Source organism: Suncus etruscus, chromosome 11 (assembly GCF_024139225.1).
Source record: "Suncus etruscus isolate mSunEtr1 chromosome 11, mSunEtr1.pri.cur, whole genome shotgun sequence".
Lineage (NCBI taxonomy): Eukaryota > Metazoa > Chordata > Mammalia > Eulipotyphla > Soricidae > Suncus > Suncus etruscus.
In genome coordinates, this window is record NC_064858.1 from 78,718,262 (window position 1) to 78,779,209 (window position 60,948).

General features: G+C 47.6%; 4 protein-coding genes across 4 annotated transcripts; 2 read left to right on the top strand and 2 right to left on the bottom strand.

Moving 5' to 3' along the window:
- The first annotated feature begins 3,276 nt into the window (after nucleotides 1-3,276).
- On the top strand, nucleotides 3,277-13,500 carry LOC126022122 (keratin, type II cuticular Hb1-like). Its single transcript, XM_049782972.1, has 4 exons — nucleotides 3,277-3,342; nucleotides 8,960-9,058; nucleotides 10,782-11,005; nucleotides 13,314-13,500. Exons 1-4 carry the CDS (start codon nucleotides 3,277-3,279, stop codon nucleotides 13,498-13,500), a joined length of 576 nt encoding a protein of 191 aa, XP_049638929.1.
- A 4,908-nt stretch (nucleotides 13,501-18,408) lies between these two features.
- On the bottom strand, nucleotides 18,409-23,803 carry LOC126022123 (keratin, type II microfibrillar, component 7C-like). The gene is made up of 9 exons (XM_049782974.1): nucleotides 23,432-23,803; nucleotides 21,939-22,147; nucleotides 21,327-21,387; nucleotides 20,643-20,738; nucleotides 20,292-20,456; nucleotides 19,946-20,071; nucleotides 19,473-19,693; nucleotides 19,180-19,211; nucleotides 18,409-18,557 (listed from the first exon to the last, which is right to left on the bottom strand). Exons 1-9 carry the CDS (start codon nucleotides 23,801-23,803, stop codon nucleotides 18,409-18,411), a joined length of 1,431 nt encoding a protein of 476 aa, XP_049638931.1.
- Nucleotides 23,804-34,585: 10,782 nt separating this feature from the next.
- Nucleotides 34,586-42,561, top strand: LOC126022538 (keratin, type II cuticular Hb6). Its single transcript, XM_049783490.1, has 9 exons — nucleotides 34,586-34,951; nucleotides 35,747-35,955; nucleotides 36,560-36,620; nucleotides 37,224-37,319; nucleotides 37,523-37,687; nucleotides 37,908-38,033; nucleotides 38,290-38,510; nucleotides 42,202-42,233; nucleotides 42,377-42,561. The coding sequence occupies exons 1-9, from the start codon at nucleotides 34,586-34,588 to the stop codon at nucleotides 42,559-42,561; spliced, it is 1,461 nt and encodes a 486-aa protein (XP_049639447.1).
- An 8,664-nt stretch (nucleotides 42,562-51,225) lies between these two features.
- On the bottom strand, nucleotides 51,226-57,386 carry LOC126022537 (keratin, type II microfibrillar, component 7C). Its single transcript, XM_049783489.1, has 9 exons — nucleotides 57,003-57,386; nucleotides 55,388-55,596; nucleotides 54,773-54,833; nucleotides 54,552-54,647; nucleotides 53,838-54,002; nucleotides 53,492-53,617; nucleotides 52,728-52,948; nucleotides 52,088-52,119; nucleotides 51,226-51,413 (listed from the first exon to the last, which is right to left on the bottom strand). Exons 1-9 carry the CDS (start codon nucleotides 57,384-57,386, stop codon nucleotides 51,226-51,228), a joined length of 1,482 nt encoding a protein of 493 aa, XP_049639446.1.
- Between the last annotated feature and the right edge of the window lie 3,562 nt (nucleotides 57,387-60,948).

The following is a 60,948-nucleotide window of genomic DNA, read 5'->3' on the forward strand; positions in this document are numbered from 1 at the left end:
ATCTTTTGGTTCTGAATCTCTACAATGGTGCTTAGTGGTGTGTTGGCACAGGCCAGTCCACATTCATTTGGCTGTGATTCAAATGAGCGTTAATTTATTTAAAGTGAAAATCACCCAATACTGATCTGAATGGCCTGGGGTGAAGGATGTAGTCAGGTGGTGAAACTCAACTCTCATAGATGTAAAGACCTGGCACAGAGTGACCCAGAAATCCCCTGCACCTCAATACCTGCCAAGAGTGATTACTGGATAGGATTAAGTCCTGAGCACTGCTGGGTGTGGGAAATAGCTAGCTAGTTAGCTAGCTAACTAACAGAAGGAAGGAAAGAAGGAAGGAAAGTAGGTAGGTAGGTAGGGAGGGAGGGAAGAAGGAAGGAAGGATGGAAGGAAGGAAGGAAGGAAGAAAGGAAGGAAGGAAGGAAGGAAGGAAGGAAGGAAGGAAGGAAGGAAGGAAGGAAGGAAGGAAGGAAGGGAGGGAGGGAAGGAAGGAGGGAGGAAGGAAGAAAGGGAGGGAGGGAAGGAGGAAGGGAGGGAGGGAGGGAGGGAGGGAGGGAGGGAGGAAGGGAGGGAGGGAGGGAGGGAGGAAGGAAGGGAGGGAGGGAGGGAGGGAGGGAGGGAGGGAGGAAGGAAGAAAGGAAGGGATGGAGGAAGGGAGGGAGGGAGGGAAGGAAGAAGGAAGGGAAGGAGGGAGGGAGGGCAAAAGAAAGGAAGGGAGAAATAAAGGGAGAGAAATGAAGGAAGGAAAGAAAAAGAGGAAGGAAACAAGAAAAGAAAAAATGTATGACAGAAAGCAAGAAAAGGAAGAAAGCCAGGAAGACATAGTTTAGTGGCATACCACACTGTGCTTTTAGGGGTCATTCCTGTGGGGCAAGCCCTGGCTTAGGCCAGACGCATGACCTTTCTGAGACTCAGTTTTCTCCCATGAAAAACAAGTAATAATAGTGCCTAATGAGATAATACAGGGAGAACTTTTCAAGCTCCACCTAGCATTTAACAAGAGCTCCATAAATGTTTGTGTTTTATTTATTCTATTACTATTAATTTGTCATTCATCCTGTCTCCCTGTGGGCAAAAACTTTCTCTATTCTCAGAACCCAGCACCTGGGCCCACTCCTTCAGTGTGCAGCCCTGCAGTTGCTATTGTGTTCCTCATGTGTAGTTTATGTCTTTCCGCTCAGACAGTTGCTCTCTCTCAGCCTCAGCCACTTGAGATGGCCTCATTGTGTCCAGGTGACTTGAAGGAGAAGTCAGGGTGAACAGGGGCATATGTGAGGTCTAATAAGCAGGATTCTGAAAGCAGAGGCCGTGGCAACACTCACCTCAAGGGTTGAGCCTTGGAGTGACTGAGGGCTGAGGCCTTCTCTGGACAGGAGCATGGACTACAGGTGATAGGATCTTAGAGAAATCGTCCTAATCCAAAGATTGCTCTTCAGCTACTGCCCACTCTAGAAGGCAGTAACCTATCATAAAGGGAGTTAATTATGTGTCCAATTATCAGCAGAGGAAACAAGAGTGTGCGCTCAGCAACCAGCATTAAAGAGAAACATGCAAATCTCCCAGAGCTTCCTTTGTTTTTAAATATGAGTTATGATTGCGCAGAGGGTAATTAAATCCAGAATCCCAGAGGTCATTGTGAGCGACTGTGTTTGGCTTTGGGCTGCCTGGTATTTCCCATTTTCAGGGGGTGCTCATGGCCCCATTTGCTTTCTTTTCTCCTTCCCTCAGGCCCTGAACCCCTTTTCTTCAGGCCTGATCTCAAAGCCCAATCCTGGGACTGGAGTCATAGTATAGAGGGTAGGTGCTTGCCTTGCATGTGCCTGACTCAGGTTAGAATATTGGTACCCATATGGTTCCCTGAATCCCCCAGACATGATTCCTTAGCACAGAACCAGGAGTAAGTCTTGAGCACCACCAGTGTGAACCCCCTCCCAAACCCTGAAAAAATAACCAAATAAAACCAAAAGCCCAGGGCTGGAGAGATAGCATGGAGGCAGGGTGTTTGCCTTGCATGCAGAAGGACTGTGGTTCGAATCCCGGCATCCCATATGGTCCTCCAAGCCTGCCAGGAGCGATTTCTGAGCATAGAGCCAGGAGTAACCCCTGAGTGCTGCCGGGTGTGACCCAAAACAAAACAAAACAAATAAACAAAAAAAAATCAAAAGCCCAATTCTTTGGTCCAGACTTGATACCCCAGGGATGTGGCTCCTCTTGAGCATTGCCTTCTATAGAAAAGGGGGCTCCCACCCTGCCCCAACCCATCTGAGGGTTCTGGGACTGTTCCTCAAAGCTGCAGCTGGAGACCAGCTGTGTGGCTCATGACTCTAGGATCACGGGTTTCTATGTCCTTTTTTCCAGGAAATGGGCGAGAGTAAGTACTTCCAGGAAGTAAGCTAGAAGCTTGGAGGAATAATCGGAGACAACTGTGAACATGTCCATGGTGCTTCCTCAGCCTCTTTCTGGGCAGAGGAGGTGGGCTTCTGAGCCAACATGGGCTCACGGGAATAACAAATAACACTGGGTGTAAACCTCACCCAGTGGCAGCTGAGTTGTGGTGGTTAAACTGATCCCAAAGAGGCTGATGGCTAGAGTACAGATAGGCCCGTCCAAGTGTCGGCTCAAATCGTGGATCCCCCTCAGGGGAATGTGTTCTGGGAATCACTGTTGTTGGAATCTTGGGTAGAGAAGCATGAGAATGCTCAGCACAGCTAGATCTCCCACTTGGGAGAATTCACAGACACGAGTGTTGTGCAAGGAGCGAGGCTTTGCTATGGCCTAGACCCTCAGCATTCACTCCTGGCCCACTATCCCCACTTGCCCATCTATTGATGGTCATATCTCTCTCATCTACTCTCCTCGGGGACCTAGGGTCCAAATAAAAATGGGAAAAGAGCAGTAGGATCCCAGTTGGGAGGAGTGCCTATGAGAACTCTGCAGTGCTCGTGCAAGTCAGGCACATCAAGGAGCTTAATATCAAGCTGCATGGTGCTGCAGGAAGGAAGGGACTCCTGCCAGAGGATGTGATGAACAAGGACCCCTACCCACAGCAGGAAGAGTACTGGGGAGCTGGCATTTGGCTGGGTCTGGGGTCTGGAGAACTAGCTGAGTGTGGAGAGGAAGATTTCGGAGAAGGGAAGGATCTGAGTAAAGGCACAGCAAGGCAAGGTCAAGAAAAAGGAGCCCTCTGGTTGACTGGAAGAGTGCAGGTGGAAAGGGATGACCTGAGGATGGACAGGGACTTGGGACATGGTCAGGGGAACTTAGAGAGTCAAGTTGATCATGGAGGTGTTAGACCCGAGAAAGCTGAACTTGGTCATGTGGGAGCCAATGGGCTGTGGGGACAGGGTATGCAGGAGGTTCTGTGTGTGACAGGGTGCAGTCCAAGTGTCTCTTGTGGATAACTGAAGGAACCTCTGATATGTCTAAATTTCTATGTGCCCACTACATCTGCTGCCTCCTTCACAGTATAATGTTGTAAGTTCTGGAATCCAGCACACCTGAGTTCTGCTACTCAAAATCCAGGCTGTTAGTCGTGGTGCCCCTCCTGAGCCTAGGGTCCTCATGCTAGTGAGGACTACTTATCTGGGCTTCTGGAAGATGAGGTTAGCTGTGCCTGGAAAGCATTAGAGCAGGGTCTGGTGTACGGTGTTCAGGAAACAAATTCCTTCTGTTCTTGTTGTTGCTATTCCCTCCATATCCCACTGGCCACTGTTGCCCTCACCCTGGTAAGTATCTCTGTCTCTCTCTTTCTGTCTGTATCACCACACCTGCTCTTTTAGGCCTAGAACTACAGGCTGCACATTGATATTTCCCTGTCTTTAGCCCCATCTCACACATAGTTCAGGCTCAGAACTTACTAAAGATCTTATGAAATCAGGGAGATTTGAAAGAGGCTGGAGAGTAAGGTTTACATCACAAAGAATAAAAATCACTAGTATTGACAAGGATGTGAAGAAATAAAGGATCCTCATTCACTGCTGGTAGAAATGCTGACTGGGAAAACAGTCCTTTGGAAAACAATATAAACACTTCTTACAAAACTAGGAATTAGGCTTTTATTTGACCCACTATTTCTACTTCTTAGCATCAACCCCAAGGACCCAAAAACCTTATTCTAAAAGAAATTTGCATTCTTATATTTATTGCATCAATATTCACAATAACTAAAATGTGGAAAAAACCCAAATGCCCGAGAACAGATGACTGGACTGTGGTACATATGCAAAATGGAATATTACTTAGCCTTAGGGAAAGTTGAAGACTTGCAATTTGCTGCTAAGTGGTGACTGGAGAAAATCATGTTGCATGAAGCCAGTCAGGAGAGAGAGAGACTCCTAGACCTTTGGAGCTCTTAGCCACATCACTTCCACAAAGACAACTGCAGGTTTCGTGTGTCTTCAAGAAGCAACTGAACACAGGAGTTTGTGGTAATCTTGTTGAATTTGGTAGGGAGAAGGGAGCTGTATGCCAAGGCTCAAGGGCCATGGTTATGCTGTAGCTTTGGCCCATAAGCTTGTTACCTGTTGAAGGTGGGAAGTAGGTTCCTCTCCAAGCTGCCAGACCCTGCTCCCACCCTTCTCAGGGCTTTGTTCCTGGTCTTAGCTCACCTTGTGACCAGACAGCAAGACTCATCAGACTGGTGGTGTGTGTGTATCTCATCCAGCTTCATTTTCTGTCTCCTCCTTGACACCTCACAATGTACAGCAACCAGACACCTGGGCTGACCTAGATTCTTCTGTCATCTCAAGTCCTCAAAGATGCAAGAACTATCAAGGTTTCCAAATTGCTTGAGTGTAGGATTTTCCAAATCTTCATCTTGATGATACTACCCCAGGAGAGGGGAGAATGGCTATGAACTTCCCCAAGCCCATAAAAGTGACAAAATGACCAGTCCCCATGGTGTGGCACTAAGAATGAGGGACTATAAAGGATTGGAGTGTGGAAGCTGGGCAGAGACCTCTCCTACCCCTCTGACTCTATCTCCTACAGCAGAGACTTCATAATAACCCAGGACTCTTGCTTTGGCTTCTGCAGTGTACTCTACAAATCTGTTTCATGTATGGCCAGAGATAGAGTTCCGGGCCAAAGACATAGTCATAGGTTTTTCTGGGTTCTATCCCCAGCATCACAAATAGTGGGTTCCTGAGCACCACCGGGGTGATCCCAGAAGGTAGAGCCAAGAGTCAGCACTGAACACTGCTGGTGTGCTGCCCAAACCAAAACCAAACAAACAAACAAAAATATCTTTCTGAGCTTGACTAAGAGAAGGATTTTAAACAAGGACAGAAAATGCTCTTAAAAAAGACCAAGAAACTAGATTTCATTAAAATTTTAGCTTGTTAAACTATGCCAAGGTGAAAACATCTGCTTAAACTTGAAGATATTTTTATACATATAATTGACAATACAGTATATTTTTAAAAGTAATAATTAGCTATAAATAATACCAGCAATCCAGAAAGAATAAGGCAAAGAATCCAATAGAAAAAAATAGGCAAATGGAAAGGAAAATATAAAAGGATAAAAAGGATAACCAACATTAGAGCTATTCAATCCTAATAGGAATGAAAATGCAAAGCAAGACTAATATTGTATTGATTATGCCATTTAATTATCGAGCCTAAGACAAGTTCAAGAGACTCTTTTATGCATAGCTAATCAAATGATAAACTTATGATAGTGACTTTGGTCATTTTTATCTTGTAATATTGAACATATTTTGGGTCCTGACATAGTGTCATGCATGCCTTGAGCACAACACCTTCAGGGATAAACCTAGTGATTTCCTAGCACTGTGTAACCCCAAAAGATCCACATTCTGAGCCTTAGCATGAACTGTTTAGCCAGTTGGCTGAGTATTCTCTGGAGTGGTGTTACTTTCACCAAAAAAAACAAAAAAAAAACAAAAAACAAAACAAAACAAAACAAAAAAAAAACAACAGAAGGAGCTTGCCTTGCATGCAGCCAATTCAGGTTTGATTCCTCGAACCACATAGTTCACTAGCCTCCCAGCAGTGATCCCTGAGTGCAGAGCCAATAGGAAGCCTTGAGCATGACTAGGTGTGGCCTCAATCCAGAAAAACAAACACCAAATCCCAAGCCAAATAAAAAAAATGGATAGAAGATCAGAATGTACTCTCCATAGTAAAACCCTTTTTCCCCATGGGACTTTTGGCTTTAATGTTATGAATCTGCATGCAGGGACTGATTCAGGATATTAAATACAACTCTTGAATGTGGTTAGAAAGGGTCACGACTTTTTCCCTAAAATCTTTTTTGCTGAATTAATTAGAAAAGACCTATTAACAAGATCATAAGAACATTGTTTTCTGTAATAAGAACAATCACAAACAGATACCCATAGGACAGAGACTTAGCCATCCATTGGACTACTATATAGTTTTGACAAATGAACAAGCTTCCATGTGCCAAAATGGATAAATCTCACCAATAGAATGTTGAGAAGGTAAATACATACAAGCAGCATACTATATTTTACATAACATATGCAATTTATGCAAAGGCAGGCAAATCCAATTATTCCTAAATAATTATAAACTGGATACATGATAAAATAATAAAGCAAAGAGAGGAATACTAACTCCTAAAGCACAGCATAAGATGGAATGAGATAAGGATTGGAGCCTTCTGTAATGAGAATTTTTTTACAACTAGTTACAGAGGCACTGGTGGATATGTGACCATTTATTATTATGTTGTTACAGAAATCATTCAGAGTATATTCTGTTTACCCTCATGTATGTACTTGAAACTTTTAAAACAAAGTGCTGATTTGGCTTACACCTTCTTAATCTTGTTTTCTTCCAAAGATCAGAGTCTTCACCCTACATTTCCTTTTTTGTCAGGCTCAAAAGCCAGTTCCAGCCTCTTTCCTTCCTATGGGCCTTCTGCATTGCACCAAGGACCTTCTGAAATTGCATTTCACACCTGGCCATTGGCCTGTTCAAGTGCCATATGTGGCTCCTTCTACTGAGCACTCCAGAAACCCAACCTCAGTTCCACACATTTCCCACTTGAAGTGACCTTCTTCCCCCTTCTTTCTCCTTCTTTTAAAACCCATTTCTATGCAAAGAACTTCATTTTCCCACCTCAGAATCACAGGACTTCCCCTTCCACACATCAGAACTCTGCAGTTATGCTGTTAGACTCTGAAATTGTAATATGGTGAGGTCACAAAGCCCCCAAGAAAAAAGGGTCACTTCCTCAGAGCAGAGGATTCTGGAATCTCCTGCAGCTTGAGCAGGGAGTAGATGGTCACAGGAGGGAGGCTTGGAGGATACAGCATCTCTTCATCATGGTGAGATATCCACAAAGTGAGGGCTCTTCCCCTCCATTTTGGGCTCTTAAACCTTGCCAGGCATGAGTTTGCTGCAGCTGCAGTTTGGGGAGTGGCAGCAGGAAAGGGGTGGTGGTGGTGTGGTGGAAATAGGCAAAAATACAAGGGAGAGGATGTATGATGTGTTCCTGACTGTTCTCACATCCATCTCCCTTGGAATGCATGGGCTGCCTTAAACACTTCCTGTTTTCTGGATTAAAGCAGGTAAGTGACTTTAGGCCTCTCAGGGAGTCAAGCAAAGAGCATAGACTTAAGACATGGTCTGGTTTGGCCACTACCTGGAAATAATGCTCACCTTCTGTGACACTGTTTGCCTACAAGGCAGATGACAAGTATCTGCTTACCCACAGACAGATGTCCCCTTCACAGATGGTCATGCACCCCAGTGAGTGGTAGAGGGACAGGACGATGCAGTGTCAGGCACCATATAGGTGCAAGCTGTAGAGCTCAGGATTGTGGAGGCAAGGGGCAGGAGGGACAAGCCCACGGATGGAGTCTGCAATAGGCAGTACTCCTACCCTCACCAGAATCATGGTCCAGGTCCTTATCACTGAGTAGGATTCATTAAAGAAACATTTCTGTAGTCTTAGATTAGGTTTGCTTGATTTTAGTTTTTGGGTCATACCCAGTTGTGCTCAGGTCTTACACCTGGTTCTGTCCTTAATTATTTGCTTCTGGTGGGCCTTGAGTAACCGTATTTTATATAAATTTCAGTGCTAAGGATTAAATTGAGGTTGGCTGCATACAAGGCAAAAAACATGTCCACTGTATTATCTCCCTGGTACAAGACTTAGATTTTTTCTTTTTGCCACACCTGGTGATGCTCAGGGGTTATTCCTGGCTCTGCATTCAGGAATAATTGCTGGTGATGCTCAGGGGACCATATGAAATCCCAGTTATCTAAACCAGGTTGATTGTGTGCAAGGCAAGCACCCTAACTGCTGTACAATCACACCAGCCCTCAAGCTGGCTTGGCTTATAAAATCCTTTTTAAAATTAGGTAGAATTGGGGCTGGAGAGATAGCACAGCGGTAGTGCATTTGCCTTGCAAGCGGCCAACCCAGGACCAACGGTGGTTCAAATCCCGGTATCCCATATGGTCCTCTGTGCCTGCCAGGAGCAATTTCTGAGCACAGAGCCAGGAGTAGACCCTGTGCGCTGCCAGGTGTGACCCAAAAACCAAAAAAAAAAAAAAATCAGGTAGAATTGAGTTTTATTAAATGCTTTTGCTTATCATCGGTGCATTTAATTGATTGTCTGAAAGGTACTACAATAAGTGCTTTCCTAGGACTAACTACCCTTTTCTAGAATAAATCCTGTTATCTTGGCCCAAAGATCTGATACCTTTTGGTGCCTGAATTCATGCTATCTTTGGCATCTCCTTGCTTGGGGGTAAACCCAACACTGTACTAGCCAAGTGCATTACATTTAGCAACCTTTGGAGCTACAAAAGCACCCACCCCATTTTAAAGATGGAGAAACAGATGTCTAGAGAGGCAAGTAGGTGATGGAAACTGGTGCTGCCTTACCAGCCACAACCGTGCACCCATTTGCTCTCTTAATCTCCTTGGTCCTCCATCTCCTCTGATACTCCCATACTCCCAGTGTGAGGAAATAAAGGCAACTGTACAGAAACACACACAGGAACTGAGATACAGCAAGGACGAGTTGAACAGGATGAACCAGGCCATCCAGGAGCTGACAGTGCATGAAGACAGCTCCAGGAGTCAGGTGAGGGAAGTGTGTGTGTGTGTGTGTGTGTGTGTGTGTGTGTGTGTGTGTGTGTTTAGCAATGGTGTGAGGGGCACAGATTTATGAAGTTAGATGAGCCACCGACTTCCACCCTTTGAAGAGCTGGGTAGAGTAGTTGTGTGAATGTCTGAACAAACACAAGGTATATGTCACTGCTGCCTTAAATTTGCTTGTGACTCTGTAACTCACAGGAGTAAGTGTGGTCGAATAGACATGTTTGTTTGAACACAATTTTTGTATGGGTATCATGGGCCTTTTTCTTTTGAGGGGTTGTTTGGGCAACACCCAATGATGCTCAGGACTTACTCCTATTTCTGAGCTCAAGGGTTATTCCTGATGGGGTTTGGGAGAATTTATATTGATGCTGGGGATCAAACCCAGGTTGGCCATATACAAGTAAAGTGCCTCTATCCCTGTCTTGGCTCTGTGTATGGGCCATTTTATTGTGTCTTTTCTTTTTGTCCCCACATATGATTACATTTGAGCCCAAGTTCAAAAGCTCCAAGAGTTTACCTATAAATCCAATTTGTATTTTAAATGGAGAGATTGGCAATATTTAGCTGTTATCTCCTACAATCATTCCCTAGTCTTCTGTGGTACTACAGTCCCTACCACTCCAAATTGCATCAAATTTGATACCAATGCAGAAACATTTTTTTGGTCACCACAGAGGTGTTTGGTGCTCTGGCTCTGTGCTCAGGGGTCGTTCTTGGTCTGGGGGGACTAAATAGGTGCTAGGAATTGAGCCTGGGTTGGCCACATGCAAGGCAAGTTACCTACAAGCTATACTATCTCTGCAGCTTCCTTGATGTTTATTTTTACCCTGGCTAGCAATGTTTTTATCCCCATAGAAAAAGAAAGGACTTTAACTTTAGGAACGAAATTGAAAACCAGGAAGAGTTCCCAGGTGAGAAAAGAGTGTCTGTGTAGCACTGGATACTATCCACACAGAAAAGGCAACCTCTCCTCTATGCCCCAGTGCTGGTGACTGGCCAAGAAAGGGCAATTCTCACATACATGCTTCCTTTCTCCTGCTCTCTCCCATCAGCCACCTCTCTAATCCCAGAAGCCCCCACTTCACCCCACTGCGGGACAGTCTTGACTTGCTATCTGCAAGTGACACTAAGAAACAATTGACAATTAAAAGACATTTGTGATGGGTTCTCCCTCATCTGGGGAAGGATGACTTCTAGGAGACAATTGCTGCCAGGACTTGCAGAGTATGTAGGGGATCCTTTGCCATCCTTTGGCTTCCTGCCAGCTATAAACTGCTCAGATTCTTCCTATTTCCTAAGTCACAAGTGTGCCAAGGTTATTACAAATTATTTTATCTTTTTCTAGTCTGCTAGGAGGAAAGGACAATGCCTCTGTTAGCTTTCCCGATGAAAGGATAATTTCAGCACTATCTCCGGAGGAGCCTTTACTGTGAAACACAGCCAAATTCCTATTAGAAGTGTCTTGTCTCAAGAGGAAAGGACTCTCTTTAGACCCTCTCAGATGACTGGTTCCAAATCTGGTGGGAGCAGGGTGGTGACACCCATCTTCCAGAGCAGACATATTCCTTCCTTACCATGATTTTCAATGCCTTATGGCCCTACAGCTTCTCCAAATGGTGATTCCTGATTGGAAGGGTACTGAATCATCCTTCTGTCCATGGTCTTTCCTTTGCCCCCAGCCCTGTGAGTTAGAGCAAGCCAAGGACCACCCACTCAGTGAGCAGAAGGCGGCAGCTGCAGGCAGTGCCACTCTTAAGGTGGCTTGGCTAGAGGCTGCCCTACAGAGGGCCAAGAAGCTCACGGTGCAACAGCTGCGAGAGTACCAGGAGCTCATGTTCATCAAGCTGAGCCTGGACCTAAAGATCGCCGCATACCAGAAGCTGCTGAAGGGCAAGGAGAGCTGGTGAGGACCAGGTGGCATGCTCCTTGTGAATTCTAAGAGGGCCGGTAGAGCACAGGGAAATCCAGCCTTCACCCTCCACCTCTGACCAGCTCTCACTAGCTTCAGTGACATGACCCAGTAACAGTGGTGTTTTCCCACCATGAAGCTACTTGGTTATTCTTTCTGTCAAGACTGCTGAGAAGACCAGGTTCGAGTTGGGAAAGGTCTCCCAAGTGGGCATACATGAAGGCTCTCTTTTTCTTTTTCAACTTTTTCACTGTCTCCCAGGCTCAGGGAATCCTGGCCAGATTTTCAGGGGCAGAAAAAGCCCAGCTTTTCCTCGGGACAGCAGTTTTGCACTAGGGATCACAGGTTGCAAGTTCCTGTGGGGTCGGTCAGGAGGAAGGAAATCAGGAGGGAACTCACTCCACATGCCTTGGGTATGCTGTGACCATGTTTTCCTTTACCCCACTGCATCCCACCAGAAAACTTACAAATGATGCTTTTATTATTTTACTTTTTTTTGTTTGTTTGTTTTTGTGCCATTTCAGTGCTTAGAGCTGACTCCTGGCTTTATGGTCAGGGATCACTCCTGAAAAGCTCAGGGAACCATATGGGAAGCTAGGGATTGAACTTGGGTCTGCATCCTACCCAGACTCAGGAGTGGTGCTTTTAGTCCCACTTTCCAGATGAGAAAATTGAGTTGGGGAAAGGAAAAGGGAAAAACACAGAGAATCCACCCCCAGCTCATGCCATACCCGGGCCTTCAAAATAGGCATAGGCTAAAGAAAGAAGTTTTAGTTTTGTTGTCCTCCAAGTTATCAGTATAAGAGATTTCTTGTGTCTAAAGCAGCAAGGATGGAGTTTAAAGGTTCAGAAGTAATTTGACAGTGTGGGAGGCAAGGGAGGGAGCAGGTGGGAAGGATTTCTGCCCTCCCAGGGCTGGGGCCAGTGTTGGTGGTGAAAAATAGAGAAATCAGAACCTACTGGAATGGAGAAATTAGAATTCACTAGAATGGAGAAATCAGAATCCACTAGTAGAGAACTGAACTCACTGCTTCTTCCTGCAGGCTTGGCCTAGAATTTGGGGCAGGGAGTGTTAATAAGTAAATAAAATAAATAACAGGCAGATAGGGGACAATAGTGAGGGGTGAGGGGGTACTTTTGTCTTGTGTCTGATTATTTCTTCTAGGGACTTTCATTCCCACACAGGCTATTGCTTTTTCACAGGTTCCCTGTGCTGGGGGTGTTGGGTGCTGGGATGATTTCTGGTGGCAGAGGTGTTGGGGGACATTTCTGTAGGGGTGTCTTTGTGGCAGAGATGCATTCTAGGGTGCAGAGGTGTGTGTGTGAGAGAGAGAAAGGGAGAGGGAGGAAGAGGGAGAGAGGGAGAGAGAGGGAGAGGGAAAGAGAGGAAGAGGGAAGGAGAGAGGGAGAGGGAGGGAGAGGGAGGAAAAGAGGGAGGGAGGGAGAGAGGGAGGGAGAGAGAGGGAGGGAGAGAGGGAGGGAGAGAGGGGAGAGGGAGGGAGAGAGGGAGGGAGAGCGGGAGGGAGAGAGGGAGAGGGAGAGAGGGAGAGAGGGAGAGGAGAGGGAGAGAGAGGGAGGGAGAGGGAGGGAGGGAGAGGAGAGGGAGAGGGAGGGAGAGAGGGAAAGGGAGAGAGGGAGAGAGGGAAAGGGAGAGAGGGAGAGAGGGAAAGAGGGAGAGGAGAGGGAGAGAGAGGGAGGGAGAGGGAGGGAGGGAGAGGAGAGGGAGAGGGAGGGAGAGGAGAGGGAGAGAGAGGGAGGGAGAGGGAGGGAGGGAGAGGAGAGGGAGAGGGAGGGAGAGAGGGAGAGGGAGAGGGAGGGAGAGGAGAGGGAGAGAGAGGGAGGGAGAGGGAGGGAGGGAGAGGAGAGGGAGAGGGAGGGAGAGAGGGAGAGGGAGAGGGAGGGAGAGGAGAGGGGGAGAGGGAGGGAGGAAGAGGGAGAGGGAGGGAGGGAGAGAGAGGGAGAGGAAGAGAGGAGATAGAGAGGGGGAGAGTGGGAGAGGAGAGGGAGAGAGAGGGAGAGAGAGGAAGAGGGAGGGAGAGAGAGGGAGGGAGGGAGAGGGAGGGAGGGAGAGGGAGGGAGAGAGAGGGAGAGAGAAGAGAGAAAGGAGAGAGAGGAGAGAGAGAATAACTGGAGAACAGGGATGGGGGCATTTGGGTAGAAAGGGTCTGAGCATCTGCCCACATGAGGGGTCTGTCTGTGTCTTCTGGTTTGTGTAAGTGGGGGGTAGAGGGTTCCTTCCTCTAACAGCCACTCTCTGCTCAGTCCTTGGCCATATTCCCACTTGGTGCCTGAATCCGCCCAGTCCATTGGCGAGTGGGTTCCTGTGTCGGTTAGAAGGAGAGGAGTGCCCCCGGTGGCAGATACGAGTACTGCGGCTCCTGACGAGGAGTCGAAGACTGCAGGAGCTGCAGAATCAGCAGCGGTGGAACCTTTCCTGGCTCTCCTCAGCAAGGCAAGGAGGCCTAGTTTCTGACCTGAAGACTCCGTGAGGTCTCAGATGCCCCTCTCCGAACTAGTCCTCATCTCACTTCTCCCTGTTGACCTCGCCCTTAGAAAAGTGTTTGCAATGCGGTCCACCAGGAGCTGCGACTGACCTCTACCTGAGAGGCCAGGACGCTGCTCTCTGGGAGGCCTAGTTGCGACTCTCTGCACCAGCATCCTGCTCCTCTGGATTTCTCTACCCTCTTCTGGGACTATTCCTTTGCAATAAAATGTTGGCCCGAGCAACGCCCGGATTCCTTGGGGGAGGGGGGGGAGGGTTCCTCAGAGCAGTTTAAGTCTGATTGAATTTGATAATGGGGGGGGTGGAGTCACTACTAGGACTGTCCCATCAAGATGTATGGGTTCTTTTTTTTGTGTGTGTGGTTTTTGGGTCACACCCAGCAGTGCTCAGGGATTATTCCTGGCTCCAGGCTCAGAAATTGTTCCTGGCAGGCAAGGGGGACCATATGGGACACAGGGATTCGAACCGATGACTTCCTGCAGGAAAGGCAAACGCCTTACCTCCATGCTATCTCTCCGGCCCCGATGTATGGGTTCTTAAGACTTCTACTTGGTGACATTACAGAACCAGGATATTCAGAATTGGGGTGGTGTGGTTAGAGGCCCTAGGTCAGTGGTCGGCAACCTGCTGCTCGCGAGCCACATGTGGCTCTTTACACTTTTAATTTGGCTCTTCTGTGTGCCGGGCAGGGAGGCCGCTCCAGGAGTCAGGACTCTGCTCCTTGTCTCTGTCAGTGTGCGCCCTGTGTGGTTCTCAAAATAAATTTCAATCATGGTTTTGGCGAGATTTGGCTCAGTTGAAAAAGAAAAAGGTTGCCGACCACTGCCCTAGGTGAAAAGGGACAAGAATGGGTTTGATAAAACCCAGAGGGTCAACTTCCTACCTTGTGATCCACAATTGATCCTTCTTGGCACAACAACTGAGAAATGCACCATTCATTTATTCAGCCAACTCACACACTCTACAAACATGTATTGGAAATGTGTAAGATTGGTCATAGTGCTGGCCATTGGTCAAGGCCACTCTAGTCCTGAACATTCACACAGGGTAGTCTGGCCCACCAACACAGAACAGACTGGAGCTTTCCATTATCCTGGTGGGGTTTTCAAGGTTAGCTATGGGAAAGAGGTTACTCCCAGATTGGTGTTAAGAGGTGGTGAGATGGACAGGACAAAGGCCTGGCTTGGTATCACAAGTAATGCCATATGGATTGATAACCCTGGGGAAAGACAGTATGCTCCGTCTGAAACTTTATAAGCCAAAGGATTTTGTGAAGTAGAAGAAAGACCAGTTTGTGGGGTAGGTGGCCAGAGGGGGTCTGGGTTTCCAAGCCTTTGCCTTGCCACACAGGCTTAGGAGAGGCCCCGATTCCATGAGCTCATGCTCTTTTCTATTGCACAAAGGGTGATTACATCATCCACACATGTCTCGGGGACAATGGTACCTGCTTCCTCTGTTACTGGGTGGGGCTAAGGTGTGTCACTGGCCAGAAGCCCTGACTTTACCTTTTAAGGCATCCCAGTGCCACAATGTCTGCTGGGTTTTCCTGGGTCCCTGCCCGGAGAATAGGTAACCTACAGGGCCCCATCGTGGGGAGAGTAGCAGCCTCATGCTGAAAGAATGGGACTGAAACTTGGCTGCAGGGGAGAGAGGAGAGTATATGTTGGCCTGACACCTGCATCAGCTCCATTTGATCCAGACCCACCCACAGAAATAGCATAAACACATTCCCAGTGCAAAGCTGCTGGTCTGCAAGGTATTTGCATTGGGCTCTGAGCTCCCTACGCTTTGCTAGAGTGGAATGACAGTCTTTGATTTTCAAGAGTCAGGGTTTTTTGAGACTTGACTATGATGATCCAGTCAAGGAAATCACCTTGTGGGGGACAACCCCAGGAGTGTAGGTTGATTGAAGGGCGATCAGTCAGTTGCTACTCCATTGAGGACTGGTTATTCACATTCTCTCAGTCCACGCCCTACGTCTTAATTTGCCTGATGTCAGACCAGGAGATCCCAAGAGTTGTGGTCAGTTTGGAGTCTCCTACTGGGCCAGGACCAAGTGTGGCATCAACAATGTTTGTGGTTTGGGGACGATTCTCTGAGTGGCTGCTCTGGCCACGGGCCCCATTCCAGCCTGGGCTGGGAGAGGTCTGCTGGGTGACATTTATGGAGAGTCAGTCACCAGTGCTTTTATAAGCTTTGTGAGTTGGGGTGACTTCTGAAGGGAGGAGGTTATCATTAGTTTGGTCATCATTTCTCAGAAGAAAGGGACCTAGAGAGGTTAACTTTCAGGTGACCTCTGTGCATGCCTCACACTTTACAGAGCCACAGCTGCCAGATGTTTCAACTGTGCTCTTGTCTTTGCATCAACCCTTCAAATAGACTGTATGTTATTTCCAGTGCCTGCCATAGGCTACAAGTGGATGAATATAGGCACTCTACTCTGCTTTGCCATGGACCCTTTTCTCCTACTCTTCATGCCTAGGGATGCCCCTTTTTGGGTCCCAATCATCCTGGCATGATTTCAGTTGCTTATGTTGGGAAGGCAGGGCTGGGATGCGATTCCCAATCTGGCTTTTACCTAACCTGAATTTTTACCAGTCCCTTGAGGGGGGTGAAGCTATGAGGAAAAGGCAGGCATCAGTGGGCAGCAGTAGGATGCGCATCAGGATAGGGGATACAGGTAGTTTCTGAAGTGGTCAGAAGTGCTGTTAGCAACCCCCTTCTCCCTAGGATTGCTGAGCCTCTCTGCCTGCTCAGAAATCTGGGAACTGGGTGGTTTGAGAGCTTTGTCGCTGTCTGGGATTATTCCTAGTCCCCTAAAGAGCATTTGTCTTTACAGAGAACTCCCTCTGGTCTCTGTATGTACTCTCAGTTATATGGGGAGGATCCTGGCCATTCAACTTTAGCTTTCTAGGCTTGGCTTGGAATGTTTAGCAGATTAGCCATTGAGGCAAGCTGAAGTTAAGGTATTTATTTTGGCTTTTTGAGAAGCTGAGGGGCCATGATCCTATACTCAGGCCACCCATGAGAGCTTCATCACTGTCAGGCGTGAGGATGATACATAGATGGACTTGAAAGAATTGGAGGTTTCTGGAAGATGTGGTGATTTCTCTGTATTAGAAACTTCTTTTTTTGTTTGTTTTGTTTTCGGATCATACCTGGTGGCTCTCGGGGGTTACTCCTAGCTCTACACTGAGAAATCACCCCTGCGTGCTCAGTGGATCATACAGGATGCCGGGAATCGAACCACTGCCTCCTGGGTAGGCAAATGCCCTAACATTGTGCTCTCTCTCTGGCTCATGCATTAGAAACTTATCACAGAGATAAGTGCAACAAGAAGCTGCCATGACACAGATCCCTGGAAGATTCTACTTTACAGTTTGCAAAAGGAAACTACCAATGACAAATTTAGAAGACACCCGGAGCAATTATTTTGTGGTAGAATTTTACCTCTATGAAATTCCTGATCTTTCCACCAACCATCCATGGCATATGGTTTCAAGGTCATATTTGGCAGTTTGCAGGGCTTACTCCTGGTTTTGTATTCAGGGATCACTCCTTGTGTTGCTCAGGGACAATACAAGATGAAGAGGATCAAACCTATTGCCCTATCCACTATACCAGGGGTCCTCAAACTTTTTAAACAGGGGGCCAGTTCACTGTCCTTCAGACTGTTGGAGGGCCAGATTATAGTAAAAACAAAAATTATGAACAAATTTCTATGTACACTGCATATATCTTATTTAGAAGTGAAGAAACAAAATGGGAATAAATACAATATGTGGCCCACGGGCTGTAGTTTGAGGACCATTGCTAGTATACTATCACTTTGGCCTCACACAGCAACTTCTTTTTTGCAATTTACTCTAGAGATGCGGAAATTGAGGTCCCTCCAGGGTAGGTACATGGTTCAAAGTCCTCTGTGAGAAAGAAATAGAAATGAGCCTTGGTCCTCACAAGCCAACCCCACAGCATTCATCTTCATCTTGATACTTCATCCCTATACTATGAGCTATTGTTTGGTCTTGGAGGTGATTTGCCAGCGACCATGTCTCCACAACCCCAAAAGCCTTCATTCAAAACATAGAAGTAACTATATCAAAGAGTTTTTTTTACAAGTTTAAACCATGTTTGTGTGTTGCCCTAAAGAAATCCTGTTGACTCGGTATTGCCACCACTGTGAGGAATAAGGCTGCCTTTAACATTAAACTATTCACAAACCTGTTCACTGTCCATTGATTTAGGAGAGGCACATGACTTTTTGCAGCTGGATATAAGGAATTTTAGGCCCATTCATAGAGCTCAATCCCAGAAAGTACCACATTCAGGCTAGAGCCCTACTCTGGTGGCTCAGCTTTGCTTACTTTAACCACAAGATATAGCAAAAAGTGTAGCTACAGTCATCAAGGCAGGTGCCAGCAAAACCCCGGATAAAGAGACTTCCAGGAGCCCACCAGCCAACGACTGTGACAGAGATTCCACACTCACTCGGCATTTTTCTCAGCCATGTGACTTGGGGAGTCCACACAAATCTGGGCTCCGGAAGAGGATAACAGAGGTATAGACCAGTCTAGAATTGTCTACATTCATTTATTGAATACACAAATCAAGACAGAGAGGAACAGAGTAGAGGCTGAAGGAAAACGGGAGCCCTGACCCAGGGAAGAAGCCTGGTCTGGGACACTCTGTCCCGGAAGCCCCTTCTGGTGTACACCAAGGGGATTTCTTCCTGGCAGTAACTTTACCCGGGCTGGGTGGCAGAGCCCAGAAAAAGGACATCCCACAGAGAAAAGAGGAACCAGGAATGGGCGAACTTCTCAAAGTGCTAGGAAAGTCATTGGTGCTTTGCCCAGAAGGACCCTCTGTGGAGGGAGGGTGGGGCAGTGCTGGGCTCCTAACATTTGCGGCAGCAGGGCGCACACATGCCCGTGCTCACTGCCAGGTTCCCACTGCAGGGGGCAGAGCAGGCATTGCCGGTCACTGGTCTGGAGCCTGACATGCACAGGTCCCCGCAGACGACACCACCTCGGGAGCTGCTCACACCTGCAGGGACAAAGGCAGAGTCAAAATTCACAGACTTGGGGGCTGGGAAGGTGGCGCTAGAGGTAAAGTGTCTGCCTTGCAAGCGCTAGCGTAGGACGGACCGTGGTTCAATCCCCTAGAGTCCCATATGGTCCCCCCAAGCCAGGGGCAATTTCTGAGCGCATAGCCAGGAGTAACCCCTGAGCGTCAAACGGGTGTGGCCCCCCCAAAAAAAAACAAAAAAAAATTCACAGACTTGGGCAAATCAACCTGCCTCTTGGATGATGTCTCCTGGATGATAGATCAGGACAAGTCAGATTTTTTTTTAAATTTTGGCCACAGCTGACAGTACTCAGGGATCACTCCTGGTGATGTTTGGGGATCATATGGGGTGCAGAAAATTGAACTGGGTTGGTTGTGTTCAAGGCAAATGTCCTACTCGCTGTTTCATTGCTCTGATCACAGGAACATCTTTATCTGTCAATTCTAGAATAAGTTAATTCCCCAAATACTCTTTCCTATCGTCTAGACTTGAATCCCTGTTGCTGCGATGCCAACAACCTCTTTTAAAGGGTCTCAGCGAAAACCCTCCTTGCAGGCCGATACATGAGGGGAGGAAATCTTTCACAGGCCAATTACTTACAGACATTCACAGAGCCGACGCCTTCACACAACCTGGGGGAAAGAGAAAGAGGCAGGTGAGGGACTATGAATGAGCAGATTGAGCTCCACAACTATATTTACGGTGGGTCCACACAGGGCTCAGAAAGAAGGCAGGGGTTTGAGAACATATTACCATGTCCACAAATATTTCTCACAAAGATAAAATACAAATGAGATTGTCAGGGACCCATAGTAATTATTCAGCCAAAGGATGAAAAAGTTGTACACAGAATTGGGTGGATAGAGTAAAAGTTAGACTGGTTTGGGCCACACCTCTGCTCCTCGCCCTCGAGCAGGCGCCTGTAGGTGGCGATCTCGATGTCCAGGCCCAGCTTGGAGTTCATCACCTCCTGGTACTCCTTCACCAGACAGGCCATGTCCTGCTTGGCCTTCTGCAGGGCCTCCTCCAGGCCAGCCAGCTTGCAGCGGGCGTCATTGACAGCCGCCTCACCCTGCTGCTCAGACTGGGTCACTGCAGCCTCCAGTTTGGTGTTCTGGGGGAAGATGTCAAAGGGACTGTGAGGCTTAGGTTCCTCAGTGCAGTTCAATGTGTCCAGTCCTTCCCACACTGGACCCCTCAGGAAGCAATGCTGGGTCTCTCCATTGAGTGTCCCTGAGTACCCCCTCAGGGAACCCAGTCCTAGAACCCCTACCCCTAGGAATGAGGGGACATCCAGACAAGGACACACAGCCTGGGGACCAGGCTAGCCCCCAGCCACACTGGTTTAAGGCATGCAGTTCCTTACCTGGCACTTGGCATTCTCCACCTCGGCTGTGAGTCTCTGGATCATGCGGTTCAGCTCATTGATCTCCTCCTTAGTGCGGCGCAGAGTCTCCCCGTGCCTGATGACTGTGGCCTTCATCTCCTCACACTAGGGCAGAGGAGACAGGGAGGCTTGTGAGACCCAAGATGGGAAGTGCTGCCCCTCAGGACCCAGGTAAGAGAGCAAGTTGTGCAGTGCCCAGCCTGAGAGTGGCCTATCCTTCTCTTGCCATGCCAGAGGTCAGTGTTGTCACCGAGAGAGGTCTTTTCTAGTATGTTCTTTACTCCCTTCCTCCTGACCCATATGGGAACAAAGCCTATGCCCTCACCTTGGTGCGGTACCAGCTCTCAGCCTCGGCCCTGCTGCGGCTGGCAATGTCATCATACTGAGCCTTGATCTCGGCAATGATGCAGTCCATGTTGAGGTCCCGGCTGTTGTCCATCTTGACGATGACTGAGGTGTCTGAGATGTGGGCATTGAGGACGCGGATTTCCTAAAGGGGGTGTGTGGATGAGTGGAGTGAAAGGGAGTTTTGCACCCTTCTCCCCACCAGGCTGGACAATCTTCTAGGCCTGTCCAGTCTACAGCTCTTTCCCCTTGGGTAGCCTCAAGACTGTAGCTACCAGTGCAGACAAAGGCCTTTCCTTGGCTGCCTCTGTGCCTGGGCCCGGGTCCTCACCTCTTCATACAGGCGCCGCAGGAAGTCGATCTCCTGGGTCAGTGCCTCAGCGTTGGCTTCCAGGTCTGACTTGCGCAGGTAGGCGCAGTCCACATCCTGAAAGTGGGGATCTCCTTAGTTCAGTTTATCACCCCAATTCTCTCCCCTTCACTTCTTTCTCCCAGGGCCAGAGGCAAAGTGTGCGTGTCTTCTTGAGTCATCATTGCTTTCCTAAATGTGCCAAACCCAATCCTTACACGAACCACCAGCTGGGTGCTCCTGGCACTGGCTTCAGCCTCTCAGGCTGAAAACATTCTCATGGCAACCCCCTTGATAGAATCAGGATCCCTATTGCTTCATGGTCCCCAATTTCTGTGAGCTTTGTTAATCACAGAAGCCCCCACATATTGTGTTTCCCTACCCTCCTTCCCAAAGTTTACACTGTGTGGTCTGGGCCACCATGCCTGGGCTGCCATGATTGGCATCCTAGCATATCCTAGCAGGCAGATTCACCATGCACAGATGTCCCCATGCCCATCCCAGGTCTTTATTGGACATGCTCAGGCCATGTTCTATCCATGACCTGAAGCAACTCTTACCCCCTGCACCATATACATATACCATCTGAATTTGCCAAGGACATTGTACCCCCTATTAAATGTCCCCCTCCTCATGAGCCCCGAGTCCTGAATCCAGGGGCCTTACCTTCTTCAGAGCCACAAACTCGTTCTCAGCTGTTGCTCTCAGACAAACTTCCTCTTCATACCTGAAACACAGAGAGCAGAGAGCAGAGCCTCCTATGAGCATCCTCCTGCCTCCTGGACAGTCAAGGGACCTAGAATGGTCTACTCTCACATAGCTGGGAGCCAACCCACCAGAACCTTAAGAATGGTTTAGGGGTGTCTGACTCCACTTTGAAATGGGGCTGATGGGCCACTGTGGGCTAAGCACTGCTTGGGGCTCTGCAGTCCATGTGGCTCTTTTGGGGGGCTGAGGAGACCTAGAGAGTCAAGGCTGGGGGAAAAGCAGAGCCAGAACCATTCTTTGAGTGAGCTGAGCTCTGATGGGATCAGAGTGCTTCAATGGGCCAAGCTGTTCCCTGTGAAGTAGCAACTGCTCACACAGGACTTGGGGCTGCTGGCACCAGAAGAGGAGATGAAGATGAGGCAGGGATGGTCTTCAGGTCTCTGGGCTCTTTTCCTGGGCCAGCCTCTGGCACCAGCTGCTCTGAGAAAGCTCCTGCTATACAGTGCCCCTGAGCTCCAGACTCCCTTCTCTCTTCCTGTGAGCCCCTACACCCCCAAGCACCCTACTCACTTTTTCTTGTAGCCCTCCAGCACCTCCTGCACATGGTTGAGCTCTGAGGCCAGCCTTCCACTGTCAGCCTCCACACACTCGGCCTCCCGCCTGAGGGTCTCGATGTAGCCAGTGAACGTGGGCTCCAGGTTGCTCTCACAGCACTTGCGGTTCTGGTAGAATTGCCACTTGGTCTCCAGCAGCTTGTTCTGCTGCTCCAGGAAGCGCACCTGCATGTGGGGGCAAACAGGGCTCAGAGGTCAATGGTGGGGGTGCTGAAAAGTGGGCACAGCCTATGGCTTTCAGGAAACTCCCAGGACCAGAGCTCAGACACCTCAGACGTGGGTCAGATCAGGGAAGGCACAACTATCCACCCTCTGCCCTGCCACGTGGGGTGGTCATGAAGTCCACTCCTCTAAGCCCATGTGTGAGGAAGGTGCTTGTTGCCTTGCACACTGTCAGAGCTGAGTTGGGTCCTGGGCAGGGAAGCCCATCCTTGGCTCAGCTCTAGCAGAGTCCAGCTCTATGTCTGGGTGACCTATGGTCTGAGGCAAGCTGAAGGCTCAGCCCTCAATGGTCCAGAGTTTGCTCCTCACAGGCGAGAATCCCCAAGATTCATTGCAGCTTGGAATCTGGGGATGCCCTGTGAGCTGAAGCTGCAGGCTGTGGAGTGTGATCTTGGGCCCAGCGCCTTGGTGTTCATCTGAGGGACAGTTTTCACCCCTTTCCCCATGAGGGAGACTTCCTCCACCTGGACCTGTCCAAACTTGAGAATTTCTGAAGGTGCTGCCATTGCCCCACATTTTTTCAAGGTCACCAGGTGTCTTGGATCACCAGCTCACACAATTCTTCACAGGCTGTGCCTTTTTTTGAGTCCTGTTAATGTGTGATTTTTGCTTGTCTTCCTCTCTCATTTGCATGTGCTCTGAAGGGTGAAGTTTTTCTTTCTCCCTCATACTTTCTCCTATGTACTAGCCTAATGTTAAAATTTGGTGGGGCCGGTGAGGTGGCGCTAGAGGTAAGGTGTCTACTTTGCAAGCGCTAGCCAAGGAAGGACCTCGGTTTGATCCCCCGGTGTCCCATATAGTCCCCCCAAGCCAGGGGCGATTTCTGAGCGCATAGCCAGGAGTAACCCCTGAGCGTCAAACGGGTGTGGCCCCCCCAAAAAAAGAAAAATTTAGTATTGCTCGGGAAACCTATCCAATATATGTCCCTCTAGACTTGTTTCTATTTTCAGCTGTACTTCTTGTTCTGTGTAAATTTATTAATTTTTACCCCCAACTTACACTCAACCTTCATAATTGTCTCTTGTGTGGCCCTTCTTGTCTGCAGGCTGTGCAGAGCACCGTCAGGCCATCAACCAGAGTATCCTTCCCTATCTTCTGTGTGATGCCCTGGATGTGCATCCATCTCCTCTACCACACTGTAGGCTCATCAGGTTTACATTCCTGCTGTCCCCAACTACATCCTCAGTCCTGGCTAAGAAGTTCCGTATGACTGAATCAGACACTCACTTTGTCGATGAAGGCAGCAAACTTGCTGTTGAGACACTTGATCTGCTCCTTCTCCTCCTGCTTCACGCACTGGGCAGAAGGGTCAATCTCCAGGTTGAGGGGCGTCAGGAGGCTCTCATTGACAGACACGGTGGTGATGCAGGGAGGGCTGGGTCCACACACACCCCCAGAACGGTATCCGAAGCTGCTGCCGCAGGATCCAGCACGGAAGCCCCCGCAGACGCTGCGGCTTCCGAAGCCCCCGGTGATGCCTCTGTAGCAGGAGATGCCGCGGTAGGGAGCAGAGGTGATGCAGCAGCGGCCTGGCCGGGGCCCACAGGCTGAGGCGCAGCTGAAGGCACGGCCCCCACAAAATCCTGATCCGCAGGTCATGGTTCTGCTGGAGAATTGAGTTGTGTAGTACAGGAGGAAAGTTCTGGAGTCTTGATGAAAACTCCAATGTGCTCCTGGATGCACTGCAGTCCTATTTATGCTAGACTGAGAAGGGGCTTGGCTATGCAGATGGAGTTGGGGCAATTTGTGCTTTATGGGCTTGGGCAAGTAGTTGGATCCAACGCCTTCCTAGAATGTGCTTTAATGGTAGAGTGGCCCGCACCCTTCTCTGTGTATAGGATGCCAACCCCATAGGCTGTAGGGGCACTTACCATGTTTCATCTTCAAAGTGCCTCACCAGCAGTGCTTCCACTCATCGGAGGCTACTCAGGAGAGAAGGGAAGGGCAAGGCGGGGGGAGGTGGAATTAATGAGGTTAAGTGAGCTGAACAGGGAAGCCACAGGTGGCAGAGTAAGTGAGGACAGGTACCCATGTGTGAAAGGGTGCAGCGGGGAAGAGATTCTTCAGAAAACAGGGCTTCACAAAGAACATATAGAAGTTTCATTCCATTGGTGGCTGAATTTTCTAATATTAAGTCTGGATGTCCATGTTTCTAGATTGTCTGGAGGATTTCAAATAATATCAGATTTTCCTTCTATGGTAGCAGTCAACAGATGATTAAATGTTTGTGTTTTTTTTTTTCAATCTTTGTTATAAGAGCTTTGTATATATAGAAAAGTAGAATGAAGAACTTAACCAGGGTTTCTCAATCCTAGGCTACCCTATAGGTCCCAGGACATTCCAAGGGGACTATAGGTAAATATCTCATAAATTATGAGACATGGCCCAGATGGGGCCCACCAGTAGGGCAGGGTGACCACAGAAAGGTAACTGGTTTTGAAAAGGGCCACATTGGGGAGAAGGTTGAGAAATACTGGTTTAAGCAACACTCTCAGGTGTTCCATGGGGTGCATAGATTGTACCTACTTGTCAACACTGTGATATACTAGCATTCACATTTGCACAACTGTGTTATAGTTACAGAATTATGACATGCAATCCTAAAATACTTCTATGCTCTGTAAGACTAGGAAATTACCATTTTCATATGCAGGAAAATTAACAATAATTTCCCAAATAATTTAGTGTCCTTTTATCTTTTGTTTATTTTTGGTTTGGGGCCACACCCATGCTTGGCTCTGTGCTAAGGCTGGCAGAATGGGTTGAGGTTTCTGCACTCAGAAGTCACTTCTGGGGGACTCAGGATCATATGAGGTTCTGGATCTACTGTGTGGAAGGCAAGTGCCCTTCCTGCTGTATTTTCATTCTGGCCCCTCTTATCCATATTTTATTCAATTTTTCAATAGTCAAAACATTGTTTTTATTTTAATTAAGTTGAGCAATTAATTTTATTTGACTTTATTTGAGCAAGGCTTTTTATCATTAAAGACTGGTCATGGTGCTAAAGCTGGACCATTCAATATGATAGTCCACAGGCACACATAACTGGGCTGCTCTCTAGGTAGCATTCCAACCATCTCAGAAGTTCCATGGTGTAATGCTGATCCAGAGATATGATTAGATTTAAAATATAAAATTTAGGGGCAGTATTTTTTTTTGTCACACCTGTCAGTGCTCAGGTTTATTCTTGGCTTTATACTCAGAAATTACTTCTACTGGTGGTTGAGGGACCAAATAGGATGTTGGGGGATCAAGTCCAGGTAGACTATGTACAAGACATATGCCCTACCAGCTATACTATGGCTCTAGCACAATAGGGGCTGTATTTTATACACAATGATATACGAATCTACTTTTTATTTTGCTTTGTTTTGGGGGGGGCCACACCTGTCACTGATCAAGGGTTAACCCTGACTTTGCTTTCAGATGGTACAAGGATAACCATATGTGATACTGGGATTGAACCTGTGTTGGCTGTGTGCAAGGCACATTATGGTCAGGGAATGTTATGCAATTTTTATTGTGCCTCTCCAGGAAACCCTACTTGCCAAGTTATCCTATTATTGGTACAGAAAATCAGGTCACTTGAGGACAGGTTCTTATTTCCATGTATAGCTGTTGAGAAGCATAGATCCTATTTTGGTAGGAGAATATTTTCTTTTTATGATCACCTGCTATGTGCTCCTTGCTATATTCCATAAATAATCACCAATTCTCATATTGACCATTGACAGGATGTTCTGTTTTCCTCATTTTACAGGTACGAAAATGGAGGATCAGAGAGGTTAGATAACTTGCCCAGAGTCCCCCACCTGCTCAGCAGTGGAGCTCCAGATGGGGGCTACAATGGGTAGCATCTCACGACAGCTATGGTGACTGATGAATTTATGAATTTCTAGAAAATTCAAGAGGACAGAAGCAGCTAGTTAGCAAGAACTGTCTGGGTTTTGGGTTAAGGTAGAGACAGAGTCAGGGGCTCTGTTGTGATGCAGGGGTTAATAGCAGGGCATACATGGAAGGTGGGGGGCAGGTGAGGGGGATGACCCTGTAACCTTGAAGGAACTGAAGGAAGAAGTGAAAAATTCACCCTTCATGTACATCTTTTCTTTCTTTCTTTCTTTCTTTCTTTCTTTCTTTCTTTCTTTCTTTCTTTCTTTCTTTCTTTCTTTCTTTCTTTCTTTCTTTCTTTCTTTCTTTCTTTCTTTCTTTCTTTCTCTTTCTTTCTTTCTTTCTTTCTTTCTTTCTTTCTTTCTTTCTTTCTTTCTTTCTTTCTTTCTTTCTTTCTTTCTTTCTTTCTTTCTTTCTTTCTTTCTTTCTTTCTTTCTTTCTTTCTTTCTTTCTTTCTTTCTTTCTTTCTTTTTTTTTTGTGTTTTTGGGTCACACCTGTCAGTGCTCAGGGCTTACTCCTGGCTCTACCAGGCTCGGGGGACCATATGGGATGCCGGGATTTGAACCACCGTCCTTCTGCCATGCATGGCAAACACCCTATCTCCATGCTATCTCTCTGGCACTCTTTCATGTACATTTGATTGGCTGTTGGTGCCTTGGGCAGCTGTTCACCCTTCAAGCCCTGAGAATGGTGAGAACAAAGATGGTGAAGACAGAGGGGCCCGAGGGCCAATAGCATAGCAACTGAGAATCAGGAAGGCAGGAGGGGAGAATAGAAGAGGCTGAACAGCATGTCCATGCAGAAGGTTGAGGATCAGGCTTGGGGACAGGAGACAGAGGGTCACTAGACCAGCCCTCTGAGCATCCCAGAGAGGGGCGTGGCACCTGCTGTCACTTTATGTGTTTGGGGATCTAGGCCAGCATTTCTGAGGCCCTTCATCCCCTCAGCTGCAGATCTGGGTACTGCCCACAATTGAACAGGCAGCTCCCTGCCAGCCAGTTGGCAAGTGTCCACAGAGAAGTGCCATGAGTTAAGGTGTGGCTCATACACGCTGCCCCCTGACCCCGGGATAACTCCCCATAAAAATAGGCTGCATAGTTATGATCTGATGACTCCTGACTAGTTTTAAAGAAGCACTTTTAAACAAGGCTTAAAACATCAAATGTGACAGCATTTTACTCAATTACATTCATTGAATTATTCACTACTGTTTATATTAGAAAATCTCAGAGGCAATTCAGCCTGTATGTTTTCTGATGGCATAAAAGCAAGCAATGGGGTAGCTGAGAGACCCTGCTGTGGCTGGGGAAGGGACAATGTGCACTTTATGGAAGTTGAAATAGTTTACATTGTGAAATCTATTTCTCAGGGAGGATGATGGGGATGCAAGTGCCACTTGAAGGAAGAACTGGGCATATCTAGTCTGGGAGTCTGGGAGTCTCCTTCTGAATCACCCCTTCTCTTTCTGGCCACTGTCCAGATCTTAGTTTTAAACATTCCCTTGTTTTTTGTTTTTTTTTTGGGGGGTGGGGGTGTTTCTCAAGTGGTTCTCAGGAAGGCTCCAGGGGGGCTGGTGGTTCTCAGTCATCTAGGCCATAATTTAGCATGGCCCAAGGATGTGCTACTATTCTGGACCTGCAGTGTCAGGGACCCCAGGGCCACCCTTACAGCACTGGAGGCCTCGCAGGGACATACTTTGTATACTTAGGGGACCATGTGGTGCCAGAAATTGAACCTAGGTTTGGCACATGCTTGACATAAACCCTGATCATTGTACTATCTCCCAGATTCTTCCTTGGTTTTCTTTTTTTAGGGTTAGGGTTGGAAGTTAGGACCACACCAGTGGTGTTTAGGGCTTACTCCTGGCTTTGTGCTCAGGGATCACTCATGGTGGGGTTTGAGGTACTGTATATATTTATGGGGATGGAACCCAGGCTAGTTGATTGCAAGTAAAGGGCCTACCTCTTCTTACCTCTGCAGCCTTGGTTTTATGTCCTCCCACCTTTGTTTTCTTTCTGTGTGACCTTATAAGCATGCTTAGAAAACCCCACTCCTAGTTAGTCTCTGCCAGTGCTTGGGCAGTTCAACACTCAGTATGTGTTTTTTGTTTTGACTGCATATGGTGCTCAGGGGTTACTCCTGACTCTGTACTTTGAAATTACTTTTGGAGGGTTTTGGGGACAATATGGGATATCAGGGATTGAACCTGGGTTGGTCATGTACAATGCTTCCTCCGCACCATACTATAGCTCTGGTCCTAATATTCTGGATGTGGTACTGTTTAGGCCTTGTGGTGCCAGTGTCAGAGGCCTTCAGGGACCCTCCCATGAGGCTCAGGGGCTGGCTGTGTGCAATGTGGATGAAATTTCTTTGCATGTGCACTTAACCCCTTAATTATCTTTCTGGACTTTCCATTGATTTTCCAGACAGATTTAGATCCAATATATGCATCCACTAAACATAGTGCTATGATTTCTGGTTCTGTACCAAGGCTCAGATTATGGCTTTTCTTCTTGGTTTAGTTATGTGTTGATCATCATTCCCTAGAGCTGGAATACACTTATTTGATTGATATACTGGTTTGTCTGTCTATGCTGATGGTCTCATGGTTGTTTCCGGAGTCTGGATTATGAGCAGAGCTATCATGAACATTTCTTACAGTGATTTGTAGTCTATCTATGCAACAGTTTTTCTTTCCTTGACTCTTTTTAAAAACTTTTGGGCCACCCCTGGAAGTTCTCAGGATTTACTCCTGACTCTATGGTCAGGGAACCATATTTGATGCCGGGTATTGAACTGAGATTTTCTGCACACGAAGCAAGAACCCTACTCACTGTATTATCGCTCAGGTCCTGAGTGTGCAGCAGTGCTTCTAGAGCATTCGATTAGGTTAAAGATTATGCAAATAGTATATACTTAGTTTAAAGAATAGTTTTATGTACCTTGTTCCAAATTTAAATAAGAATAGCATTTCCCAGTGCTCACTTTCCTTCACATTAGATGCTATACTAAGAGTCTACTATGTTCCAATATAGTTGAATTTACAATCACCCTCGGAAACATGAATAATTATTCTAGTTTTTCAGAGCAGAACACTGAGGCCTAAAGAGTTGAAGAGACTTACTTCGGTAGTGCCAGGTCTGACACACCTGATGGCCATAGTAAGGATGAGCTTGTCTTGCTGCATCAGTACTTAGCCACCACAGCCATCAAAATCCACATAGGCAAAACATTCAGCATGTTAAATTCCTCCAGCTCCCCACCCAATGCTCTCTATACTCTCTTCCTCAGTGTTATAGAACCAAAGAATGCAGGAAAGCTCTCCTCATCCATAGATTTAAGAGAAGTCCTGTATTACAAAGCATAAACAAAAATACAGCCCTCCCCCTCCAACAGGTTTTTGGTTTCTGGATTTGTTTCAAGGGCTTGGCACACAGTAGGTGCTCAATAAATATTTCTTGAGTGAGTGAAACGAGAGCCTGTTGCATCTTTAGTGCTGAGTCATGGAGCCATCAAAGCTTGGTGGTTAATTGTGCAAAGCTTCCAGGTTGGAGGGAGTAGAGGTCAAGTGACACCCAGCAGAGGGTGGGCATTCCTGATTGGGGTGGGACAAGATAGTCTTAATACCTAAAGGGGATCTGAAAGAGGATCCAAGTGGGTAGATGTGTCCTGGGCCAAAACTAAGGTCTTGGCTTGAATAATCATGGCAGCATTGGGTAAAGTTAATCAATGGGATAAGGATGCTGAATATTGGGGGTGGTGTGCTACAGAGCTGGGGGTGCTGGACTGGTAAAGGAAAAGAGAAGTGATTGGGAGGTAGATTTCTGTGGAGATAAGCTTGGTCCGAGATTACTCTCCAGGGCTGCTTGGGAGGACAAAGACTGGCTGGGGGCAGAGAGAATGGGAGGAGAGGAAGACATGGGGTGGGGGAAGGGGAAAAGGGAAGAAGAGGGAAGTGAAGGACAGTGGAGGACAAGTAGGGAGGGAGAAGACTAAGCGGGGAATGGTGGTGGTGGGAAATCAAGGGTGGAAGAACAGAGAAGGAGAATCATCTTTCTGAAGGGGTGGGGATTAGGCATGCACTGAGGTGGCTGCCTGAAAAAGTGATCTGTCAGCTCCCACTCTAGCCACGAACCATCCAGGCCAAGGCCCTGGACTTGGGAAAAGCAGGGCTTGGGCTGACTTGTGGGCTCAGCAGTCGCAGAACTCCTGAGTCAGGCTTCAGCCCAGCCTCACAAAGGCTGTTTGACACCTTGTTTTTTCATGAGTTACACTGGATCATTGCCCAGTGTCATAGGTGTCCTGGCTCCAAGCAGAGCCTCATTCCTCTACTCACCCTGACATCCTTCCTGGTGACTGTTCCCTCATCAGCAAGTGGATGTTGTGTAAACAGCCAGTATCTCACTGCTTAGTTTCCCTAGCTACAGGAGGCATGAGGGACAAGATCTGAGAGGTTCAGCCCTTCTACGCTGTAAATAGAGTGAATTTACAAATGGAGCCATGTACTGGAAAAAGGTCGCAGATTGCTAGCCCTAGGTAATAGGGCAGAAACTTGGCAATGACATGCATCCTGTTTCCCAGGTCTCAGCTTCCCTGGTTCCTATGCCATGTGTATATATCTCCTCTCCTATGGGATGTGGCAAAGGGAATCACAGTGGCAGAGCTAGGCAGAGCTAATAGCACTGGGTAATGTGGACTGGTGTGAAGGGTTAAATTAAAATCTTCACACCTTTATCAACCACTGAGCCACATCACTAGGTCCCTTTCTTTTCTTTATACCCCCTCCACCCCCCCCTTTTTTTTTTAACCACATCTGGAAGTACTCAGGAATTATTACAGCACTGACTCTATACTCAGGAGTCACTCTTGGCAGTGCTCAGAGGACTATGCAGGATGCCAGGGACTGAGCCCTAGTTGGTTGCATGCAAAGCAAACTCCATACCAGCTCTCTATCCAGTTCTATTTGAAGTTCTTTTCTAGCTGTGAGGTACGTAGCCATGACAGGCACCCTCCAGGACCCTGGGACTCATTCTCATGGGCAGTGCTATTTCCTGAACACTTGCTGTTTGCCAGGTGCTCTGTGAAGCATTGTCCATGATTAATTTGATTTTCTCACTAGTCCATTAGGGTAGGCACACAGGTGTTAGTGGGGATTTGATCTAGAGGGTTAAGGAATAGGAGTAGGCAGATACTATTATATCTGACACTGTAACAACAGCTGAAACTGCAGCACATGTCCCTACTGCCACATCAAATCTGTCCTAATACCACTGAAGCAGCAACAACTACTAATATGACCAAATACACTTAGAATGTGTCAGGCTTTTTTAAGTGGTTTACATGGATTAACTCTTTTAATCCTTACAACAACTTTATGAGGTGGGGGCTATTATCCTCCCAATCCTACAAATCATAAAGTGAGGTACAGAGAGGATCATTAATTGCCCGAAGTTATGCAGCTAGAAGGTGGCAGAGCTGGATTCTGAATCTTGGAAGTTTGAAATCTGGGCCTATATTTGTGTGTGTGAGCACGCGAGTGAACGTGGAGTGCTCTCAAGAAGTGCTCAGGGAGCCCAGGGTCACTTAATCCTGGAGATACTTAGCCAACAAGGCCCTTTCTATGCTAGGGCTAAGTTACTTGGGGGAGTTCTTTGGGGGCCTCCAGGGCCATATTTCATTTGCAGTGGGTGGGCATGGGGTGCTGATATTTGACCCAGGCCCTAGAGTATGTTTCCATTACTGCTAAGCCAACTCCCTGGATCCTGGGTATGTATCCTTTGATAATGTTGTTTGTTTTGGAGCCACATCTAGCAGATAACTCCTGGCAGTGTTCAGGGGCACCATGTAGTGCCAGGGATTGAACCTGATTTCCACCATGCCAAGTACATACATACCCCATTGAACCTTTTCTCGGGCACGTAGGTCTGTATTCATGACTAAGAAACCATGATTTCAAGCTCTTTGGTTGTACTCATATTAGGAAATAATTTTAAGAGATAAGCATACATACCCATCACAAAAAATTTTTGTTTGTGTTTTGGGTTCATACCAGGCAGTGCTTATGCTGTGCTCAGGGGTCACTTCTGATAGAGTTGGGGAACCATATGGGATGCCGGGTATTGAATTTGGGTCAGTTGCATTCAAGGCAAACATCCTACATACTATTATTGCTCCAGCCTACACCACAGACAATTGAAATAAAAGTGTTGTGAAACATTCTTTTAAATGAGTTTTTGAAAATTAAAACACCATGATTTGTCAACTTACTTATAATACAGTTATTTCAAACATTAAGTATTCTAACAGCAATCCCATAACAAGTATGACCTTCATTCCACCACTTTCCCAGTATATTCACTCTGTCTCCACAGTTTTTAGTTTCCCACCTACCCCCATGCAGGCACAAATAAATTTAATTACTTTATGTTGTTTGCTATAACACAAAGGCAAATGGATTCACCGAAATTTAAATCAATAAGGGTTCATTTGAAATAATTGCTATATCTCTCAATGATGTTACTAAAGTCAGTATCTAGGGACTTACTGGACTGTGGTTGGTTATAGTTGAGCCTTCTGTGCTACTGTTTAGGCCTACTGACCTTGGTGGTCTTCCACGTTAGGTTTGTACAACTCCTTGTACAAGCTAATATTATTGTAGTTTCACATGGCTGTGCGGTCCAGGATCATATATGGTCATATATGGTGGTTTGGCAGTTTGATAAGGTTAAGTTATGAAGCTGGACTATTTCTATCAGAAGGTGTCAGGTGTGGTGCTGGTGTGCTATGGTTCATGCAGAAAAGGGAATCTGCCCCCATCCATTCTAGTGAAACATTCTTATGTGTATGACACTCTCAGGTAATTTTTATTCTGATTTACATTACTTGATTTTGTTCTGTTTCATCGAAACTCATTTGCTAGGGTCCAGATATGATCTCTGAAAATAAGGAAGCTTTAGATCAGCCAACCTCTTATAATTATTACAACACATGATAGTTGTTTTATGTTCTGGAGTTTTCTAAGCCATGAATACCCCCATGAATTCATGGGTATTCATAAATTCATGATATCCCAAGGCAGTGCTAGCCAGAATAAGCTTTACTCTGATTCCCAGAAGAATAATGTTTCCCCCAGCTTATACGGAGCCATCAATATGTTGGTTTCTACACAGTCCTTTTGGGTTCAAGATCCACCCAATCTATGCAGAAAGGAAGATGCAAACCACAGGCTCATTTATAACACTTTCCTAGTTTACTTAAAAAGTTCTGCAAAGGGAAGAGTTGTTGCAGATAAATGGGGTAAGAAAAATAGCTCTGCCAGGGCTGATGATGGGGCATAAATACTTTCTTCATAGGACTTGATGGAGACTGATTCTATGATAAACCAATAATAGAGTCTTCTAGACGAGGGTTTAGGAATTCTGTGTCCCTGAGGAAATATGGAAGCCACAGGTTAAATTCTAATTAGCTATTCTTGCTGAAAGTCTTTTTTTTTTTTTTTGTTTTGTTTTTTTGGGTCACACCCGGCGTGCTCAGGGGTTACTCCTGGCTGTCTGCTCAGAAATAGCTCCCGGCAGGCATGGGGGACCATATGGGACACCGGGATTCGAACCAACCACCTTTGGTCCTGGATTGGCTGCTTGCAAGGCAAACGCCGCTGTGCTATCTCTCCGGGCCCTTGCTGAAAGTCTTGTTGGATATAGGGCATCCCAGAAGCCACTGGGACAGCGTGTGTCCAAGGGCCCCATGGAGTCTTTAAGTTTCTCTCAGCATAAACTGACCAACAACTAACAGTTAACCTAGGACTAATCTGTATGCAAGTGGGGTAAGTCAGTGAGCATGCAAGAATGTATGTGTGTGTGAGGAAGAGAGATGGACAGAAGCAGGGATATGCTGATGAGTATAGGTGAGGGATTTGGCCCCAGGTTCTGGGCTTAATAGGGTAGCTGAGAGAGATTGTGGAGAATGGATCTTTGGAGGTGTGAGAGCTCTCAGTGTGAGAGAAAGCAAACCTGACACCACTGTATGTGAACACTGCCAGGTGCTCTGAGGCTGACTGGTCAGCACCGTGGGCAGCACCATTAATCTCAAACAGGGCTTTCAAGGCTAGCAGCTGCCTTGCCTTACTTACACCTTTCCCCTCTTGAGCCACTGTGCCATGTTTTCCAAGCCCTCATTTGGCCAATATATTGAAGAGTTAGGGCAGGTGTGGGGGAGGTGAGTTGGCCCTTTGAAGATAAAAAATTGTGCAGTTTAGGGTAAAATACCACAAACATCTGGCCACATTAGTTCCCAATTATCTACTTTCAGGAAGGTGCAACAGCAGCTAAACAACCCAAGCCAATTACCAAGCCTAATTGTCCCTAACTCCATGGATGCATCAGTCTTCTCAGATATATAAAAGGCCCAAATACACCCAAGATGCAAACTTTTAGTTCACCTGCCCTCCATAGAACATCTACCTTCTTAGAACCTCAGTGCCCCAAAGGAACACCATGACTTGTGGATCTTACTGTGGCAGCGCCTTCAGCTGCGCCTCAGCCTGTGGGCCCCGGCCAGGCCGCTGCTGCATCACCTCTGCTCCCTACCGTGGCATCTCCTGCTACAGAGGCATCACCGGGGGCTTCGGAAGCCGCAGCGTCTGCGGGGGCTTCCGTGCCGGATCCTGCGGCAGCAGCTTCGGATACCGCTCCGGGGGTGTGTGTGGACCCAGCCCCCCTTGCATCACCACCGTGTCTGTCAATGAGAGCCTCTTGACGCCCCTCAACCTGGAGATCGACCCCAATGCCCAATGTGTGAAGCAGGAGGAGAAGGAGCAGATCAAGTGTCTTAACAGCAGGTTTGCTGCTTTCATTGACAAGGTGGGTGACCTTGATCACATCTGTCCTAAATTCTACCCAAAAACCTCAGGCTGAGCTTGAAGGTAAAGTAAGAGGCAGAAAGAAAGAAAGACTTCGCTTTCCAGGAGCTCACTGAAGTGGAGAGACAGACAAGCACATAGGCTTGAACAGGGGCTCTCAGACCCAAGCAAAGAATTCAGAGAGGCACAATCTGTGAAGAAAGTTGTGAACTGGTGATCCAAGACACATGGTGACCTTGAGAAATTGGGAGGAAATGAAATGGCTTCAAAATCCTCGAGTCTGGACAACTGCAGGTGGAGGAAAGCTTCCCCATGGATACAGGGGGTAGTCTCAGGTGAAACCTAGCTGAGGGGCCAGGGTCCAAACTCACCCTTCACGACCAGCAGCTTCATCTCACAGGGCATCACCAGACTTCAGTTGCAATGAGTTTTGGGGATTTTCGCCTGTGAGGAGCATACTCTGGACCAGTGAGGGCTGAGCCTTCAGCTTGCCTCAGACCACAGGCCACCCAGACATGAGCTGGAATCTTCTAGAGCTGAGCCAAGGATGGGCTTCCCTGCCCAGGACCCAACTCAGCTCCTTCCCCACATATGAGCTTAGAGGAGTGGACTGTCCCTACATGCCCACCCCACATGGCAGGACAGAGGGTGGACAGCTAGATGTGCCTTCCCTGATCTGACCCACATCTGAGGTGTCTAAGCTCTGGTCCTGGGAGTTTCCTGAAAGCCATAGGCTGTGCCCACTTTTCAGCACCCCCAGCATTGACCCCTGAGACCTGTTTGCCCCCACATGCAGGTGCGCTTCCTGGAGCAGCAGAACAAGCTGCTGGAGACCAAGTGGCAGTTCTACCAGAACCGCAAGTGCTGCGAGAGCAACCTGGAGCCCACGTTCACTGGCTATATCGAGACCCTCAGGCGGGAGGCCGAGTGTGTGGAGGCCGACAGTGGAAGGCTGGCCTCAGAGCTCAACCATGTGCAGGAGGTGCTGGAAGGCTACAAGAAGAAGTGAGTGAGGTGCTTGAGGTGTAGGGGCTCACAGGAAGAGAGAAGGGAGACTGGAGCTCAGGGGCACTGTATGGCAGGAGCTTACTCAGAGCAGCTGGTGCCAGATGCTGGCCCAGGGGAAGGGCCCAGTGATCTGAGGACCATTCCTGCCTCATCTTCATCTCCTCTTCTGGTGCCAGCAGCCCCAAGTCCTGTGTGAGCAGTTGCTGCTTCACAGGGAACAGCTTGGCCCGTTGAAGCACTCTGATCCCATCAGAGCTCAGCTCACTCAGGGAAGGTTCTGCATTTCCCCTGACCTTGAGTCTCTGGGTCTCCTCAAAGCCTCACCAGAGCTGCATGAACTGCAGGACCCAAGGGTCTTTGTGTGCCGGGAGCTAAGGCTTTGCACCCAGTTTGACCCCAGAGAAGCTTTGCATCATGTGCTTGGTCCAGAGTTTCCCATCAGCCCCATTTCAAAGTAGAGAGTCAGATACCCCTAAGCCATCCTGTTGGTCTGGGTCCCAACTATGGGAGAGGGGCCTACACTAGGCCTTCTGGCTGGCCAGGTAATTGAGGTGATCTTGGGAGACTCCTAACCATGACCTCTGCCTTCTCTCTACCTCAGGTATGAGGAGGAAGTTAGTCTGAGAGCAACAGCTGAGAATGAGTTTGTGATTCTGAAGAAGGTGAGGCCCCTGGACTTGGGGCTCAGGGGGAGGGAACCTCAGAATAACAGCACTTGTTGAGGACACTAAGTGTGGGATGCAAGCTCAGATGGGATGTATGCATGGTCTAGAAAGTGAGAGTTGCTTCAGGTCATGGACAGAACATGGCCTGAGCACATCTAGCAGTGAACATATGGGGGGGTGTCTGTGAATGGTGGTTCTGCTTGGGATGATGGTGTGCTGGGGTACCAGGCATGGTGGCCCAGACCACACAGTGCAAACTTTGAGGATATAGGATGTGAAGCAAGATATGTAGTGGCTTCTGGGGTCACCAGAGCTCATAGAGTGGGAGGCCACTTTATGGGAGTGAGAGCACCAGGGAATCTGATTCTATTAAGGGGGTATTGCCAGGAGCAGTTTTACCGGGGAGTCCTGAGAGGCTGAGGCTTATGCTGGAACTCCTAGCTGGTGGTTCCTTTAGGAGTTGGGGTAGGTGCCCTCAGGAAAGCAATGGGGGACATGGGAGACATGAATGGATGCCTTGCCAAGGCCCTGGGAATAGGGAGTAAAGGGAAGAGAGTAGAAGTGACACTCAGGTGAACTAAAGGAGATCCCCACTTTCAGGATGTGGACTGCGCCTACCTGCGCAAGTCAGACCTGGAAGCCAACGCTGAGGCACTGACCCAGGAGATCGACTTCCTGCGACGCCTGTATGAAGAGGTGAGGGCCTGGGCCCAAACACAGCGGCAGCCAAGGAAGGACCTTTGTCTGCACTGGAGATGGACAGGGGCAGCAGCTACAGTCTTGAGGCTGTCCAAGGGGAAAGAGCTGTAGACTGGACAGGCCTAGAAGATTGTCCAGCCAGATGTGGGGAAGGGTGCAAAACTCCCTTTCACTCCACTCATCCACACACCCACTTTCAGGAGATCCGCGTCCTCAATGCCCACATCTCAGACACCTCAGTCATCGTCAAGATGGACAACAGCCGGGACCTCAACATGGACTGCATCATTGCCGAGATCAAGGCTCAGTATGACGACATTGCCAGCCGCAGCAGGGCCGAGGCTGAGAGCTGGTACCGCACCAAGGTGAGGGCACAGGCCCTGTTCCCATATGGGTCAGGAGGAAGGGAGTAAAGAACATACTAGAAAAGACTTCTTTCGGTGACAACACTGACCTCTGGCATGGCAAGAGAAGGGTAGGCCGCTCTCAGGCCCGGCACTGCACAACCTATACTCTCATCTGGGTCCTGAGGGGCAGCACTTCGCATCCTGGGTCTCACAGGCCTCTCTGTCCCCTCTGCCCTAGTGTGAGGAGATGAAGGCCACAGTCATCAGGCACGGGGAGACTCTGCGCCGCACCAAGGAGGAGATCAATGAGCTGAACCGCATGATCCAGAGACTCACAGCCGAGGTGGAGAATGCCAAGTGCCAGGTAAGGAACTGCATGCCTTAAACCAGTGTGGCTGGGGGCTAGCCTGGTCCCCAGGCTGTGTGTCCTTGTCTGGATGTTCCCTTATTCCTAGGGGTAGGGGTTCTAGGACTGGGTTCCCTGAGGGGGTACTCAGGGACACTCAATGGAGAGACCCAGCATTGCTTCCTGAGGGATCCAGTGTGGGAAGGACTGGACACATTGAACATGCTCCGTGGGACCCAGGCCTCACAGCCCCTTTGACCTCTTCTCCCCCCAGAACACCAAACTGGAGGCTGCAGTGACCCAGTCTGAGCAGCAGGGTGAGGCAGCTGTTAATGACGCCCGCTGCAAGCTGGCTGGCCTGGAGGAGGCCCTGCAGAAGGCCAAGCAGGACATGGCCTGCCTGGTGAAGGAGTACCAGGAGGTGATGAACTCCAAGCTGGGCCTAGACATCGAAATCGCCACCTACAGGCGCCTTCTGGAGGGCGAAGAGCAAAGGTGGGTTCTGTAGCCAGTTTTTCTCCCAGGCTGCCTGGGCTCTCCAGTGCCCTGTCCCTCATTCTTCTGGCTTCTCCTGACTCCCATTTACAAACCTCCCTATGCTGCATCTTGACAGGTAATTTGAGTCAGTCCTTTGTGTTTTTTTTTTTTTTGTTGTTGTTTTTTTTTTTTTTTTTTTTTTTTTGGGCCACACCTGGTGATGCTCAGGGGTTATTCCTAGCAATGTGCTCAGAAATCTTTCCTGGCTTGGGCGACCATACGGGACGCAGGTGGATCAAACCGTGATCCGTCCTATGTTAGCCGCGTGCAAGGCAAATGCCCTACTGCTTGCAATAACCTTTGTGTATTTTTATAGCCCCATGTCTGTCCCTCAGGTTCAGTGGAGGATGGGGTGAGGGCAGCATGTCTACATGGTGGAACCAAGGTTCTTATCCTTGATCTGACACGTATATTGGGGTTGGGCTCCTCCCCCCTTATTTATAATGTTTCTTCCTTCATGTCCCTACTTTCTGTATCTTCCTGCATGTGACTGGTCTCTGTTCTGGATTTAGATTTAGCTTCTTAGCATAGTTTCAGATGGTCCTACAAACTCACACCACTCTGTTCTGTGCATAGCCAGTTCCCATCAGGGTATTCTGCTGCCACAGGCATGACTGTGGCTGGACAGAAATCAAGCACTTTGTCCTGGAACATTGATCTTGAACTCTGGGAAAATATACTGGTGTTTGATTTGCAGGTTGAAGTGACCCGTATCATTTCCAGAGGGAAGCTACATAGGTGCTAAGAGAACAGACCACACTAGAGAATATGGTTCCTTTCCTCAGGTGGTCCAGGCCCACTTACTAGTCTTACTTAGCACAGTTAGGTTCCTGGCAATAGCTAGTAAGTTTTTTTTTTTATAGGGGAACTTGGAACACAGACTTGGTATATAAAATCTTTTCTTGCATGTTGAAACTGGGATCAGTAAATGTACTTGGAAAACTTCAAATGTACGTGGCTGAAGGCCTGAGGGGGTTTATTAGTGAAGGGTTTGAAAGTTTTCCAAGAGTTTGAGGAGATATTGGAAAGACTGAATGTTGGGGACAGCATTTGGAGCTGCTTCAGCCCTCTCTGCCTTAGGATTCTCTGGGAATGCACCCAGAAACCATGGTGGGTTCTATGGGAAATAGCATGATTGCCAGTGTTCTCATCACAAAGTCACTTCTCACGATCCTGTGTCATGAACCTCCTGGACTATCCTCTGGGAAGAAACAGTGATGCAGTGAGGGGCTCCAGTCAGAGACTTTCCTCCCTCACAGGCAATTCTCTCTCTGAGCCTTAGTTTCCTTCTCTGTCAAAAGAGGAAATCAGAATAGTCTGTAAAGCTTTTTTTCAATATTGTGATTTTTAAAAATTATAGCAGGTAGGGCATTTTGCCTTGCATGTGGCAGATGCAGGTTCCATCCTCAGCATCCCATATGGTTCCCTAGTCTTCCAGGAGTAATTTCTGGACACAAAACAAGGAGTAATTGCTGAGCACTGCTGGATGTGGCCCCAAAACAAAAATAATTTTAGTTTTTTTGGGAGGGCATGCCTGGCTCTGCTCAGGGGTTACTCCAGGCTCTGAGCTTGGCAGGGTTCAGAGGAGCAAATGGGATGTTGGGGATTGAATCTGGGTTGGCTGTGTGTAATGCACAAATCTTACTTGCTGTAAGAAAATAATCTCTCGTGGGACCGGTGAGGTGGTGCTAGAGGTAAGGTGTCTGCCTTGCAAGCGCTAGCCAAGGAAGGACCATGGTTCCATCCCCCGGCATCCCATATGGTCCCCCCGAGCCAGGGGCAATTTCTGAGCGCTTAGCCAGGAGTAACCCCTGAGCACCAATTGGGTGTGGCCCCCAAAAAAATCAGACAAAAAATTTCTAAAAAAAAAGAAAAGAATCTCTCCAGCCCAATTAAAAAAATTAATTGTCTGTGTTCTTTTAAGAGCCAGCCCTTGTTGATTTTCAGAAAGATTTATTATGGCTGCTTTCAAACATCAAGTGACTAGAATCATTTGATAGAACATCTTTGTAAATGACTTCATTTACTTAATACAACATTTCTTAGAGTCATTTTTTTTGTATCAGTGATTTTTATTGCTGAATAGTATTCCATGTTATAAATTCAATCTAATTTGACTATCTGTTGAGAGACACTGGACTTGCTGCTCCTCTGGCTCCACCCTTCTTTTGGGGAGACAGCCTACCTTGATGATGTGGGTGGAGATTTTTTTCCCTGGGGCCTTTCTTATCTGCCTCATGGAAGAAAGCAGGGAACAGAAAACCAAGCAGGTACAAAGCAAGCAATGGCCCTTTAAAGTTTCTCTAGTTGTGGACCATAACTGGGAAAATCTTTCTCAGACATGTATTTTCATCTCTCTTAGATAAGTAGTGGATAGGTATGTGTATTAGAAAATATCAAATCTTTTTCCAGATATTCTAAACTCTCAGCAACACTATCTGTCATTTTAATGTATAGGTATTCTAAAGAGTGGTTAGCTCAATTAATTTGTTTTGCATCATTTTTCTGATGAATAATAATTTTGATCACCGCATTAATCACTAGATTAGCTTTATGTGTCAAGTTCTTGAATGATTTTATTTAGGCTTGTGGTTTATAATAGTTATAATTGAGTTTTAATTGTTGCTTCTGAATACTATTATTTTGGCAAATATTCTTTTCCAAACTAAAACTTGCCCTTTTTTCTTTATCTTGTGATTTAAAAGCAAATTTTCTAAAGTTTGCTATGATAAGAAAAATAAGAGTCAGCCTTGTGCTCAGTACTAGCCTCCTAAATGGAAAGAGAGATTGTGCATCTCTCTGTACTCTTCTGTAGAAAGCACAAGCTGGGGCAAGCTCCAAAGCCATTTTAAACTGAGTCTAAAAGCTCATTAACTCACCCAAATATTGAATCATATACAGCAAAATGCAATATTAATAGTATGATATTGATAGCAAATAGAAATTTATTAATAGTACTATAAACATCATTGTGAGTCCACTACCAATAAATATAATGGCAAACTCTTCAGGGTACTGTGATTGGAGCATCAGAGATAGATTTTGGGAACCTGTAACTTAAAGGGAAGTAGTGTATAATAAAACCATACAGTGAAATAATTGAATAATGCCAGTTGCTCAATGGAAGCAGTCTTCCCTTTTTCTTACCAACATTATAAACAAATGACTTTGAACTGATGACCTGCTATATTATCTTTTGGACACACACAGTGAGCTTTACAATGGGGAGAAGAATTAAATAAATAAAAAAAAAGTCTGTGCTCCTGAAGTCACATCCTAGTGCAAGGAGTCTGCAGCCCCCCAAATGCGTTCAAAGATCAGTGGGAAAAGAAATCGTTAAATAGCACCCTGCCCCTTAGGGCTTATCTTGTGCAGACTTTAAACTCTGTAGCCTGTAGCTTCTGGGTTCCTTCTAACAGTGACCTAGTAGAATTCCTGGCTACAGACATACCAGGGGGAAGGTAAATTTGAAGTTTCTAACAAAAATAAGGGCTGGGAGGGCCAGGTTTCTCTAGGGCCTCCTGGTGATCTTTCTCATTCCTCCTCCAGTGCTGAAAATACCTTAGAGGTGACCTTCCACATGGTCAGGGTGGGTCCCCCCCATCTCTCCCTGCAAATGACTTCTATCTCTGTTTCCCTCTTCCAACAGGCTGTGCGAGGGCGTTGGCTCCGTGAATGTCTGTAAGTAGCTCTCCCTTTCTCCAGCTGGGGTGGACCCACTGCCTTTGGGGAGGGGACATTTTCCTTAACCCCCCACTAAGCTGCCGGGCAGTGGCAGTGCCTGACACGTGTTCTCTCTCTCCCTGCTCCCCAATTCACCCCAGGCGTCAGCAGCTCCCGCGGTGGCGTCGTCTGTGGCGATCTCTGCGTCTCCGGTGCTGCCCCTGCTGTCACCACCAGCGTCTGCAGCGCCCCTTGCAGCGGCAACATGGTGCTGGGCACCGCCTGTGCCCCCTGTGCCCCATGCGGCGGGGCCAGCGCCTGCAGTGTGAGCTGTAAGAGATGCTAAGAGGCCCCGCCCCCGGCAGCGTGAGGCTCCGCCAATCAACGTCCAAGGCCCGCCCACTTCCCGCCCCTCCGCTGGCATGACCACGCCCGTCTCCCCGCCCCTCTACTGTCATGTCAGGACCACATCCAGAGAGCTCTGCCCCTTGGCTGCCAGGACCCCACCACCAGCACCCCACCTTCAGCAAACCAGAGTTGGGGCCACTCTTGTCCACCTCTGGCCTCTTTCTGTAGCTTTCCTAGCAGCCGATCTCTTGTGCTCCTTCTGTTATTTTTCCTGGAGTTCTGGTCCTGACATCCTTTTACCCAAATTTAGGGCGTGGTACCTCGAACCTCTCTGCCAGCACTTCTTAGGGACCTGTGGATTGGGGCGATCAGGCCACTTTCCTGTAAACTGTGGGGAAATGAAATGACCTGTGGGAGGAGAGAGCATCTCCTTCCCAGGCTGCAGAAGCTTCTACAAAGCCAATGACTTAAGCACCCGCCCCATATGCTTGCCTTTGTTTCACGCTGTGTCTCCAATAAAGTAATTGCAGCTAATCAAACCGGGTGCTGAGTCCTGAAAAATGCCCTGACTCTCCTGGGGTGCTTCCTGCCAGAGATTTCCTCAAGAGAGTTCCTTTCAGGTGAAAATAATTACCAGGGGTTTTAGCTGAGGTGGGGATGTAGATGACTGTGTTGTTCCTCTCCATGGGTGCTCTCCTCAGACTCACTGACTACTTACTGTCTGGAGAAGTCTTTGTTGTGAGTGTCCAACTGCACAATGTAGAGGCAACTGTTCTTTACCCACAAGATTCAGCATCCCCTACCTCCAACTGTGGCAATGAAAGTCATCTCCAGACATGGCCAATGTCCTTAATGGGGGACACCTCTGGAGAGGGGAAGTGTGGGACTAACATAAGCCTTTCAGTACCTGAAAGCTGGAGCAGTGTGGGTTGGGGCTGGAACTCTCATTCCCAGGTCCCATTTCTCAAATGCTTCTCACTTTTGAATGTCTTCGTCATGGCATTAGGACAGAGGACATTAGAAAATATTCCTCAGGGGTATGCTTCTGACTCCTGAAGTGAGATGAAAAATCATAGGATTTTTGGTTCAATTCTCATTTAAAACATCTTGGGCTGATAGTGGCTAAAGTGCTTGTTTTGCACACTAACAACTTGGACTTTTATCTCCAGCAACCCAAATGGTCCTCTGAGCACTTCCAGGAGTGATTCCTGAGCACAGAGCCAGGAGTAAACCCTGGGTATAGCTGGTGTGGCCTCCAAAACAAACAACTAAAATAAAACTAAAGAATTTCTTTTTCTTTTTGGGCCACACCCGGTGACATCAGGGGATATTCCTGGCTACGTACTCAGAAATCGCTCCTGGCTTGGGGGCCATATAAGATGAACCAGCTTCTTCTGTCCTTTCCAGATAGGATGTATGGGATATTCTTTTTCCTTCTGGGAACTGTGGGATAATCAAACCTCAACCCAACTCTCAAAGAATGACACATTACAAGTGGAATTCTTTATGTTCCCCTGAGCCTGCCAGGAGCGATTTCTGAGCTCAGAGCCAGGAGTAACCCCTGAGTCCAGCTGAGTTTGGCCCCTGAGCTCAGAGCCAGGAGTAACCCCTGAGTCCAGCTGAGTGTGGCCCCCCAAATAAAAGGAAAAGAAAAGAAACTTGGATGTTACAGACTTATTAATAGTGCTTGGTGTAATAATAGAAAAAAATGGTGGAAGATGTGGGTATCCCTCCCCAGCTTCTTGTTTATCTCACCTGAATGATCAGAACTGCCCACACCTGGAATGGGTGGGTAGAGGAGTCTGCCTGGGGGGGGGGAATGGGGATAAGAAGGAGCATTAAAGAGGAAAAAGAGAGGCAGCAAGAAAGAATGGAGAGCAGATGCAATGAAGACGGAAGATGAGCAGCATGGAAGAGGCTGCTTAGCTTAGAAGCCATGCAGCACATAGCAGTTAGGGCCTTGAAATAAAGCTGAATTTCTCCTGAAACTTCATCTGACTGCTTTGCAAATTTCTCCTCTGTCACCCTGCAACCTTTAGACCTGCCGGGCCATAGGGGCTGCAGGAGCCGGGTTGAGCCAAGAAAGGCCTCACCATCCTCCTACCAACACTAGGACTCATTACTTTATATTAAAATAACAGTTTAGCCATAATGAAAGACTCTATCCCAGGCTCCATACTAGGACCAGCATAATGACCAAGACCACTAACTACAGAAGACAGATTAAAATGACAGTGAAGGAACAGAACTTCTAGAACCACTAAGAAAGACTTCATCATAAGCTCCATTCCTTTACCTGTGCAGATACTAAGATCTCTAGATACAGAGGTCTGATTGTATCACCCATGATGAAGAAGTCTTCCATATACCACAAAGGTACAGAGGGGGAGAGTAAATGAACATGCAAGGAGCCTATAATTATTCCCACGACAGTATACTTCAAAAGTGGAGAAGCCCTGTATTTCTTAGGCCAAGGGAATTCCCCCCATTTTTTTGGTGCCACACCTGTTTGATGCTCAGGGGTTACTCCTGGCTAAGCGCTCAGAAATTGTCCCCAGCTTGGGGGGACCATATGGGACGCCGGGGGATCGAATTGTGATCCTTCCTTGGCTAGCGCTTGCAAGGCAGGCGTCTTACCTCTAGAGCCACCTTGCCTGCCCCAGGAATTCCCTTTCTAATGTCCCCAATATTTACTGTGCCTATACAGGAAAAAAAACAACAACAAAATAAGCTTTTTTTATTTATTTATCTATCTATTTTTTATTTCTTTGTTTTGGCTTGGATATTGAAGTTGTTGTCTCCATGTTATTTTGTTTGTTTTGTTTTGTTTTTCTCTTTTTTTTCCTTTTATTGTGCTCGGTTATGTTTTTATTTCAGGACTGTGGTTATTATGTGGTGCTTATCTTTATTGCTGTAGTATTCCTTGGATTTCCTTTTTTTGTTTTGTTTTGTCTTTTTATTGTAAGAATTTATTCAAGAGACAAAATTGATTAACATATTGAGGTGAACTAGCATAACATAATATAGTAACATAACATAAAATATAATATAATATAATACATGTAAGTCAAAGAACATTTCTGATTAAAACACATTTTTTTTTTATCATAATGGCTTACATATCTTTCACAGTCGTATTTTAGGTACATATTAACATTGAATCAGGGGAATACCCATCACCAAATATGTCCTCCCCCATCCCAGTTCCCTTTCTGCAGCCCATATCCCCCACCATCACCCAACCCCCCCCCCCGGGCTGATAGAGTAGGTGGTCCCCTCTTTGTCTAGCTTATTATTAGTGATCATATATCTGTTTGGTCCTGTTACCCTCCCTTGTTTCCCCCTCTATTTTAGAGGTGGAGCTAGATAAATCGAGTTATGTGGTTTTGTTTGAAGGAAAGAAAAGCAATAGATTAGGATACAAAATAAGAAAAAAGAAAAAAAAGAAGTCAAATATGCTGAAAATGGGCAAAGTCCCTCTAGAGGCTTTCAATCTCAGTTTGAGAGAGGATGTGAAAAAGGTAATTGAAACACCACAACAATACAGAAAGAAATATCAAATTAAATATCCAGTGAGCACTACAGCAATAAAGACAAGCACCACTCAATAGTCTTGGTTCTGAAATCAAATCATGCTGGAGTGCAAAAAGAAAGAGAAAGATCAGATAAAATAAAATAAAATAAAATAATATTGGAGACATCAACTTCAATCTCTACACCAAAATGTAGACGTCAGAAAAAAAATCGATCGATCAATAAATAAGTATGTGGAAAAATGATTGCTTTGTGCTTTTTTTCCCTTTTCTTTCCCCCCTGCATAGGCACAGTAACTATTGGAGATATTGTAGAGGAAATTCCCTTGGCCTAGGAGATTCAGGGTTTCTTCACTCCTGAAGTATACTGTCATGGGATTAACTATAGACTCCTTGCATGATCATTTACTCTCCCCTTGGTGCTTTTGTGGTGTATGGAAGACTTCTGCTTTGTCTTGGATGGTAACATCAGACCTCTGTATCTAGAGTTCTTGGTGACTGTGCAGCTCAAGGAATGGAGCTTATGATGAAGTCTTTCTTTGTGGTTCTAGCAGTTCTGCTTCTTCAGTGTCGTTTTAATCCATCTTCTGTAGTTGGTGGTCTTGGTCATTATGTTGCTCCTAGGATGGAGCCTGGGATAAGATCTTTCGTTATGTTTTGGAAGACCCGTTCAGTTGTGGTTGTCTCAGTCAGACCTCTGGAATTGGAGATCTTGTTTGTTGAACAAATCGTAGACCAAAAGCTAGGCTAGAGCTTTTTGTTGCATTGTTGTTGTTGGTCCCTGGATGCGTACTGTCCAGTCCTGGTTGTAACAACCAGTCATCTGTATATAGTGATTTTGGCTTTTGATCAAAGGGTGACATGTTTTCTAATTTTGTCTTATTGTTAGCTGATGAGGAAGGACAACTTGCTCTTAGATTAATTTGTTCCCATTTCTTCATTGTCAGGTTATCAATTTAGAACTGGTGCATGGTGGTGTCAGAGCAGCATTGTGAATGCCCTGGAGGGGGTTTGGCTCCTGGAGCTGTTGTGGAAAACTGTCGTTTCGATGCCTGGGATCCAGGACTCATTGGATTTTCTATTTGATATCTCCTTTTGTATTGTTGTGGTGTCTCTCTTCCTTTTTCCTGTTCCTCTCTCAAACTGAGGTTGAGAGCCTCTATTAAGGACTCCACCCATTTTCGGCTTATTTGATTTTTACCCCATTTTATTGTTTTTCTTTTCTTTAACCAAAACCACATATCTAGAACTATCTAGTTCTGCCTCTCAAATAGAGGGAGAAATATTGGAGGCTACCAAGATCAAACAGTTGTATGATCACAAAGTAGGAAGCTAGACACAGAGGGGACCACTTATACTAGCAGTTCAGGGGTGAAGGTGGGGAACATGGGATGCAAGATGGGAATGGGCGTGAAGGGAGCACAACTTTGGTGATGGGAATTCCCTGATTCAATGTAAATATGTACCTAAAACATTACTGTGAAAGATATGTAAGCCACTTTGGTCAAAATAAAAATTATAAAAAAAAAATAACAGTTTAGCACTAAGTTTTGTTTTCTGGAAATAGCTCTCTGTTCCTGGCTTGACCCATTGAGACCTTGGTTACACTTTGAAATCACTCACGTTGCTGTGTAATCAATATTTTGTATTTGAAGCCCCGTCATTTCCTTTGCCTCCTTCCTGCCTATGGGAAGCAAAGGTTCCAGAAATATAGTTTCCTTCCTTCCTTCCTCCCTCCCTCCCTCCCTTCCTCCCTCCCTCCCTCCCTCCCTCCCTCCCTCCCTTCCTTCCTCCCTCCCTCCCTCCCTTCCTCCCTCTCTCCCTCCCTCCCTTCCTTTCTTACTCCCTCCCTTCCTCCCTCTCTCCCTTCCTCCCTCCCTTCCTCCCTCCCTCCCTCCCTCCCTTCTTTCCTTCCCTCCTTTCTTCCTTTCTTTCTTCTCTCCCTCCCTCCTACCCATGGTGCTCAGGGGTTATGTCTGGCTCTGCATTCAGAGATCACTCCTGGTGAACTTGGGGGATGATTTGGGGAGCTGGGAATTGAACCCAGGTCGGTTGTGTCTAAGGCAAGTGCCCTACTTGCTGTACTATCTGGTTTCCCTGTTTCTTCTCCTTGCTGACAGATGGTAACACTCTTGGCTGTAATGCTCCATACTGACTGTGGAGCTCCCCCTCAGAGATCCACATCCATTAGCTATGGTGCTTTCTCACATGTTGGTTGAAATTCTGGTGAAGGTGCTCTTATTTCCCTCCTAGGTCCCAGGCCCAGGATCTGCATGACCTTGCTTCTCTGGATGTGTAGGTGACAGTGATGGCAGAGGAGGCAAAGGCTCAGGGACTCAGGACTGGGCCTCTGCCAGGGGAGGAACAGGTGATAGCTCACATGTAGATAATGGGTGTTCTCTACAGAGGAAGGGAATACAACTGTGCTCTTCTCACATGTCACCTGAAGGAACACTCATAGCTTGCCATCCTTTCAGTATATGTCTTGAGTCAGAACTGGTTTCAATCTCTGTGGCAATTTTCAAGAGGGTCAGAAATGAAAATGACCCAGGAGAGTCTCTGCTTTTCTACAGTGGGGAAGAAGGCCAGTGACCCCATGGCCAGCATAGGAAGATGCTTGGGCACCACATGCTCTGTTAAAGTGTTTGGACTTTGCTTGAGGAGCAGTAGAGACCTGTCAAGAAGTGAGGCTTTTTCTTAAAAACTCTGGCAGTCAGAGTATGGAATGAAGGTGGGAGGGTAGAGCAGAGCCTTGACCAGAATAGCTAGAATGGGCAGGAGAGACAGATTAGAGGTGCTAAGAGGTAGAAAAGGAAGGCATTAGGGGTTAATTATTTTTTTCTTTATATACAAAGCAGTGCTTAAGATACCAGGGATTCTCCTAGTGAGTTTTGGTCAGCTAGGTGAATAGTGGTGGTCTGAGGATGTGGTCACCCAGTGTTGTTCAGGGGCCTCCAAAGTTTCACCTGGTGGCACTCGGAGACCAATGGTGCTGGGGAGTGAATTATTCATCTCTGTACTATCTTTCAGGTCTAGTTAGTCAGTTTTGAGGGTGAGAGTACAGTGCTGGGTGGATGAGAGGTGCAGTTTTGGGGAAATAGGAGACTTCTGGTGAAGGGAGGGAGCAGACAAATCAGATTGAAGACCTGGAGGGTGTCCAGGACTACCAGGTGGAGGTGTTTAGAGGGAAAATAAGGCAGGCTCTGGGTGGCTTCAGGAGACCTAGGGAGGCCTCAAAGTTTGTATGTCTACAGGGTGTGGAGGTGGTACTGCTGCTGGAGGTCACAGAGCTCTGAAACAGGTTTATCACAGATACCACTGACTAAGAAGAGACAGGAGACAGGGTGGCTGGTCTGGAAGTGTGTGCAGAAAGGAGAATGTCCAGATACAAGGCTATCTGTGTGCTGGGTACTGGAGCCAGGGAGCAGGGGATCAGCCTGAGAATAAGGAAAGAGAAGGAACAGTCAGAAGTTAGGGGGAAAAGGTGAGATGTGGAGCAGGTGGCTTAAGAGAAGAGGTTTTAGGGGCAAGAGGAGAGATGGGCAAGGTCTGGGCTCATGAGGCACAATGGCCTCCAGTTGAGTGTGGACTGCCAGGGGTTGTGGGTGGAGGGGGTGAATGAGACCTGCCTGGACTCTTCCAGGACTGCTTCTTCCAGAGTGGGGTTGAGGTTTCCCATTCTCCGGGGGTTCCTAATTCTTCTTGAGTAGAGAAGAAAGAAACAGCCTTGCAGCGATCAAAGGAGCCTTCTTAGCCTGAGAACTGAAGTTCTGAAGTGTCTGAGTTGAGGCTGTGTGATGGGGGAGTCAGGAAAACAAGGTGTCCCCAAACATTTACTGGGCTTTGGGGTGCTATCCAGGGTGCTGAAGAGCTTCTTGTATGGGGATGGGATGGGATGGGGTGAGTACCCTTGTCTAAATGGCAATGTGGGGTAGCGAGTGGCAGACAGCAAACACAGGTTGCTTCTGTGCTCTACTGCTGACTCTTAAGGTGCAGGGGATGAGACAGTGGGTGTGTGAAAGGAACTAGGACCAAGCACACTAAACATAAGCACACCTACACCTATAAGCAGATAAACAGACATACACAGATAAATAGAGACATATACACACATACAGTACACAGATACACATAAACACATATTTATATGCATACACTATACATTTATACACATAAATGTATATCTATAGATTAATACAGATGCATGCATAAACACACAGTCACAATACATAAATAAATGCACACACGTACATAGGCATACACAAATATACACATGTATGTGCAAATAAACACAAAACAAGCACATTTATGCAAACATGCAGATAATGTACATGATCATACACACATATACATAAAACACAAATTCACGCATGTATAAAGACACGCACACAGCACAATAAGCATTATGCATCACACAGATAAACATAGATGCATGCATGCATAAACACACATACACAGTATAAGCACATATACACAAATATAAATATATGTACATACATATGAGCACATACATACATAAACATATATACAAGCATAAACACACACAACACACAACACAAACATACTGCCTTTCAGAAAACACTGGTCCTCTAGTTTCAAGACCAACCAGAGGAGCAAGACATCCTGGATGTGACAGGTGGAGGAAATGTGGTGGCAGGTGAAGGCAGGGCAGGGTATCCCTATTTGGGGACAGCCTGCTGGCATCCAGGTGGAGATCATCTTGCAGGGCAGGGGATATAGACATGTTAGACACGGATACTCGTGTTAGATACTCAGGAAATGTAGACATAGTCACACAGAAAAGTTCTCCAGTTTATTGACTAAACAGAAGACAAGAGGCCAGAGAGGCAGGGAGAAATATGGGGGTGCTCCTTCCAGGGAAGAAGGTCCTTCTCCTTGAGGGTCTGAATGGAGCTGAAGGGTGTGTGTAATGGTGGTAGAGGGGCGGCTCCTGGGCAGCTGCCCCTTCCACCAGGAGCAGAGGGGTGACTGCTGGGAACCAGCAGAGGTGCATTCTCAGAACACGGTGACGCCTCCGAGGCGCTGCTGCTGCTTTCAGCTGGGGCAGGCAGGAGTACTGGCAGTTGGGCAGGGCTGGGGGTGTTTCTCTGGCTCCCTTTCAGGGTCATTTAACACCTACCCATGCCACAGGAGCCCCCTCCGCAGGATGTGTTGAGCTGGCCACAGGGTGCGCACATGCCTGTGCTCACCGCCAGGTTGCCACTACAGGGGGCGCAGCAGGCGCCGCCAGTCACTGGCCTTGAGCCGGACATGCAGAGGTCCCCGCAGACAACCCCACCCCGGGAGCTGCTCACACCTGCGGGAACAAGGATAGCGTCAGATCCCTGATGATGGCCACTCTACCCTGCCACCTTTTTTGTAGCATCTCATCTGTCTGGTTCTCAAGGAGAACGGAAAGGACCTCAATTCTGGTTCTGAATGAGTGGGAGGAGGAACTGAGCTTGGGAACCAGGGAACCAAGCCCAGATTCTGCTCTGTGGTCCTGACCCAATCCTTCCTCTCTCTGCTTCCACTTCTTGTGTGTGTGTGTGTGTGTGTGTGTGTGTGTGTGTGTGTGTGTGTGTGTATGTGTGGTTTTTAGGTCGCACCCGGCAGTGCTCAGGGGTTATTCCTGGCTCCAGGCTCAGAAATTGCTCCTGGCAGGCACGGGGGATCATATGGGACGCTCGGATTTGAACAGATGACCTCCTGCATGAAAGGCAAATGCCTTACTCCAATGCTATCTCTCCTTCTTCCTTTACAAGATGCATGTCTGTGACATAAGAAATCCTGCCTACAGTCATAAGCAATCTCTCCCTCCTTAACTGTTTTTCCTGGAAGTTCTTTCCCCAAACTAACCCTGATTCCTCTTGTTCCATGGCCAAACTATTTCCATTACTAAGGAAATTTCTGGAAACTGCTCTTAGTCTGTACATGCTTGTTCTATTGCCAAACTGAAATATTCCCTTTTTAATGAGTTAAAATACTTACAGACATTCACTGATCCAACACCTTCACAGAGCCTGAGGGATAAGGGATAGAGGGGAGAAAGATCAGAAAGGGGAAAGAGATCCTAGAGTGCTGAAATTCATCCTCTCAAGGCTACTTTGAGCCTCCCTCCATGTGTAACTCCCTCCTCTGTGTAACACTGGAAAAATCACCTTCCTAGCAATGGTAGCAACACCTGGCACATTGGTAAGTAGAGTGCACAGGGGATCTTAGCTTTTACTTACCCTACAAGCAACTCCTTTTATACAGTACACATCTTGAATAACCATATCTGGAGTATGCATATGGAAAAGGTTCTCTTGAGCAGTAGCATAAGGCCAGGGATGGAGTTTGGCTAACAAATCTATCCCCAAGCAGAGTGACATCCAAGACAACAGGCAGAAAGCATGTGCCAAAACATTGAGGGTGGAATAATTGAGGTGAGTCTAGATTGAGTGATTGGTGCTTCACTTTGCTTCCTAGCAAAGGCCTAGATCCCTGAGACTCAGAAACCAGAGTCTAAGTTCAGATATCTGAAGTCTGGGATCCAAAGGTTCCAGAATCTAGGTGGGATGAGTTTGAGGAATCTGAAGAGGGTGGATTCTGCAAGCATGTTTTTTGGAGTAGCTGGTTTGGGTCTTACCTCTGCTCCTCGCCCTCCAGCAGGCGCCGGTAGGTGGCAATCTCAATGTCCAGACCCAGCTTGGAGTTCATCACCTCCTGGTACTCCTTGAGTAGACAGGCCATGTCCTGCTTGGCTTTCTGCAGGGCCTCCTCTAGGCCGGCCAGCTTGCAACGGGCATCGCTGAGGGCCGCCTCACCCTGCTGCTCAGACTGGGTCACTGCAGCCTCCAGTTTGGTATTCTGGGGGAGAAGAAAGGAGTTGGGGAGAAACATGTGAAATTCTGTTTTCTGAGAACCTAATAAGAATCCAACAGAACCACTTAATTTCTATCCTGAAGACTAGATCTCTGATAAGCTTCTTGACCTGCTTCCAGCCTCGCACCCTCACATTCTTTCATGCCCTTCCTGCAGCCTATCCCAACCTAGTCAATTAAGAAAGCTTCTGTAGGTTTTTCACTATTTCTCTATGGCCTGGGTGACTGGCTATCTGATAAGGTCCTTTTAGAGTCTAACTTTAATCTTTTTTTTTTTTTTTTTTGGTTTTTGGGCAACACCCAGCGATGCTCAGGGGTTACTCCTGGCTGTCTGCTCAGAAATAGCTCCTGGCAGGCACGGGGGACCATATGGGACACCGGGATTTGAACCAACCACCTTTGGTCCTGGATCGGCTGCTTGCAAGGCAAACACTGCTGTGCTATCTTTCTGGGCCCCCTAACTTAAATCTTTCTGCAGCCAGAAAACTTTATTCCCTTCCCCTGCTGAGGGTGGCCTGGGTTCCCATACCTGGCACTTGGCATTCTCCACTTCAGCTGTGAGCCTCTGGATCATGCGGTTCAGCTCATTGATCTCCTCCTTGGTGCGACGCAGGGTCTCCCCATGCCTGATGACTGTGGCCTTCATCTCCTCACACTAGGAACAAAGGGACAGGGAGGCTTGTGAGACCCAAGACAGGAAGTGCTGCCCCTCAGGAACCAGGTAAGAGAGCGAGTTGTGCAGTGCCCAGCCTGAGAGCGGCCTGCCCTTCTCTTGCTGTGCCAGGGGTCAGTTTCATTGCTGAGAGGAGTCTTTTCTAGTATGTTCTTCACTCCATTCGTCCTGACCCATATGGGAACAGGGCCTGTGCCCTCACCTTGGTGCGGTACCAGCTCTCGGCCTCAGCCCTGCTGCGGCTGGCAATGTCGTCGTACTGAGCCTTGATCTCAGCAATGATGCAGTCCATGTTGAGGTCCCGGCTGTTGTCCATCTTGACAATGACTGAGGTGTCTGAGATGTGGGCGTGGAGCACCCGGATCTCCTAAGGGTGGGGTGAAGAAGAGGAAGAATAGCCATGATGTCTGTACTTTTCCTTGCCCACTGGTGCCAATCTCTACCACTTGGGCCCATATGGATCTGCCTTCTCAATGTGGAGCAGAAATATTCTCTGAAAAAGTAGTGTGACTTTCTGAACAGATCAGGCGTCCCCTTTGCAGGGAAACACTCACTTTTGAGCACTGAGATTTCTGTGATTCACTCCTAAGAGTGTATTACAGGTGTGTCTCAGGGTCCACACCTGAACCTGTACTTCACATCCCCCTAGATAAACTCATTATGGAAAACTTGGGCTGTGGAGACAATGGGGGTCATGAGAATGTGTAGGCTGCCCTTGCAGTGCGTGCGTGTCTCCCACACTGTGTCAGAGGTACTGTGCCTCCATTCCCATCACCCTGTCTTGCCTTCACTGATCATACCCTCTCTTGGTATTTCCTCTGCCTTCCTACACCCCCTGCCTGTCCCCTGCCATAACCTGGAACAAAGGCTCCCCCGCCAGCAGGCCTGGGTGCTTTTCACAGTGGATCCTTCTTACCTCCTCATACAGGCGCCTCAGGAAGTCAATCTCCTGGGTCAGAGCCTCCGCATTGGCCTCCAGGTCTGACTTGCGCAGGTAGGCACAGTCCACGTCCTGAAAGGGAAGGGGCATGAGGCCAGCTCTCCAGGGGGTTCTGCAGACTGAACTGCAGAGTGGCCATAGGAAACTGGCCTGGCCAGGGTCTCAAGCTCAGGACCTGGCCGGGCTTGGATACTCACTTTTTTCAGAGCCACAAATTCATTCTCTGCTGTAGCCCTAAGTGTGACTTCTTCTTCATACCTGAGGACAGGGCAGAACAGGACCCATGAGTCTGAGAAATCTCACCTCAAGCTTAGTCTGAACCCCTTGTGCCAGCACCTACCCCTCAAAGAATTAGGACCAGGAAGCAGTCAGTTGTGGGCTGTCCAGCTCTCAGTCTCTTGGAGCTTTCTCTGTATATGTGTGTATGTGCATGTGTGAGTGTATCTATGTTTGTGTGTATGTGTGAGTATAAATATGTGCCCCATAGTGATGAGAACTGTCTACCTTTTGTCTCTAAATGTCTAATGCCCATCCCAGTGTCTGGTAATACCTGGCAGGTACTCAGGAAGCATTAACTAAGGGAAGCATCCTTTTAAGAATATCCCTGGCTTTGAGGGTTAATCTCAAGGAGGGAGGAATGTTCATGTCTCTGGTACCCTAAGAAATGGCCCTGGCAGACATTTTTGGAGTGAGTGTGCCACCCACTCCATTGTTTTGTACTTCTGGAAGCCCTGGCAGCGAAAACCATGCCCCACAGAAGCTGCAGTATCAGCCACAGTGCTTGAAATTTCTGAACCTCCCCCCCCACTCACTTCTTCTTGTAGCCTTCTAGCACCTCCTGCACATGGTTGAGCTCTGAGGCCAGCCTTCCACTGTCGGCCTCCACACACTCGGCTTCCCGCCTGAGGGTCTCGAAGTAGCCGGTGAATAAGGGTTCCAGGTTGCTCTCGCAGCACTCACGGTTCTGGTAGAACTGCCACTTGGTCTCCAGCAGTTTGTTCTGCTGCTCTAGGAAGCGAACCTGAGGCCAGAGGTGGAGCATGAGAAACTTTACTTGCAAGAGAGCAGAGGGCAAGAGGGGCCTGGCTCCAGACCTTCTTGGAGGGGATCCTGTCTGTTCTCTAAACTGCACCAGGACCCACTAGTGGGTCCACACAAGGATGCACCCCAGCAGACCCTCCTGAAAGGTCCTTAAAGCTTCTAGCCAGACCTTTTACTGGGTCCAATGGATCCATGCTGCACTCAGGTGACTCCAGGGTCATGATTCAGCACAGAGCCCCTCTGTAGAGTGGAACCCCTGAAACTTGCCTCACTCAGATGGGTCAGAGAACTCCTATATGAATGGCATCTCCTGCTAAACAGCTACCTTCCCAAGACAGGTGTGATGCCAGAGTGCAAGTGAGCAGAAAGTGGACTGAGCACCAGTGGATGAAGGACACACCAATTACTGACATCCTCCAACACAGCGCAATTAGGATCACAGCCACTCAGTGTGGCACTGGGCTGCTCTAACTCCACCTTCACCCAGACAAGTCCTTTCCTGGGTGAGTCTGCCCTGCAGGTGTTTAGGGGTTGCTTGCTCTGACTTTCCAGCAGGGCAGCTGGCAGTGTGACTTTCTTTTTATTTTTTGGTCACACTCAATGGTGCTCAGAGTTTTGTTCCTGGCTCTGTGCTCAGGGATCATTCCCGGCAGTTCTCAGTTCTTAGGGAGAACCATAAGCAGGGACTGGAGTTTAGTAGTACAAGGCAAGTGTCCTACCCTCTGTGCTTATCTCTCTTCCCCCTTGGTGTGACTTCTCTAAGTTGGTTCTGGAAGCTCACCTGGGGCCCACCTCTCATACTTGTTGGTGCCTGAATCCCATGGAGAAGATGGCTACAGACTTGAGCTGGACACTGATAACTTCAGATGGTCCCACCACTTCCAGGACAGGTCCTGGTGACCCCCCTCATCCCTCTACTCTACCAATACCCAGGAGAGGGTGACTGTGTCTCTGACTCATCCCTTGAGCAAACTTCTCTATTCAGTCATTTCGTATACTAACAAATTTTTGTGATTCAAGAGATTCCTTTAGGCTGTCTCCTACCATGGAGTCCACTGGGCCTGCCCTTGTTTGGGGAGCCTCAGAGTATCTGGCAGGTAACTAATTGACCTCACATGTTTTGAACTCCCAACTATAGCCCTGTGCTGATGACACAATGGTATCTTTAAACACCGAAAATCTTGTTCCCGATTCTGTTTCTATTTGCCCTTTGTCTTCACCAATAGACTCGAGGTTCTTAACTTATTTTGTCTTTTAATCTAAGTCTTTTCTTTTGGATTAAGAGCTTCAGTGGACATGCGACTGCCTCTAACTCCCTCTTCAGTGTACTGCCTGAGTCTAGTATATGATATTGGTTTTAGGAAAGGTTTATTCAAGGCCACCTACCTTATCGATGAAGGCAGCAAACCTGCTGTTGAGACATTTGATCTGCTCCTTCTCCTCCTGCTTCACGCACTGGGCATTGGGGTCGATCTCCAGGTTGAGGGGCGTCAAGAGGCTCTCATTGACAGACACGGTGGTGATGCAAGGGGGGCTGGGTCCACACACACCCCCGGAGCGGTATCCAAAGCTGCTGCCGCAGGATCCAGCACGGAAGCCCCCGCAGACGCTGCGGCTTCCGAAGCCCCCGGTGATGCCTCTGTAGCAGGAGATGCCGCGGTAGGGAGCAGAGGTGATGCAGCAGCGGCCTGGCCGGGGCCCACAGGCTGAGGCGCAGCTGAAGGCTCTAGGGCCGAACCCACAGCCCATGGAGCTCAAGCCGCAGGTCATGCTGAAGAGAGGGAGGTGTGTGAACAGTGGCAAAGCTGGTAGAGGAGAGTGTTGAAGGCTTCTGCTCCCTGAGCTCTGGCAGGTCCTTTTATGCACCAGGGACAGCGGCATTAAAAGGCAGCAAAGAGACAATAGCTGTGTTTTATTGGCTTGGCATCACTATGGCCTCTTCTACGTAGCTGTGTCAACCACCACTGGCCACAGGCCTGTTTCATCTTCAAAGCCCTTTACAAGCTTTCTCATCTCCCCTCCCATTGGTACTGGAAGAGGAGAAGGCCCCCTCCCTCCTGGAGCCCCTGTTGGACCCCACTCCTATGAGCAGCTTGGGGCAGTGAGACTTGGTGTCTCTGAAGTATTGTACGGCAGAGTAAACATTTTGTCCTGGAAAGGGGGAAACAGTGCCCCCAAAGTCCTGCAGTTCTAGATTTTTTGCCTTTTGTCCTCTCAAAACAAGGCCCTTTCTTCTCTAAGCTTCAGCTATTGGGCACAGGTAAGATTTAGGAGGGATTATGGCCCCTGTTATCAGAGCATTCCTAAGAAGACAGAAGTCTGGGGTATCTAATGGGAGAAGGGAGAAACTAAGTTAGAGCAAAGCCTCTGTGAGAATGCCTGGCATCCATCACTGGAGGGACGGGGCAGGAGAGGGAATGCAAAATAGCCCTGAATCCCAGAGGTTCTTCAGGGAGGGCTTCCTGGGGGTAGAACAGGGCTGGCCTTGGGAAAGGAAGTGCTGATGTGGAGACTTGACCATGTGTTATCTCCCATCCTTTTGCCTTGCTAGGCCACTAGGGTTGGGTATTTTCATCTATTTTATAATCCAGAATAGTGACGTTCAGCAAAACAAAGGTCCCTGACTTAGTGACCCACATGTGACAGGAATGGAGGCCAACTTTGGTGCTATCTAACCCTCACTCACATGCTATACTGGCAGGTGATGGGTGTTTTCATCTGTAGCATTATTTAAAAAAACACCAAAAAGCAATGCAAATGGACAAAGCAGTAACAATAATTAGAAACATTTGTCCCCATGGAGAAGATATTCAGGACAGTACTTCTCAAACTTTTTTGTCTATAGTAAAAGTTTAGAAATCTCTTTAGACTGACATTTTATTATTATATTAAATAGATTAAATTACTATAAATTAGGAGAGATAGCATGGAGGTAAGGCGTTTGCCTTGCATGCAGAATGATTCGAATCCCAGCATCCCAAATAGTGCCCCGAGCCTGCCAGGAGCAATTTTTAAGCATAGAGCCAGGAGTAACCCCTGAGCGCTGCCAGGTGTGACCCAAAAACAAAAACAAAACAAAGAAAAAATTATTATGAATTAATATATAACAATAATTATATTAATATATTATATATTATGACACCTAATGAGCCAGTATGACATAGTAGGAGAAGGCAGCAAACATAGGGAGTGTCAGCATCTGAGCAGTGTAAAAGGGATGCTCCAGGTGGAGGGAAGGGATTGTGATGCCCTCCCTGGTGAAGAGTTGGGGTCATAAACTTGGGACATAATAGCTATTGATGTGTGCCATTGCCCCCTTTAGTGACAGAGGCTTGAGTAGGGGAAGGCACCCAGGGTCCTGAAATGACATCCCTGTCTTCCTTCCGAGTGATGAGGGAAGTCTCCTGTCCCCTGTCTCCTGAGTGCTTTGATAGGGTCTCAGGTAGCTGTCCTCAGCCAGGATCCCTCAGGGTTTGCTTTCTCTGTATAGCTTAGGCCTGCCTCTGGCTTTAATGGGTGCCCTGTTGGACGAAGCAAGAAGCTCACTTAAACCAAGGCTCTGCCCATAAACCCTCCCAAGCACTTTGTCTTGACCGCCTTTGAGTCTGACTCTGATGGGCCTATTCCCTCAGAGGTCACAGTCAAGCACTGACCCAGCCAGCTAAAAATAGCCCTCCTGGTACACATTACCTCACCCTCCTTTTTGCTCCCTCCCATATCCTGTGTCCTGCACTTCCAGCAAGAAACTTTCCACATTCTCAAACATTCCCTTACAAGTCCCTCCTGCATGCACCCTCCTCCTCTCCTGGAACCCATCTCAACCTTGCCAGGTTGTATGAGAGTAAGGTCTAGTCTCTTCCTGGGTTGCTGTGGTGAGCTACCTAGAGCACAGCAACATCACCAAGAGATAAAATCTTAGAGACAAGACCTGGTCAGCCTTCCTGGGGCCCTTGGGGCTCCCAAGTTTGCTTGGCTCTGTGCTTTGAGGGGCTCCTGGACTGAAAGATACAGAAAGAGGCAAGGCTTGGTGTCCACGTGGCCATTACTGCTGGGCAGGATTATAGAAGCATTTTGGGGAATTCTGGCTGGTTAGTCCTTTTGTGGGCATGATGTCTGTCAGATGCTGAAGAAGGGCCAGACCTTACCTCCCCTCTTGATTCAACCTTCACAGATAGGAGGACCCAGGGCATGACCAGTGATTCAAAGCCCTGGGGAGAAGTCTTCTCCTGGCTATGCTGGGAATTGCCCTCGACCTCTAATCCTGCTCTTCTGTCTCCACCAAAGGGCTGGGTTTCATGTTGGATTCTCCCCTGTGGGTGGGTGGGTCTCTTTCTAGACACTCTCACATCATGGGCTCCATGACCTTGCTTAGACCCTGTCCTATTGGAGAGAATGATTTAGGGTTCTGAAGATAGAGGGGTAGGGTTTGCAGGTAGGCTCTGTCACCCACTTGATTTGTGGCTCTGGACAAGAAATGCTTCAAAGCCTTATCTGTGAACTAGAGGGACACTCCATGCTTTGTTGGGCTACCCTGTCCCCCTTCTTACCCCCCATGTGTCCAGTAGAGCCCCACCAAGGAGATTGTGCTGGGTGGTGTCCCAGTATGAGCAGAAAATAGCTCATCAGCTTTACAAGGCAATCATGGTCACTCCAGGAAGCCTCAATTAGAACTCAGATTTGTAAATGGCTTAGAACAAAGGGCTTTACAGTGGGTGGAGCCTCTGGACAGCAGCCACTACAGACAGTAGTCACTGCTCTATGCTCTTTCTGGAGTCCTCCCTGCGCCCTCTGCTTGCCCTTCTGGCTCTGCCTGGGCATAGGGTGACTCAGTCAGCTGTCCCAGGCCTAGTTCCTGCCCACTGTCCTGAGACACAGCTCTGGTTGTTGGATGGTCACTTGCCAGACTGCCTGACCTTTTCATTGTTTTGCTAGGGGCTGCCAAGCTGAGTTTAGGCACTACTTCCAGCAATGGTGCAAGGCATGCTCAGGCCTGGTGATGTGGTACTGCTGAAATCCAGAAGAGTTGGGGGTCATACCTGATGTTGTGTGAGGCAGATACCTAACTTGTGTCCTGGTGTATGCAAAGGTTGAGCCCTCGGCCTCAGAATTGTCTTCCGGTTCCTATCCTGGCTTTGGACTTATCTATGCTTTAGCTTTATTTTTTTCTTGCCTTATCATCCATAAGCCTCCTCCTACAATTTTGTCCCTTCCTTATGACCTTATGTTTTTTTTTTTTTTTTTTTTTTTTTTTTGGTGATGACCGTTTGTAAAGATGTCTTCCTGCATATCTCTACCAGTTTGTCCTATTTGGGGGGCTTGGAACCATAAACTG

Excerpts from the sequence above, each read along its gene's own strand:
- LOC126022122 (XM_049782972.1), top strand. The coding sequence starts at position 3,277 with ATGGAGGTGTTAGACCCGAGAAAGCTGAACTTGGTCATGTGGGAGCCA. Across the intron at positions 3,343-8,959 it reads CAATGGGCTGTGGGGACAGG|TGTGAGGAAATAAAGGCAAC; the intron begins GTATGCAGGAGG and ends CCATACTCCCAG. Across the intron at positions 11,006-13,313 it reads CTGAAGGGCAAGGAGAGCTG|TCCATTGGCGAGTGGGTTCC; the intron begins GTGAGGACCAGG and ends GAATCCGCCCAG.
- LOC126022123 (XM_049782974.1), bottom strand. The coding sequence starts at position 23,803 with ATGACCTGCGGATCAGGATTTTGTGGGGGCCGTGCCTTCAGCTGCGCC. Across the intron at positions 20,072-20,291 it reads AGAGCTGGTACCGCACCAAG|TGTGAGGAGATGAAGGCCAC; the intron begins GTGAGGGCATAG and ends CCTCTGCCCTAG. Across the intron at positions 18,558-19,179 it reads CGTCGGCTCTGTGAATGTCT|GTGTGAGCAGCTCCCGAGGT; the intron begins GTAAGTAATTGG and ends TTGTCCCTGCAG.
- LOC126022538 (XM_049783490.1), top strand. The coding sequence starts at position 34,586 with ATGACTTGTGGATCTTACTGTGGCAGCGCCTTCAGCTGCGCCTCAGCC. Across the intron at positions 37,320-37,522 it reads TGCGACGCCTGTATGAAGAG|GAGATCCGCGTCCTCAATGC; the intron begins GTGAGGGCCTGG and ends ACCCACTTTCAG. Across the intron at positions 38,034-38,289 it reads TGGAGAATGCCAAGTGCCAG|AACACCAAACTGGAGGCTGC; the intron begins GTAAGGAACTGC and ends TTCTCCCCCCAG.
- LOC126022537 (XM_049783489.1), bottom strand. The coding sequence starts at position 57,386 with ATGACCTGCGGCTTGAGCTCCATGGGCTGTGGGTTCGGCCCTAGAGCC. Across the intron at positions 55,597-57,002 it reads TTGCTGCCTTCATCGATAAG|GTTCGCTTCCTAGAGCAGCA; the intron begins GTAGGTGGCCTT and ends CTCTGGCCTCAG. Across the intron at positions 54,003-54,551 it reads TGAGGCGCCTGTATGAGGAG|GAGATCCGGGTGCTCCACGC; the intron begins GTAAGAAGGATC and ends CCCCACCCTTAG.